At 43.3% G+C, this 72,089-nt stretch overlaps 2 protein-coding genes across 3 annotated transcripts; one reads left to right on the forward strand and one right to left on the reverse strand.

The window, feature by feature from the left end:
* Positions 1-7,861: 7,861 nt before the first annotated feature.
* cfap91 (cilia and flagella associated protein 91) lies at positions 7,862-16,886 on the reverse strand. The gene is made up of 17 exons (XM_041883215.2): positions 16,571-16,886; positions 16,394-16,470; positions 15,864-16,021; positions 14,599-14,682; positions 14,142-14,198; positions 13,853-14,037; positions 13,508-13,685; positions 13,202-13,359; positions 11,426-11,608; positions 11,066-11,199; positions 10,868-10,981; positions 10,674-10,745; positions 10,379-10,525; positions 10,077-10,298; positions 9,816-9,964; positions 8,394-8,485; positions 7,862-8,206 (listed from the first exon to the last, which is right to left on the reverse strand). The coding sequence occupies exons 1-17, from the start codon at positions 16,656-16,658 to the stop codon at positions 8,004-8,006; spliced, it is 2,301 nt and encodes a 766-aa protein (XP_041739149.2). The 5' UTR covers positions 16,659-16,886; the 3' UTR covers positions 7,862-8,003.
* A 9,908-nt stretch (positions 16,887-26,794) lies between these two features.
* LOC121571635 (cell surface glycoprotein CD200 receptor 1-A) lies at positions 26,795-35,510 on the forward strand. 2 transcript variants are annotated; one of them, XM_041883213.2, is made up of 7 exons: positions 26,795-27,246; positions 29,378-29,464; positions 29,858-30,163; positions 30,294-30,548; positions 34,446-34,554; positions 34,659-34,692; positions 34,808-35,510. In XM_041883213.2, exons 1-7 carry the CDS (start codon positions 27,177-27,179, stop codon positions 34,898-34,900), a joined length of 954 nt encoding a protein of 317 aa, XP_041739147.1. In that variant the 5' UTR covers positions 26,795-27,176; the 3' UTR covers positions 34,901-35,510. The 2 variants fall into 2 exon arrangements, with proteins under 2 accessions (XP_041739147.1, XP_041739148.1); XM_041883214.2 differs by lacking the exon at positions 29,378-29,464.
* The last annotated feature ends 36,579 nt before the right edge of the window (positions 35,511-72,089 follow it).

Raw genomic sequence — 72,089 nt, forward strand, 5'->3', positions numbered from 1 at the left:
TGTGTGTAATTGACAAGACAAGACAAATGGAATGATGATATATGGAGCAGCAGTGGCTAGTAGGCCAGTGATGACGAACGCCGAAACCTGCCTGAACAAGGAGGGGAGGCAGACTCGGCGGATGTCGTGACAAATACTAATTCTAATAAAAATGAAAAACAATGCTATATTATGCAAATTATTAAATTAGACAAAATGAGAAAAAAAATCCAGAAAATCACATTGTAGGATTTTTTATGAATTTATTTGCAAATTATGGTGGAAAATAAGTATTTGGTCACCTACAAACAAGCAAGATTTCTGGCTCTCACAGACCTGTAACTTCTTCTTTAAGAGGCTCCTCTGTCCTACCATCGTTACCTGTATTAATGTCACCTGTTTGAACTTGTTATCGGTATAAAAGACACCTGTCCACAACCTCAAACAGTCACACTCCAAACTCCACTATGGCCAAGACCAAAGAGCTGTCAAAGGACACCAGAAACAAAATTGTAGACCTGCACCAGGCTGGGAAGACTGAATCTGCAATAGGTAAGCAGCTTGGTTTGAAGAAATCAACTGTGGGAGCAATTATTAGGAAATGGAAGACATACAAGACCACTGATAATCTCCCTCGATCTGGGGCTCCACGCAAGATCTCACCCCGTGGTGTCAAAATGATCACAAGAACGGTGAGCAAAAATCCCAGAACCACACGGGGGGGGGACCTAGTGAATGACCTGCAGAGAGCTGGGACCAAAGTAACAAAGCCTACCATCAGTAACACACTACGCCGCCAGGGACTCAAATCCTGCAGTGCGAGACGTGTCCCCCTGCTTAAGCCAGTACATATCCAGGCCCGTCTGAAGTTTGCTAGAGTGCATTTGGATGATCCAGAAGAGGATTGGGAGAATGTCATATGGTCAGATGAAACCAAAATAGAACTTTTTGGTAAAAACTCAACTCGTCGTGTTTGGAGGACAAAGAATGCTGAGTTGCATCCAAAGAACACTATACCTACTGTGAAGCATGGGGTGGAAACATCATGCTTTGGGGCTGTTTTTCTGCAAAGGGACCAGGACGACTGATCCGTGTAAAGGAAAGAATGAATGGGACCATGTATCGTGAGATTTTGAGTGAAAACCTCCTTCCATCAGCAAGGGCATTGAAGATGAAACGTGGCTGGGTCTTTCAGCATGACAATGATCCCAAACACACCGCCCGGGCAACGAAGGAGTGGCTTCGTAAGAAGCATTTCAAGGTCCTGGAGGGGCCTAGCTAGTCTCCAGATCTCAACCCCATAGAAAATCTTTGGAGGGAGTTGAAAGTCCGTGCGACAGCCACAAAACATCACTGCTCTAGAGGAGATCTGCATGGAGGAATGGGCCAAAATACCAGCAACAGTGTGTGAAAACCTTGTGAAGACTTACAGAAAACGTTTGACCTGTGTCATTGCCAACAAATGGTATATAACAAAGTATTGAGAAACTTTTGTTATTGACCAAATACTTATTTTCCACCATAATTTGCAAATAAATTCATTAAAAATCCTACAATGTGATTTTCTGGATTTTTTTTCTCATTTTGTCTGTCATAGTTGACGTGTCCCTATGATGAAAATTACAGGCCTCTCTCATCTTTTTAAGTGGGAGAACTTCTCAATTGGTGGCTGACTAAATACTTTTTTCCCCCACTGTATACCTGAGTTGGATTACATTGGAATGTTATTTTTGGTGTTGATCAATTACTCTGGTGATGGGAGGATAAACTGCAGCAAATAATTAGCCTAGGGACAGAAGAGACAGAGTGAGCTGCCTGCTAGCAAGCTGCACAGAAAGATTGATGGGACACATTTTAATTTCACTGGTATTTAGCTATGTTTTTATCGATCGTAGGGCTGTAGCCACTGAATTCTGCTCATTTTTATTTGAAAGAATAAAACCATAAATCACAAATTACATTTGCCACTGGTACAATACAGCTAATGCTGTGCAGCGCTGCTTCACGCCCGGCTCGTTGCCTCAACGAACTTGCGTCAGGCACCGCCACACAGATAGCACTCATCATGGAAATGGGGGTGGCGAAACGTGAATTTGGACCAGTCCTTGACAACCCATACATCAAAACGTAGCATAGAGTACCACAGTATGAGTCATAATACCCATAAAACCTAGCAGTCAAATAAGGAAATGGTTCCAATCGTTTTTCCACCATTCATTTTTCCCATAGGGGATTTTAGAAACACTTAAAATAAGGGCTGTGTTTCGTGTAGGCTTACCCTGGCTTGACGTTTTGATAACCGTGTAAAACTCTCTTGGACAAGGTGACTTTTATCAATATATTCGCCTGTATTTACATAAAGAATTACAAATACCATGGTGATCTGGACGAGCCTGCCGAATCAAGGCAAAGGTAAGAATCTCTGGACTGTTAGCTAAATGTAGTAATGAATAAATTGGCTAAATTTCTTTAAATTGACAATTCTATGAACTGTCTTGTGCAAGTTTTAAATTGACACAATACCTGTTTAGCAAAGGTTTTAGCTAGAGATGACGTGCAGGAGCTTGCAGGGATTTGTAGTCTTGCATGATGTCTACTTTGATGCTAATTAGCATTTTCGAATATGAGAGTAAATAGAGTCGAATATATTGATAAAAGTCACCTTGTCCAAGAGAGATTTACATGGTTATCAAAACGTCATGCTAGAGTAAGCCTACACGAAACACAGCCCTTATTTTAAGTTTTTCTAAAATCCCCTATGGGAAAAATGAATGGTGGAAAAACAATTGGAACCATTTCCCTGCCGGCAGCAACACAAATGAGGAAAAAGTCATTGGTTGTATTCTGTAATTTTTTTTATTAAAAGTATGAATTTCAGCACCCTGCGGAAGGACCGCAGTTGTACAGGACAAACATAGGTAGGCCTACAGGTAAGCGTTTTCAGAATTGAAATTTTTACAAGTAGGCTATGGACTAATATCATTGCCACGTGTAATGGAAATGACAGATATACAGTGGCTTGCGAAAGTATTCACACCCCTTGGCATTTTTCCTATTTTGTTGCCTTACAACCTGGAATTAAAATTGATTTTTCTGGGGTTTGTATCATTTGATTTACACAACATGCCTACCACTTTGAAGATGAAAAATATTTTTTCTTGTGAAACAAACAAGAAATAAGACAAAGAAACAGAAAACTTGAGCGTGCATAACTATTCACCCCCCCCCAAAGTCAATACTTTGTAGAGCCACCTTTTGCATCAATTACAGCTGCAAGTCTCTTGGGGTATGTCTCTATAAGCTTGGCACATCTAGCCACTGGGATTATTGCCCATTCTTCAAGGCAAAACTGCTCCAGCTCCTTCAAGTTGGATGGGTTCTGCTGGTGTACAGCAATCTTTAAGTCATACCACAGATTCTCAATTGGATTGAGGTCTGGGCTTTGACTAGGCCATTCCAAGACATTTAAATGTTTCCCCTTAAACCCTCGAGTGTTGCTTTAGCAGTATGCTTAGGGTCATTGTCCTGCTGGAAGGTGAACCTCCGTCCCAGTCTCAAATCTCTGGAAGTCTGAAACAGGTTTCCCTCAAGAATTTCCCTGTATTTAGCCCCATCCATCATTCCTTCAATTCTGACCAGTTTCCTAGCCCCTGCCGATGAAAAACATCCCCACAGGATGATGCTGCCACCACCATGCTTCACTGTGTGTGGTGTTCTCAGGGTGTTGAGAGGTGTTGGGTTTGCGCCAGACATAGCGTTTTCCTTGATGGCCAAAAAGCTCAATTTTTGTCTCATCTGACCAGAGTACCTTCTTCCATATGTTTGGGGAGTCTCCCACATGCCTTTTGGCGAACACCAAACGTGTTTGCTTATTTTTCTTCTTCAAGCAATGGCTTTTTTTCTGGCCACTCTTCCGTAAAGCCCAGCTCTGTGGATTGTACGGCTTAAAGTGGTCCTATGGACAGATACTCCAATCTCCGCTGTGGAGTTTTGCAGCTCCTTCAGGTTATCTTTGGTCTCTTTGTTGCCTCTCTGATTAATGCCCTCCTTGCCTGTTCCGTGAGTTTTGGTGGGCGGCCCTCTCTTGGCAGGTTTGTTGTGGTGCCATATTCTTTCCATTTTTTAATAATGGATTTAATGGTGCTCCGTGGGATGTTCAAAGTTTCTGATATCTTTTTATAACCCAACCCTGATCTGTACTTCTCCACACACAACTCTGTCCCTGACCTGTTTGGAGAGCTCCTTGGTCTTCATGGTGCCGCTTGCTTGGTGGTGCCGCTTGCTAAGTGGTGTTGCAGACTCTGGGACCTTTCAGAACAGGTGTATATATACTGAGATCATGTGACAGATCATGTGACACTTAGACTGCACACAGGTGGACTTTATTTAACTAATTATGTGACTTCTGAAGGTAATTGGTTGCACCAGATCTTATTTAGGGTCTTCATAGCAAAGGGGGTGAATACATATGCATGCACCACTTTTCCGTTATTTATTGTTTAGAATTTTTTGAAACAAGTTATTTTTTTCATTTCACTTCACCAATTTGGACTATTTTGTGTATGTCCATTACATGAAATCCAAATCCATATCCATTTAAATTACAGGTTCTAATGAAATAGGAAAAACGCCAAGGGGGATGAATACTTTTGCAAGGCACTGTAGGAGTAACTTTCTAAAGATTATTATTGCAAATAAAAAAGGTGTTGGAAAAGGTGTTTTTCGAATAAATGATGATTGCCGAATCATTTTGAAGGTACGCGGGGCACGTGATTTTTGTGTGACGTCATTATGTCCAGCCGTTTTTATCGACACAAGATAGTTAAATGTGACTCATTTCAGGAAACTAGACGTATGTCGCACGTCACTACTTCACAGAAGAGGCATTTGAGTGTAAACATTTTTTATTTTTATCAAAATGAGTTTTTTGGCAGAAATGCCTTCTGGAACATGTAAACTTTAATGTGCCTTAATAACAAACGTGTATTCCATCTGTAAATATGAATACAATTGTTAAATTAAGAGTCTAGTTGGTTTATCCACGGAAAAAAAGACAGGAACCTTCCCACTAGCCATGATTGGCTAAGATAATGGATGAGCTGGACATTCTGTGAGACTTTGTATTGGTCTGCCATGTAGTATGCTTCTGTCTATAACGTGAGCTGCTCAGTATGTGTTGATAGTCCTTTCTACCGTGCTGTTTTTGAAAGATATAGCTAACGTTAGCCATCGAGAACTACAAAAGTTGTGCTACTTTTCTCAACAATATTGACGCCCTGAATTTTGCAGGCGCTATCGACAGATCAGTTGGAAAAAGTGATGGACACGCCACGGTCAGTGTGAACCGGAGTGACTTGATACAACGCTGGCCAAACAAGATGGGGCTACAAACAAAACTGAGTTAAATGGTTCCAGTCTGCCGTGAAGCATTCATCCAACATACGGGTAAGAGTTTAGCTACATTTTCAGATATTATACATTTATAATTTTGTTAGAAAGTCGTTTTCATTGCAATTAAAGCGTACTGTTAGCTAGCTAGCCAACGTCAGCTTGCTGGCTCACTAGCTAACATTTTCATTTACGTCATTTAGCAGACGCTCTTATCCAGAGCAACTTACAGGAGCAATTAGGGTTAAGTGCCTTGCTCAAGGGCACATCGACAGATTTTTCACCTAGTCGGCTCGGGGATTAGAACCAGCGACCTTTCGGTTACTGGCACAACGCTCTTAACCACTAAGCTACCTAACGTTACGTGTATGATCTGTGTAGTAATATTATTCTAATCAGAAATCCATTTGCACTGCTAGTTATAGCCTAATGTTAGATAGCTAACATTGAACCTAGTTGTTAGCTTTAGCTACCTGCAGATTCATACTACAGCTATGACAATGTTTGTATTGGTAGTAGTATGAGTTGGGATTATGCCGGTTCATTGTTTAGCTAGCTAGCTACATGTCTAAACAAAAGATGATTACATGACCCATCAAGTTAGCCAGGTGTGTCTGGGGGTGATTATTGCCATCTATTGTATTTCATGGACATGTGTACATGTCTAGACAATATGGATATAGCATTTCCTTCACATGACCCATCAATTTAGACAAGTGTGTCGGGTAAGCGTCATCTAATAATTATAAAATATGTATAAAATATTTTAATCTGGAAACGTTCTGTTTTTGATATTGCTAGTATGCAAGTAACCATTTCACTGTAACATTTACACCTTCTGTATCCTGTGCATGTGACAAATAAACTTAGATTGTATTTGATATAGTGTGTGCTTACCAGAGACTAATGTGAACAACAACATGACCTACACCAAAGTCAGATTAGGATATAGGCCAAAGACTAGATAAAGTGTATTTTTATCAGGAGTTTTTCCTTATTGTGGCTATAACTTCTATCACTTTTAGTATTGAAACCTTTGATTGTTTACTAAACTACTCACTCTGTTTAGCACATGGCCTCATGTGAATCCTTAAAGAGATCTGTTGGAGCTAAGGCTTAAGAGGGTGTGAATGATGCTTAATGGGTGTAGACAAAGAAGAGCTCTCCAGTAGGTGTACCAAAACATTCAACAGCCATTTTCTCAAAAGTGGGGTACCAAGTTTATCAACTTTCAAAGCAGAATTACTTTCCCATTGTTCCTCAACTGCAGTGTATGATATACCATTTTATAGTTGTATGATATACCATTTTATAGTTCTGAGTTTGTACTTTTATCCAATGTACTTTTTTTTTTTAATAAATCAAATTTTGCTACATAAGATCGAATCGAGGTGGTCGGTCACAATTGGAAACGCACCCTAGCAGGCAATTGTCCCATCTACTTTCTATTCGAACTTTCTAAATGTCGACAACAACAACAAAAATCACTGGACAAGTTAATGGAATCATTGGAATCATAGCTAATGTTGTTGCTAGCAAATGGCGCGACCAGTTAGTTATCAATATTCGACATAAGAGAACGGAGTTGAGCGTTCTTCTTCAGCTATTCCTGCACATTTTGTGGAATCAGTTTCTCCGTTTAGCAGCAAAAATACAGAATGAAAGACTGACCTACATAGACACGACAGCATGAAAAACAGGTCCCCATGTCTTGGACGGCGACTTTCCGTGGCCAATGACTATTTGAAGAAAGCACTTCTGTATCTACGGTTTGCAAGTGAAAGTGTATCCAGACCACTCATTGAGAACTTAAGCTCTCCTCACCGAGCCGCTTCCTTCTTCTCCAGAGCGCCCTCAGTTCCCGGTTATGGTCAAGGATTGTAAAGTGACATTAACGCCTCATTAGAAGTTGAATACAACAAAATCACTGCAGTAGTAATTTAAGTTTACTAGTTGTGCTGTCTACAGTAACAAGGCTAAATGCACACTCTCAACTGACTGGAGACAGACTATTTTAACTGATTTGATTTCTCAGCCAATGGTCCCCTATCCACATGCAGCCTCCGGTTTCCACTAGATAACACAGCCACAAAGTCAAAATGGGCTATGTCATAAAAAATAATGAAAACAAAAATTCGCTTTTTGGTCTTCATTCAAGGTTAAGGTTAGGGTTAGGCATAAGCTTATGGCTAAGGTTATGGTTAGGTTTCAAATAACATTTGAAGAAGATAAATTGTAGAAATAGGCGGGGTTTATGACTTTGTGGCTGTGGTAACTAGTGACGACCGCAGCCTCCCCCACACGGTATACTCATGATAGGACAACATGTTTTGCAGACAGTGGCCTGTTGTAGTAGCCTGTTGTAACATGACCCATACAACACATATATCTGACCTAGTCAACTTCTGACCCAATGACCATGAAAAAATTGAATTCTTATCAACTCACTTGAATATCAAGCACAGCACGAGAAACAACCCAAACACACTGATAATGAAATACAATCTCAGTTTTATTTAAGCAAAAGCACAACACTGCATATTGCTTGAAGAAAAACTAAGTGTTTTCTCCACTGTTGCGAAATTAATCTATTCTCAGCTGGTTCTTTTCTGCTGTGCCTCTCCCGCCTCCCTGCGCTACTCCTCTCCCCTGCCTGTTCCCTCCAGCTCCTGTTCCACATGGGTTAGCATCTCCTCCAGCAGCTGGCTGGAGGCCCTGTCCGAGGGCGAGGGGGGGCGCTGGGCTCCAGAGGGGCCGGGAGGAGGGGCCACGGAGCTCTCTTCACCCCCGTGGATGATCTGGTGAGCCGCCTGGAGGTGCCTGCGCTGGCTCTGACGCACTGGAGGAAGGCAGGGATGAAGGGAGGGAGAGAGAGAAGAAAGGGGGAGGGGAGAGAGAGCAAGAGAGAGAGAGGGAAGGAGAGACAGAGAGAAAGGTAGATGAAGAGACTAAAGTATTGTTATGTTATTATTACTGTGCTACTATGCTATCATGTATTATCAGTGCTTTGGGAATAAACGTCCCACCTCTGTCTCTGACGTTGATCTTCTGCACCTCAGGGATCAGGAAGCTGTACACCAGCTCTGCTACGATCTCCTCTGACTGCAGGCTGCTCCGACTACACACACACACACACAGAAAGACACAGAGAAGGGGACAGCTTTTACAATTTGCAATACAAAGATACAGAGATACAGTGTGTATGGGTGGTATGTTAGATGGCGTGTGTGTCAGGGTTTCAGTTAGGAAAATGTGGTGCCGGACAGTTGACCGGCAACATTTAAATTTACCGGACATTTGAGAAATCTGCCGGACCCATATGCATTGGGTGCATCACCCGATTAGGGCATCCACCCATGGTGCTCGGAGTGACAGAAATCACATTTAGAATATGGTCATTCATATTAATAGAACATGCAGGTCGAGGATGCAACGATGTGCGGTCCTTCTTACCGAATTCTGATGTGCACTTTGAAGATGTTAGAATAACTGTCCATGTTTACTTTTCCTCAGCCAACAAGACCAGTAACGAACAGCAAAATCACTAGCCTGTTAATATACTATCCCCCATAGTAGAAACCTATACCTATTCTATAGGTCAGCTTGTCGAGAAAGAAATAGCCTATTCCAAACAGCCTCTGGGACAGTTGTGTAGGCCAGTAGGCCTAGGTTACATAAAAAATAAACATTAAAAAGCAATGAGCCTGTGCAACAGATAAGAACGTTTAGCTTAAAATGTTAATAAACTATTATTTCTTCACATTATAAGCACAGCAATGCGCACACAGGGCAGTAGGCTATGCACATATGTTTGTTCCATATCTAAAGGGCACCGCACATGCTAGTTGTTTCATGCGACAGAGATGAAAATATCTGTTTGAAATTTAGAAAGAGAGGAGATCTAATAGGCTACTTTAAAGCAAGTTAAGACATGCCTCATAATATGTATTAAAACGTTCAGGTTTCAAACAATTAAGTATATGTTTTCAAAATGCATAGCCTACCGCCCCCAGCTCACTGCAACATGGTGTGTGACGCGCTGATGAAGCCTGCCTTCCGTTGTCATTTGAGATGCTGTAGCAGCAGCTCTCGCGCTGTCTGACAGATTTTCAGCTCAAAGGCTCTGTATCTGTATGTTGTATGCGTGTGATAAATAAGATACATAACAAATATACTGTAGCCTACATGCGCCAATTTAATTCCACTAAATTATGCAAATTAACCTATAGACGGATAAGCATGACCAGTCAAATGTATTTACATCGACTGGTATTTCCATGAATGAATAGGCTAAAAAGCATTATTTCGCAATGGAATTTTTCTTCTTCTCCCGGACAATTGGCCAGCGGCAATTTTAATTTTTCAAAAAGTATTATAGGCCAAAAGCCAGCTATTACCGGCTAACGGAAACCCTGGTGTGTGTGTGTGTGTGTGTGTGTGTGTCTTACGTGTCCTCCATGGCGTAGGCGATGTTGTTGACCTCCTCTGCCACCCTGCGTATCTCCTGTCTGGCCTGTTGGTCTGCTGTCCGGTCTAGAGTCCCCAGGATGATGTCCTCCAGGTACAGATCTACTGTCTCCTGATGCACCCTCATCACCTACAGGACAGTACAGGCATTACACACACACACACACGACACACACACACGGGCGTGCGCATGCAGGCAGACACACGCACACATACACGCACGCACACACACACTCAGACACCTGTTTGAAAATCTCATCCTCCTCTCTACGTCTCCTCTCCTCCATCTGTCTCCGCCCACTCTCCTCGGCCTCTCGGAGGCGCCTGTCTCTCTCGGCCAATAGGGTGAAGGCATGGATCCTGCGTTCCTCCTGTATGCGAATCAGCTCCTTCGATAGGAAGTCCAGCATGTCCACAAGCTCCGCCCCTGCCACACCGGCCTGGTACCCCTCCACCAAGGATGCCTGGGACAGGAAGATGGGAGAGTGAGGGATGGAGGAGGAAAGAGGTGTCTGTACCTGTGTGTGTGTGTTTCCTCTCTTACCTTGTGTGTGTGTTGGTCTCTCTGTCTCTGCAGAGCCAGTGTGCGCTGTGTGTCTGCTCTCTGGAGCTCCTGCTCCTCTCTCTGCAGGGCGTGAGTGGTTCTCAGCTCCTGGATCAGCTCCAGACGCTTCTCCTTCCCCTCAAACATCTGACACACACACATACAGATAGACAGCGGCGCACAGAGATGACATCACACAACATCAGACACACACAGAGAAAGGTTGGTTTGTCATAGAGGTTGGTCTTCAGTGCAGATCTATGATCAGCTTATCATTCTCTTCATAAAAACACACCTGGTTCTGAATGCTTCTTCCTCTCAGCAGCTTTTGCAAGTAGATGACAGCCAGCTCTCTCTCCTCGTCCCCCTGGAGACACACAGGAATGACAGGGTGAAGAGAAATTAAAGAGATGTGCTACAAACCACATAGTGAGAGAGGGGGGATAGTGTACATCTCCAGACGGTGTGTTGAGACAGACTGTACTGTACCTCAGGGGGCTCGTCCACCATGGGGGTCTGTGGTCGAGGAACAGGTTTCTCTGTCTTAAAGAGGAAGCGCAGGGTCTTCTTCTCCTCCACACGAGTCTTCTCCTCCTTCAGAGCCTGCAGATGGAGGGACAAAAAGAGTGTTATACATCTTTTGAGTGTGTGTGTGTGTGTGTGTGTGTGTGTGTTTGTGTGTGTGACCTGGTGTGTCTTCATGAGCTCCATCTCTCTGCGTGCAGAGCGTTTGACGAAGCCCTTGCTGACTTTGGGTACGGGGGCTTTGATACATGGCTCTGTCACTGAGACCGGAAGTCCCGCCTCCAGCTCTAGCAGACCTGTGATTGACAGATAGGAAGACAAGTGGGAGCTCACTACCTTCTACTGTACCTTAGCAATTTTGATGATCTGGCACTATTAAAACACCATCACTTTGAGATTCAAGGTCTGTACTCATTTTTCTCAGAGTAGGACCTGATCTAAGATCAGGTCCCCCATGTCCATGTAATCTTATTCATAATGATCTTAAAATATCAAACTGATCCTAGATCAGCACACCCAAACCTTCGTAGGTATCAAGGTAGCGGCTCTTGACCACGTTGCGTTGGGAGTGGCGGTCGGGGAACAGGCCGATGCGGGACAGAGGGGCGTACGTCTGAGATGAGTAGTTGGAGTAGTCCTTGATGATGTCACGGCGCTCCAACTTTCTCTCCACATTCTTTCTTTTCGCCGTCAGCTTCCTCATCGCTGAGAGAGAGGAGAGAGAGGGAGGGAAAAGAGAGAGAGAAAGGGGGAAGGAGAGAGGGAGAAAGAGTGGAATAGAAGGAGAACGATAAAGAGACAGTTAATCCTTAAACCCCACTGTTCTCATCATATTAAATCAAAGGTAAAGGGAAGGTTAGAGTTGTTTAAACAGTTATCAGAGCATATCACAGTGATTTATGACATGCAAAATGTAAATAGGCAGAACTTCTATGCATCATTGCCCTGGACAGAAGTCAGACATTAGGTGTTTCTCTAAATGCATTCTACCGTGCTCCGGGCACGCAAGTTGGAGCAAGGGAGGGTTGGAGTATGAGTCCAAATCAAAGTATGCTAAATGGAGCAGGGAGCACTTGTCAAATGCGTACTCCGTTTGTACATATTTTTAAGCATGCATCGATGCAAGCTTCAATGGTAAGTATGCAAAGAAATATGACACAACCACATAAAAAATTACGCAAAAGTTCTTTAAATCAATGGCAGCCAATATTTGAGCTGAAGCAAGAGAAAATACACTCCGACTTCGGAATGAAATGTTGCCTATTCACATCTCATATGTTGCCTGACTACAACATTTGATCTTGATATGTTAATAAATACATGCTGTGTTAATTTTGGCATGTTTACCTGCCTACGTACCGTAGATCGCAAGCCCATAATAAGTCAATAGGGCTAACTGGCTAGCTACTACTGTTAGCTAGCCAGATAGCCACAAATCATTGTTAGCTAGCTACCCACAAAGAATTGATATATATCTTACATAATATTAGTTTTAGGTCCATTTTGCCTGCTAAACTATCTGGTTAGCTACATTATTACGATTCACATATAGCTAGCTGATAGTTATGAAGTAAAACGGTTGCTTTGTGTATATCTTGTTTCATCTCCATTGCCATTGTCCTGGCTGGAAGACGGCTCAGTGAATGGGTAAGACCCAAGTCCATAGTAAGTCAATAGTGCTAACTGGATACCTAGCTAGCCACAAAGAATTGGTAGCTACCCACCAAAAATGTACATCTACCTTGCATAACATTAGTTTTAGGTCATTTTTGCCTGTTTAACTAGCTGGCTAACCAGATTATTACAATTTACATATCTAGCTGATAATTATGAAGTAAAACGTTTGCCATGTGTATATCTTGTTTCGTCTATTGTTGCCATTGTCCTGGCTGGAAGAAGGTTTTTAAATGTTTAAATGTTACCTTTATTTAACTAGGCAAGTCAGTTAAGAACAAATTCTTATTTACTATGACGGCCTACACCGGCCAAACCCGGACGACGCTGGGCCAATTGTGCGCCGCCCTATGGGACTCCCAATCACGGCCGGTTGTGATACAGCCTGGAATCGAACCAGGGGCTCCCGAGTGGCGCAGTGAATGGGGAGGGGAATGGGGAGGTGAAGCGTGAGGTAATAAAGTAGGGGGAGTACGAGTGCTTCTCAAATGAAATGTTTTATTCATTCTCCACACTCTCGTCCTCACAAGAACGTACTCAAGAGAACGTTGTCGGAGAATGCACTCGGAGCATCAGAGTGTGGAGCACGGTAGAACGCATATTGAGAAACACCCATTGTCTTACAGATGATGTAGTCATTGCGTATCTTGCTGAGCTTGCTCTCCTTGTCTCTCTGGTGCTGGGAGTACTTGAGGTCCAGCCTGTCCACCGTGGCCTCTTGTTGAACCTCCTCCCTCTGCCTCAGTAGACCCATCAGTAGGGCCAGGCGAGCCTCCTGCAGCCTGGGGTAGAAGGGGGAGAATGACAGTGGGGCAAGGGGAGGGAGAGCAGGAATGGGTGGACAAGGGTGGGAAGAATAAACAGAAGATGGTAGAGTAGTTGAAGCTGCTCATGTGGTGCATTCCTTCCTTTATTCCCTCGTTCACTCACTTCTGGATCTCGTCCTCCCTGAAGGCCCACTCCTTCCTCTCCATCTCGTCCATCATCCTCTTCCTCTTGTCCAGTTGACTCAGGTCGTCCATGGGGGGCAGGGTGGCCTCCCACGCCCGCTTCACCCTGGCTCGCTCAATCATCTCCACCTCCGCCAGCCCCGCCGGAAGACCACGACCTGTGGGGGTAGAGGGAGAGAGGTTAGGGTCAGAGGAGTCAAGGTGGAGGGAGTTGTGTAGTGTTGGAACATGTTTGAGGATGGGTCAGAATGGCCTGTCCTGCCGTAGAAGTATTGTAGAGGTGCAACAGGAGGTGAAGCGGTAGGGTCTCTGAGCTCGTATGTACCCCATGTCAGTGTGGCCAGTGTCAGCAGCTCTGGGGGGGTCGTCCCGGGCCGTACCACGTATTCAGGGGTGTAGGGGTCCGTCTGGGCCTCACTGTCCCTATAGTCAGTCTGTACTCCCATGGTGCGCTGGAATGGAGTGGGCAGCTGCTCATTACCCCCCTCCACTGTAGAGTAGGGGTTAGCTCTGAGAGGAGGGAGGAAGGGAAAGAGAGAGATAGAGAAGAGAGGGGTTCCTAATATGTTTACAGCATTTTTCAGGGGACTTTGGCGGTATCCAGCATGACTTACTTGGGCAATGCAAAGACCACATTGGGGGGAACCTGCTGTGCAAAGGGGATCAGGGGGCTAAGCGAGGGAAAGGAATAGAAGAATGAGTGAAAACATAATCAGAAACATTTCACAAGACGTTTGCATCCATCATTTGCTCAAAAATCACTGTTTTACTTCAACACTACACACTCAAACAGAGTCAAATCCATCTGAACTGACACAAAAATCATAATTACTGGTTTTAACTGGTTCTATTTTGTACATTCAATCCAGTGACCATGCCGCTGGTGCTACAGTGAGGATAATGACGGTTGTGTAATTTGACTCTCATGACACAAATGACCTCTGATGCTGTCATGATTTGATGCCTGAGTCTTCCTTCAGGCCCTGGTGTCCTCTCTGACACCATTCATTCTTTAACCATGTGATCCCACTCTGTCCTGCTGCTGCATTACGGGAACGTGCTCTCTCTCACCACTTGAAAAACTTCCAACGATCAATGCCTGACACGCTGCTGTATTCGCTCCCTGTGACCTGAAACTGAGCACCAGGAATGACCCTAACAAAAACAAAAAGACAAACATGTGCCTTAATAATCAAGTAAATCAAGAATATGAAATACACTACATTACCAAAAGTATGTGGACACCTGCTCGTCGAACATCTCATTCCAAAATCATGGGAATTAATATGGAGCTGATCCCTTCTTTGCTGCTATAACAGCCTCCACTCTTCTGGAAAGGCTTTCCACTAGATGTTGGAACATTGCTGCGGTGACTTGCTTCCATTCAGCCACAAGAGCATTAGTGAGGTCGGGCACTAATGTGGGGTCGATTAGGCCTGGCTCACAGTCGGCATTCCAATTAATCCCAAAGGTGTTCGATGGGGTTAAGGTCAGAGCTCTGTGCAGGCCAATCAAGTTCTTCCACACCGATCTCAACAAACCATTTCTGTATGGACCTCGCTTTGTGTACAGGGGCATTGTCATGCTGAAACAGGAAAGGGCCTTCCCAAACTGTTGCCACCAAGTTGGAAGCACAGAATCATCTAGAATGTCATTGTATGCTGTAGCATTAAGATGTCCCTTAACTGGAACTAAGGGGCCTAGCATGAACCATAAAAAACAGCCCGCGACCATTATTAGTCCTCCACCAAACTTTACTTGTGTGTGGCTGCTCGGCCATGGAAACCTATTCATGAAGCTCCCGATGAACAGTTATTGTGCTGACATTGCTTCCAGAGGCAGTTTGGAACTCGGTAGTGAGTGTTGCAACCGAGGACGATCTTTACGCACAATGCGCTTCAGCATTCGGTGGTCCCGTTCTGTGAGTTTGTGTGGCCTACCACTTCGCGGCTGAGCCGTTGTTGCTCCTAGACGTTTCCACTTCACAGTAACAGCACTTACAGTTGACTGGGGCAGCCCTAGCAGGGCAGAAATCTTACGAACTGACTTTTTGGAAAGGTGGCATCCTATGACGGTGCCACGTTGAAAGTCACTGAGCTCTTCAGTAAGGCCATTCTGCTGCCAATGTTTGTCTATGGAGATTGCATGGCTGTGTGGTCAATTTTATACACCTGTCAGCAACGGGTGTGGCTGAAATTGCCGAATCCACTACTATGAAGGGGTGTCCACATACTTTTGTATATATAGTGTATGAATTTAACTTCAATCTATCTAATATAGTATCCAAAGATTTATCCTCTGTAGGGATAGCATGTGTGTGTATGTATGTTTGTTACCCTGCCAGCTGCTGAACTGCCTCTCTGTGCTGCTCTGTGTGCCCTCGCCAGCGGCGGTCAATAAAAGTGGGTACAGGGTCAGTGGTGTCCAGACGCAGGGCGTAACGAGGGTGGTGAGGTAGGTGACTGAACATGGACCCATACTCTGGAACCTTCCTCTGAGCAGGGGGACATGGAGAGAGATCTCTGACAGGGTTAGGGCTGTTACGGTGACCGGGTCACGGGGTTACAGGGTTACTGTCAGATTATTGGGTTAATAATATTACCCATTATTTCACCAGGTGTGAATTGAATTTATTCTCAAAATAAATCCTTGCAGTTATGCATGATAAGAAAAACTGTCATGGGAACCGGAGGTCAGGAAAAGTCCTATTAGCTAGGGCATTAGAGTCATGGAAACATGTGACATTACTGACATATGAAGAGAGAGATGAGCATTGATTGTGAATCTGTAATCACATGAAAGTTCATTTGAAAGTAAGGGTTAGGTCCAGGTTGCTATGCTAGCTAGCTAACGTTAATTAACTTACCACCCGGTCCACGGATGCATGTGCCTTGAAGCTGGCCCTTGCATGGTCCATTTCCCCGGATACAGTATATATGGGGTCTGTAATGCAACATCCACAACAAAAACAGTTCATGTTCGGTTGCAAACTGTCTAGCTAATTATTGCAAACAAGCTACCTAGCTAACGTTAGCTAACTCACCATACAGATAGTCGTGTACCCGCTGCTGCCTAAAACCTTTGTTGGTTTCATTTTGCTTATTAAATGATCGAGTTACGGATATACTCATTTTTGCACCGGTTTAAAACCACTTAATCTAAAAAAGAAATAGCAAGAGGATGGAGAGAAAGCTAGAAAGCTAGCAAGCAAGGTAGCTAGCTAGCTAGCTACTGTAGCCAGCTGTCAAACTTCAGGAGCTTGTCCACATCGTAACCATGGAGATTGTAAACTGCCCTTCCTCGACACACTAATAATTTTTCGCCAGCTGGGGGGCAGTATTTCACATCATTGCAGCCTTGTGTTTTGGCCACGATTTCATCACTCTTGATTAATCATCTTAATTTCAAATCAGATGCGGGGGAATCGTATAATTTGTTCTATTATATTATATTATTGAATAGGCTTCTCTTCAAACTTTCATTCCTTTACATCTGATGTCAGAAGAAGCCTACATGATAGAATAATTCCATACTTGAAGACTTTTATATAATTACAAAAAGAAACAAATGAAAACAACCTATCTTAATATTTTCCTTTCCATAGAGCAACAGTTCTGCACTGTTGTATTTGGGTCAGGGATGCCTTTCCCACAGTTTGGCTAAAGTAATCAGGAAAGGAAAGCTGTCAGTACCAAGAAAAAGGAGGCGGAGTGGCAACCAAATGGAAAACATGACTAATTAGGGTTTACACATCTCTGCAACACCACATAGGGCCTTTGTGGATCATGTGTTTGAAAAGAACAACACACACAACCAACCACCCACCCACACAAAGACACAGCCACACACACACACGCACACGCACACAAGGCACTGTGTCAGTTCTGGGAATGGACTGTGACTCTGCCTAACTGACAGGAAACTGCCAAGCTCTATCAGCGAAGAGCAGAGAGCATCCACACACACACACACACACACACACACACACACACACACACACACACACACACTTGCACACATGTACCCAAATGAATGCGAGCAGTCGTCATTGTGAATGAGAACGTGTTTACAGCGCTGTTAGATCCAGGCTGATCTATACAGGACCAGTCTCAACAGGACCAGTCTCAACACAGACTTTAAACCCTAAAAGAGAACTGAGTGTCAATAGACGAAATATGATGTTTGAAACCTACTGATTCTAAGACATTGGTTTGAAAAGTGGTCAGCAAGCGCGAAAATGAAAGCCAAGTTTACTCTAATGAAATTATTATCTTCATCTGATTCTGTTGGTCATTGCCTGTATGCATAGAGGATCAAACGACACCAAAAGTACAGCCAAGGAAAGGGCTTAGGACTATATAGTAATGGTCTGACGTGTTGGTGGGCATGTGTGCGGTCTACAACAGAAACATTTCCACAGGCTAAATTAAATTGAACAGTTCAGCCACAACAACAATAACACCACAAAATCAAACCACAACAAGGTCAGGAGAGTCATCTATGTAATCACATGGACACACACCAACCAGACAAACAGTTCATGTGAGTGAATGACATGTGTGTATGTGTATGCCATGAGTCAATCAGAGGAAGCTGGTGGGTGAAGCTATAGGAGAACGGGCACATTGTAATGTCTGGAATGGAATTTTTGGAACGGAGTCAAACGTGGTTTCCATGAGTTTAATACCATTCCATTAATTCCATTCCAGCCATTACAATGAGCCCGTCCTCCTATAGCTCTTCCCACCAGTCTCCTCTGGAGTCAATATACCATATAACACAATACATTACATGGAATTGAAGTGATATCAGTGTGAGGGTAATGCCCATATTGTTTTGATTGTATATGCCTATCTAATTTATTTTCAAGCTACTGTACTGCAGATATTAGCTTTCAACATCACTCAGACTAGTCCACAAGTGTGTTAGACCGAGTGTTAAATCAACACTGAAAGTGTTGAGTCTGTGGACCCATATACACACCAGAACAGTGTTAAATTAACACACTGCTTAGTGCAGAGCTCTCCAACCCTGTTCCTGGAGAGCTACCATCCTGTAAGTTTTCACTCCAACCCTAATCTAGCGCACCTGATTCTAATAATTAGCTGGTTTATCAGCTGCATCAGGTTAGTTGCAACTGGGGTTGAAGCGAAAACCTACAGGAGGGTAGCTCTCAAGAAACAGGGTTGGAGAACCCTGGCTTAGTGTAAAGCCTTATTCAAATATTTCCCAGAGTGCCTTGCCTTTTGAGTAAATAGTACAGTTACCACCCATGACTGTATTTGTTAGTGACAGAGACATGGTTGTTGCGTTCCTCCATTTTTGGTTCTAATGACTTCACCAAGTGAGATCCTAAGTGAATATGTTATCAATAATAATAAAACAATATTTCACACAATACCATATCTATTTCATAAGGCCTTATTTTAAGGGCCTAGTTTTACCCTAATAAAGGGGCCTGAAACTGATACACATCACTTTGAACCAAAACCATGCCCATCATGATCATATTTTCCAGCATGCACCCCTTACTGAAATGTTTGTTCCAGTTTAAATGACTTAGGTAGTCTAAGTCTTCTCACAATGTTCCTAACCCTGTCACGCATTCTGAATGCAGGTTGCAGGTGAACTGTTGGATAGCCTAATTTTGGCTGGATTCTAATAGGAATTACACATCACCAGAGAGGAAGAGGCTAGGGATGGGAAGTTCGGCTCCTTTTACTGACTCTGATCTTTTCGACTCGTTCAGTCAAAATAATGAATCTTTAGACTCATTTTGTTCATTTGAGTCAGTAATGCCCAGAGCCGCAGGACCCCCTACCGGTGAACGATAAACTGAAAACTCAAAAGATGTACGATTCTACAAGCCTCTCGTTCACATGTCATTCACCATATGAGGCTTATTGGAGCTGTCATTTGTGACCGAGACTTGTAAATGTGTGCTTTAAATAACGTAAGCCTATATTATATAGGCATACAAATATGATTATTTCTTGATACATTTGAAACGAGGTCTAGTTGTGGCCGCAACCTGACTAGATTGTGAACGACTTTTGGCAGAATGCATTGCTTGACTGCGGTGAGGGTGATAAACACAATGTTGTTAGTGAACTGCAGCCACCCAAACGCTTCATTTTCGAGTTCGAGTTTGTTGAGAAGAAGCTGTGTATGTTTTGGTTCTACCAAGCTGTGTCCATCATAACATTCAAAAATCAATTAATTGCATTCATTCTTGCACCATGCAATCAATTATCAGTTCTAAACATGTATTGTTCTTCTCTATGCTCATGATCTATTTCCCTGCCCGCATATGACAGACGGTGGTCGGAGGCTGGGAGCATGTCTCTGGAGTCGCTGAGCCGGCAGTGGCGTGTATTCGCGGATGCCAAGGGAAGCCAGACTTCCCCCAAAAAAGGACCAAGAAAAAAACATACAAAATAATGTATATTTTGTCTCTCTGTGTTTCATACATTTCCATAAATTCACAAGAGGCTGAATGTATCTCACCGGAGCAAGCATCCAAGTGAACGAAACAGCGCCCCTCTGTCTCTGTATGTGTAACCCATCTATGCCATCTGGTCTAAAAGAGTATGACATTGTTGCCGCCCTTAGCGTTGAATGCAAGGGAAGCCAGCAAGCATTTGGCCTCCCTTGATAATAATAAAAAAAAAATATGTAGCCAATCAGAGTTAAGCTAAACTGAGTGAGCTCAGCTGTGAATGGTCCTGGCGCACCAAAAAAAGGGTCAAGGGAAGCCAGTTTGGATTTGGCTTCACACCAATCACATCACATTAGAAACCAAACGTCACTGACAGAAAACTTTAATTGTTACATCTCGTTGTGTGTCCTCTGGTGGCTAGCTAGCTAAAAGCGTCCCTTTCCTACATAAGCCATGGATGGAGATAGGGATTTGGACTTGGATTATATGATGATTATAATAGCGATTCTGATCCAACCATAAATTCATACATTTTGCCCCTGGCCTGAGAGGATGGAAGTTCAACATGTAGCTACAGTAGATGTAGTTAGCTGGCTAATGTTAACTAGCTGACCTGGCACATCGTTGACCATGAAAGGAAGTTAGGCTAGCGAGCAAGCATTTTAGCCAGGTAGCCTAGGACAACAAACATTAAAAGCCTGTACTGTATGACAGAGTCCATAATTAAGCTAGCAATTCCTATTGAAATCGTGCCAGTGTGGGGATATCCAACTTTTGGAATTTGAATCACCTGCAACCTGTATTCAGAATGACTGCCAGGGTTGGGAAGACTATAGCTGCGTTTACACAGGCAGCCCAATTCTGATATTTTTTGACTAATCACTTCAGATCGTTTCACATCAGATCTTTTTCAGAGGTGATCTGAATTGGGCTGCCTGTGTAAATGCAGCCTAAGCTATGTGACTACCTAAAGCATCTAAACTGGAAAAAACATTTCAGTAACCGGTGAAATAAGTCCAAGTAACATATTGGATCAGTTTAGAAAATGTTTGTAATTTATATTTGAGTAGCATAACATTAATTAATTAATCAATCAATGTACATGCACAAACATATGTAGATATCAAACAAACAATTCAAAAAATCAACCTGCAATAGAGCATGCTGGAAATATGATAATGATGGGCATGGTTTTGGTTCATAGTAATGTGTATGAGTTTCAGGCCTCTGTATTACGGAAAAACTAGGCCCTAAAATATATATATTTTTTATGATAACATGTTCGCTTATGATCTCACTTGGTGAAGTCCATAGGACAGAAAATTGATAAATGCAACAACCATGTCTCTGTCACTAACAATTACAGTCTTAGGTGGTAACTCTACAATTTACTCGAAAGGCACTCTGGGAAATATTTAAATAAGGCTTTACACTAAGCAGAGTGTTAAATTAACACTGTTCCTGTGTCTATATGGGTCCACAGACTGAACACTTTCAGTGTTCTTTTTATTTTTAAAACTGGAGAATTTGCTGTGTGGGGAAAAAAAAGACTTCCTCTAGGTTGCCAACTCACCCTCATCTGATCTACAGCTATGACCAAATATTTTCATAGCAAGACTAATTTTAATCTACTGAAACAAATCAGGAAGATAAAAACAGACAATAGTTGGATTATTAGTTGCAGTAGCTCTTCACAATGTGGCTGTTTACTGACGTTGCAAACGCCATGCTCTACCAACTAAGCTACATCCCTGCCGGCCATTCCCTCCCCTACCCTGGACGACGCTGGGCCAATTGTGCGCCGCCCCTTGGGTCTCCCGGTCGAGGCCGGCTACAACAGAGCCTGGATTCGAACCAGGATCTCTAGTGGCACAGCTAGCACTGCGATGCAGTGCCTTAGACCACTGCCCCACTCGGGAGTCCTTACCATCAACTTACTCTACATAGAAAAAATAGGATACATCTATGGGATGTGATTCCCCTTAACATCTCTGCCTAGCATGTGCACAATACTAAAATGTCAAAACTTATATTTGAGGACTGGAGCATTTAATATCCAATGCATATGTCACGATCGTTAGACGGAGTAGACCAATGCGCAGCGTTAGTTGCAAACATACTTAAACTTTATTATCTTCAGTGATAATATGAACAACAAAACGAAACGTGCAGTTCTACGGTTTAACACAACCAACAAGGAACAAACCAAACGGAAACAAGATCCCACAAACACTAAGGGAAACAGACTGTTTAAATATGGCTCCCAATCAGAGACAACCAGCAACAGCTGACACTCGTTGCCTCTGATTGGGAGCCACTCTGGCCAACATAGAAATACAACAACTAGAACTCCCGACATAGAAACACAACACATAGAATATACACACCCTGGCTCAACATATAGAGTCCCAGAGCCAGGGTGTGACAGTACCCCCCCCCTAAAGGCGCGGACTGCGACCACGCCTCAACATAGACCAAACAGGGGAGGGCTGGGTGGGCATTCCTCCTCGGAGGCGGTTCCGGCTCCGGGCTCGCCCACCACCCTCCAAAAATCCCCCCGTAGCGCCCCTGGTCCGGTCTGGCCCCGTTGGCTGGAGCTGGACTGGACATCGTCGGAGCGGATTGCTTAAGCTCCGGTGTGGAGCAGCTGACCGGTACCTGACCAGGCACCGGTGACCCAGGCACGGGTTGTGCCGGACTGACGACGCGCACCCCTGGCTTGGTGCGTGGAGCAGGAACGGGCCGGACCGGGCTGACAATGCGCACCCCTGGCTTGGTGCGTGGAGCAGCAACGGGCCGGACCGGGCTGACGATGCGCACTCCCTGGCTGGTGCGTGGAGCAGGAACGGGCCGGACCGGGCTGACGATGCGCACCCTCGGCTTGGTGCGTGGAGCAGGAACGGGCCGGACCGGGCTGACGATGCGCACCTCGGCTTGGTGCGTGGAGCAGGAACGGGCGGACCGGGCTGACGATGCGCACCCCTGGCTTGGTGCGTGGAGCAGGAACGGGCCGGACCGGGCTGACGATGTGCACCCCTGGCGGGGTGCGTGGAGCAGGAACGGGCGGACCGGGCTGACGCACTCGCACCCTGGCTTGGTGCGTGGAGCAGGAACGGGCCGGGACCGGGCTGACGCACTCGCACCCCTGGCTTGGTGCGAGTGGCAGGAACAGGCCGGGCCGGGCTGGCGACGCGCACCGTAGCTTTGGTGCGAGTGGCAGGAACAGGCCGGGCCGGGCTGGCGACGCGCACCGTAGGCTTGGTGCGAGTGGCAGGAACAGGCCGGGCCGGGCTGGCGACGCGCACCGTAGACTTGGTGCGAGGGGCAGGAACAGGCCGGGCCGGGCTGGCGATGCACACCTTAGGCTTGGTGCGAGGAGCAGGAACAGGCCGGGCCGGGCTGGCGACGCGCACCGTAGGCTTGATGCGAGGGGCAGGAACAGGCCGGGCCGGAATGGCGACGCGCACCGTAGGCTTGATGCGAGGGGCAGGAACAGGCCGGGCCGGGCTTGCGACGCGCACCGTAGACTTGGTGCGAGGGGCAGGAACAGGCCGGGCCGGGCTGGCGACGCACACCTTAGGCTTGGTGCGAGGAGCAGGAATAGGCCGGGCCGGGCTGGCGACGCACACCGTAGTCTTGGTGCGAGGAGCAGGAACAGGCCGGGCCGGGCTGGCGACGCGCACCATCCACTTAGTGCGGGGAGCAGGAACGGGCTGGACCGGACTGGTGACGCACACCACTTGCTTGGTGTGAGGAGCGGGACTGGGTTTCGTCATAACCCTCCGCTCCCTCAGCTGCCTACCGAGTTCCTCTCGCCGTGCCTCAATTCTCACCTTCTCCCTTATCGCCTCCAATAGCTCCACCCTCTGCACCACTAACTCCTGCTCCCTCTGCGCCAATAGCCCCCTTAACCTGGTGGCCTCCTCACCTAACCTCCTACTACGCCCTGTAGCTGTCTCCTGCTGCCCCTTCGCCCATGCCGTATGCCCCCCCCTAAAACATTTTTGGGGTTGCCTCTCGTCCGTCCGACGACGACACTGTTGACGCCGTTGCTCCTCTCTCCGTCGCGCCTCTACCGTCTCACTCCATGGACGGCGATCCATCCCGGCCTGGATTTCCTCCCAGGTCCAGGACCCCTGCCCGTCCAATATTTGCTCCCACGTCCAGGCTGCCTGCTCCTGGACACGCTGCTTGGTCCTGGTATGGTGGGATCTTCTGTCACGATCGTTAGACGGAGTAGACCAATGCGCAGCGTTAGTTGCAAACATACTTAAACTTTATTATCTTCAGTGATAATATGAACAACAAAACGAAACGTGCAGTCCTACGGTTTAACACAACCAACAAGGAACAAACCAAACGGAAACAAGATCCCACAAACACTAAGGGAAACAGACTGTTTAAATATGGCTCCCAATCAGAGACAACCAGCAACAGCTGACACTCGTTGCCTCTGATTGGGAGCCACTCTGGCTAACATAGAAATACAACAACTAGAACTCCCGACATAGAAACACAACACATAGAATATACACACCCTGGCTCAACATATAGAGTCCCAGAGCCAGGTTGTGACAGCATAACTGTCAATGAATGGCTGCAAAAATACATAGCCTCATATAATTCATTTTCAAAGACCCAAGTAGGCATATCAGATTTCAAATATGTGATTACACTGGAAAAATTGGGAAGAAGTGGAATAATAAAATAAGTGTGGGGAATAACAGTAGTGTTCTTGCTAACAAGCACACTAATTACCTTATATTTTAACACCCATTGTTAATAATGATTTTTTCCACTGATCAGACTAATTAAAGTAAATAGATAATAAAATCTCCTGAAGACAAGATGACATAAATCTGCCCCTACACCCTAACCAAATTATTTTTCGATTTATTGTCCCCCCTCTAGAATCAAGCCTACACTTTTGGATTTACAATTCATTGTTAAAAATCAGGTCACCCGACCAAACAAATGCATGTGTGGATTAAATCGAACTTTATGCTGTCAAAGGCTGCATTCTGCAATACGGACGGGAGTTACAGCAATCTACTTTTGTTGACAACATTGTACATAAAACAACGCTACAGTGCTGCTCTTTTTACAGCTTAATAAACTCAGCAGAGCATGTTCTCTCTCCATTCAGCTCCACTCTTCTTGAGGTGCGTTTCTTTAAAATGCGCATTAAATCCTCTTGATCTCTTACATAACTACCCCAATCATATGCTTCAGTGTGCCGCGGTTCACAGTGCTGTGTCAGGACAGGACAATGATAGTGGTTCCGCTCGTGATGTTAAATTGCAGGCGCAGATGCTCCGATTTCAAAACGATTTGGAGTACAGTTGAAAAGTTAACGCACTGACTATACAATGGACTAATTAGACAAATAAAATCAGTACTTTTCAATGCTTGAGATATAACAGGTGTGGTGTGTGAGCGTGAGCGTGAGCGTGAGAAGAGGGTCAAATGCGTGTCTCACGGCCAATGGGTGAGAGTTGGCAGCTCTGCTGCTTTGACATCTGTGACATCTGATCGATATGCACTATATTACTGCAATGTCCTCAATCTTAATCATGTACGTGTTTATTTATTTATAAAACAGTTATACATGAAGTATCCTTTTTTAACACAGTACCACAAGGCATATTATTGATATCCATCTTTAATCCTACCTATACCCATCCTTAGTTAGAACACAAGGCCTTGTTGAACATTAGTTCACATACAACACATTATTCGGATTGTGTGGCCATAGCAGCTGTTGATCAGCTTTAGATTCATTCATTATCATCAGCTCTTTTTTATTGTCCTTTTTTGCCAGCTTGCACATAATTAAGTTTCCAAAGAACGTACAGAGAAGTGGCACAGACAAAACCAAGGCCCTGTCCTCCCCACATCCTCCTCCTCTCTCCCCTCAGTGGTTCAAAAATATATAGCTGATGTCAACAGGATTGCAAGGGGTAAAAGGTAATGGGTTGTTGTTCTGCTAGACTATATAATATCTGTTGATGGTGTTAATAACTGTTGACAGTTGTTTGGGGGTATTTGTTCGACCACATCCTGAATGTGCTAAATGTTTGTTCATGTCAGTTAATCTCCCATTTGAAAAGCTCAATGTGATGAAGGATTCATCAAAATCTTCCCTCTTATGTTAAGTGTGATAGCATCTCTGCAGAGCGAGATCATTACATTCATATGGAGAGTGTTTGTTCAACACAAACACATAAAGCACATATAGGCCATCTAAACATCTATTAGCTAGTAATGACAGTGTTCACTCTGAGCCGATTGGTAATTATAAAGCCATACCACTAATTATGTATCAACATGAAATTAGGAACATTTAGACTTTAAGTAATGTAAGGACCTCAATGACCTGTTGTTAATTTAACACTTACAGAGTTAATTTAACACCTGAATCAACACTAGAAATGTTACATTAAAAAATCCACACTAGGTAACACTGGACAATTTGCTGTGTGTGGTTTTTGAGTTTCCAATCAGATATTTTCTATTACATGAATAATAGTATTTAATTACGAAGATAATTATTGTGTGGGCGATAGCAATTTTGTAAAATAATAACTTAAAAAAGAGGAACTACATGTTAGGGTCCATTGGACAAATTAAAATCAGTGATTTGGAACAGAATGACAGTAAGAAATATGATAACCAGTGTTTTTAAGAGTTTTGGCAGGGCACCTGCAGTTATTGCTGTTTCAGAGAGTTTAGAGGCTGTGTGGTCATGTGACAGGCGGGAGAGGAAAGAGGCGTCAGAGTCAACAACCGTCACCATCTGTTGGGGAATGAGAGCGAGAGCACTGTACAGAGGAAATAGGGGAAGCGAGAGGGAGGGATTATTTAGTTTTTTTAGGGGCTTGTTACAGTAACGTCAGTAAAGGGGTCAAAGGTGTGGATCAGGACAGAGACAGCAAGGCTTTAGGAGAGAGGAGATATCAACTCAGATTTAGAGTTTGGAGGACAGAGAGGAGGGCATTGAGACAGTTTAAACAGTACAGTTATAACACATTGAGACAAGAGGAGACAGAATGGAACAATAATACAGTCAGTTTTAGGGTTCAGGGATAAGGGTATAGGGTCCAGGGGGAAAGTTGAGGATTTTGTTTTTTGGGGGTGACAGGTGGAACGAACAGCAGTGTCTTGAGGAGTACAGGAGTATTGTCAGGAGCCATATAGAACAACCAGAGAGATGGGGAACACATGTATTATAGGAGTCATCTCTCTCCTGGCTGTTTCTGCAACCTGGAGCTTGGAAACAGGTTTGAGCATCTCATCACTTCATTTGGTTTATTTTGAGTACTGTGTAAAGCAGTGGTCACCAACCTTTTCTAAGTCAAGATCACTTTCTGAATCAAAATGCAAGCCGCTCTGTTTAAAAAAAAACATGACTTAAAAAACGTAAGCCTATTCAACACTAACCAAATAAATACAGTTCTGTAGCAATGAGGTTTGTGCAGTAGGCTTTAGGCCGAATATATTATCACTGCATATTTGCTATGCTTTGATTGCCCTGCCAATGTTGTTCTTCTCAGACCATTTTGAAATTATATTTAAACCAATGTTAGGTATATGATCACACTAATATGTAATTTGTTGTATTATGTGTGAGGCACAGCTGAGTGAGCATAATAATACTTTTTTTTACTGAACTAATGGCCTGCATCTGATGGTCAGTCTGATCTCCCTCAGCTGAGAAAAGGGGACACAGTCTTCCAGCTGATGGCAAAACTCAAGGCACACTGCATTATTTCTGCCTCATGCACCAATTCATGTTGTTACTCCTATGACCAGAGAAAGTGAAATATTCCTCGATATTAAACAGACACAAGCCGCTAAATAATAACAACGCAAGCTTATTAGAACACTTTGTTATACACCTTCATTGCAGCTGCAGTGCTGGTTGTAGCGTGAGTGGAAGTAGGGAGAACATGCATTTTATGGCTTAAAGTGTTGACAGTGCTGAATAATAACTTAAACGTGAACTTACTCATAAAAACAGTAGTCTCTCTCTAGTCATGGTTTTAAACGTTTTCAAATCTCACAGTATGAACTTTGCTGTGCATTCGATGCTTCCTTTTACAGTTTATGGCTCAAGGAAACTGTACAGACATGGTGATCTGAGCTATCTGATTGGCCAGTGGTAGGCCTGTAGGTGCACTTGATTTAATCTCTGGGCGTGCCGGGTAGGCAGAATTTTACCTTCAGACACATGAAACGGTTAAAAATGGGAATGCCTTCCCGGCGCTAGGGCTGCTGAATCAAGTCCACCTACCGCCAACAGCGCAAAAAAAATACAAATAAATTGGAAGTCAAGGCTTTATCATTCAGTTTTTTACAGAAATGTTTGGTGATCGACTAGGAATGCTTTGGAGATCAGTTAGTGACCATTGGTGTAAAAGGTTAAATTATTCATAAAACATTCAAAGCATTTATCTAAGCCATCTATAGCTACCCTAAAATATATATTATTATATCATACAGTCAAAATATTTATTTTATGACCGAAAAATACTGATCAAAAATAGATATTTTATATTTTCCTACTGCTCTGACAAAGGAGTCCCACGGTCTAAATTGTATTCTCTGTCGGCTGCTGGTAGAATCCCCAAGGGTTCTAGATTTCTATGACATGTGTATCGAGAATTCTGTTCTGACTATTCCATTGTGGTCAAACTGAAGACAAAGATGTTTAAAACAAAAGGTTCCATTCTCTTCTACCACGGGAAGGAAAATGCAGCGTAGAGACTAGTGTGTGTTGGGGGTGGCATGGTTTACAGATGAACTAACATGTTTTCCCCTGTATTTGAGAGGAGATTGATTTGAGGCATATTAGTGATGATGATACAGCTTTTTTTCCATGATAGGGGGAAGGTGACATTACTAATCAGACACTGTATGGGGGTCCTGTGGGTTTCTGTAACCACCACAGAGGTTATACACCTGTCGAAAGTAAACATCAACAAGAATGAAAGAGCAGTGTGTGACCCAGAAAACATCCCACTTCAGAAACTTCAGTAACCTAACAGTCAACCTCCCATGATATCACATCTTATGTATAACATTGGGAGCTGTTTTAAGAGTGGAAAGTTGTATGTGCTGCAATTTAAAAAAACTAAAACACAACTAACAAACCAAACTTTATAATAATGACTATAAACCTCCAACTGTTCAACTGTCACTTTTATGTAAGACACATTTTGTAAGACATTGGCTTTCAGATTACTGACAACCCACTTTTCTTCCTTAAGACTGTTTTGCTCATCAACTAAGACATGCTTTTCTATTGACTGAACTTACACTTGATGAAATCATGTTTAACTGATGATGTTGAATGCTTAACATTTTGCTAACATGCTCTGCCACTAACATGCACTTTGATCATTCTCTCAGGATATAACCACAACATTTCTGTGAGCTCTCACGCGTCTCCTTTCCTCACCTCCATTGTGCCTCTAGACCTACAACATGGAGTCATTGGTATTATTTTTTTTTTTACCAAACCTGCTTAATCGCCACTATGAGCCTGCATTAGCATGTTGCCACATTATTGGTCAGAGAGAGAGATAGGTCTTTATGTTTTAGGAGAGGAGAGAGAGGAAATTATGCTTAAAAGTTTCCTATTCCTTGGAATGAGGCCTGATAGTCTGCATGACTCTGAGAGATAGGTCTGAATATCCGACATAGCCAAATCAAGCTCCTCTATATATTGTATGTATTGTAAAAAGATAAGGATACATATACGTAGGCCTATAATAATACTCATACAACTGAATCACACATTTATTCATTTACCCGCCATTTATGCAAAAGTCATTTGTATTTAAATATGTACAGTTCTTTGAAGTTGTTATTTTAATAGTATTTCTTTAGTTGCCAAGAGTGAACATTTCCACCTGGGGAATGATGCCATCTTAAAGTGCAGCAATAAGACTTGGAGTGAGATGATCTACACCATCTGGAAAATAAACCTGGATGGAATAGAGTGTCAAATATCATCTAGTAATGATAACCAAAATCTGAACACATGCAATGATGGAAAAGCCATGCTCAACACATCCAGGGGTGAATCCTACCTGCGGATTCCTGATTTCTCAAACAGAGATGAGGGAATCTACCACTGTGAGTCAGTGTACAAAGCAGGGAGCTACGCCGCAAACATTGATGTATCACTAATAGGTAAGAAACCTTCATAGATCTGTACAGTTTAGCATGACTTCTGTGTGCTTTCATTTCTCTATATTCCAAAATATTTTAGCCTGTGTTGTTCTCAATATGCCTATTTCCCCTCTCTTCCCCCTGTGTGCAGCCCCTCCCAGTGTGTCTGCCTGGCTAGAGTGGGAGGGCAGTAGGCGGGTGGCTGTGTGTTTGGCTGAAGGAGGGAAACCAGCTGCCTCCATCTCCTGGAGTGACAAATGGAACTCTACTTCAACCACCACATTGAACCAAGATGGCGTCAACAAAGTAGAGTCTCGATTGGTCCTGCCTGAGGGGATCGCTACGGGCAACCTGACTTGTTCTGTCATACATCCTTCCTGGGAAGAGGTGCATATGGTGACACCAGGTACAGACTGACTATTTAGAATTTAGAAGGACACTGTATTTAGAAGGACACTGTATGACTAATATCTCACTCTTTTAGAATAGGAGTGAACATCGTCGCTTTTTTGGTCATTAAAATCCTTCAGAGCACCCGTGCGTCAATCTAAGTAACATAATAAAAAAATCCCCATAAAATTTGTCAGTTTAAGCTAGAGATAGATGTAATCACAAATCTTGTCTAGTACAGGAGCTGACTGCATGAGAAGTTCCAAATTAATTCATTGTGGATTTCATTGTGAATATGAAACAGAAATGAAAGCCAGATGTTTACTAGATTGAATGTAATTGAAATATGATGGTATGATGGTAACCCACTGGACACAAACTGGTTGAATCAACGTTGTTTCAGAGTAATTTGTCGACATATTGTGACGTGGAATCTACATGGAAAATACATTGGATTTGAAAAAAGTAATCAACTGTTGTTTTGAGGGTGAAATTTAAACCACAGGATTATGTCATCATTGTAACCAATTTTCAACATAGACAAACCTTGTATAAAATATGTTGAATTTGTACCTTTGAAACAACGTCAGATCTTCAACGTTATATCCATTATCAGAAAAAACCTGAAAGGTTGGGCAACACCTCCTACTGCAGAGTTGATCTATCTACAGCTATTAATTTGGTCTCCCATCCAGGGTTTTAACCAAACAAACCCAGCCCTGCTTAGTTTTGATATTTGCTACTGACTACTACCAATGTGCTATCGTGAGAATGATTATTAGGAGATCTCTTAATAACTAAATATTTTCACTGTTGATATCAAAGTCATTCCAAAGGGTAGGTTTAACAGAGCAAATAAAATGTAACCATACTTTATAAGTCATATATTGTTTCATAAAAAATTATATTTAGGCCTATATAGCATTTGCAAAGTCATCAACAGCTATTGTTTCAAAGCAACCCAGTGTTCAACTAAAAATAGAGAATACATATAGGGCTAGGGTTTCAATATTTGGTTGATTTCAAATGTAATCATTAATGTGTTGGATTCACGTCTCCATCTCAATCAAAAATGTAAGTTAAAGAATATGACTAAATAAAATTAAACTTCAAATGCACTTTAAATAAAGTTTGATTTGATTTAGTCCTATTCTTTAACTTTGATTCTTGTTTGAGATGGAGACGTGAATCCAACATATAAATTATACATTTGTAGACAAACTGGAATTAAAGCCAGACTAAGGGCTCTATTCAATTTGTAAAGCTGAAGCGTTAGAGATTCTGTGCTACAATTTTAAATGTCATTTCCGATTGAGCCAACATATCAAATCAAATCAAATGTTATTTGTCACATACACGTGTTTAGCAGATGTTATTGCAGGTGTAGCGAAATGCTTGTGCTTCTAGCTCCGACAGTGCAGTAATATCTAACAAGTAATATCTAACAATTTCACAACATATACCCAATACACACAAATCTAAGTAAGGAATGGAATTAAGAATATATACATATATTGACGAGCAATGACAGAGCGGCATGGACTAAGATGCAGTAGAATATTATAGAATAGAGTATATACATATGAGATGAGTGATGCAAGATATGTAAACATTATTAAAGTGACTAGGGTTCCATTTCTTAAAGTGGCCAGTGATTTCAATAGGCCTCTAATGTGCTAGTGATGGCTATTTAACAGTCTGATAGACTTGAGATATAAGCTGTTTTCAGTCTCTCGGTCCCAGCCTTGATGCACCTGTACTGAGCTCGCCTTCTGGATGATAGCGGGGTGAACAGGCAGTAGCTCGGGTGGTTGATGTCCTTGATGATCTTTTTGGTCTTCCTGTGACATCGGGTGCAGTGTTTACCGTGAATGCAATCTCAGCTAAAGTGGGAACATTGCCTCTAAATTTCAATCACGCTGTAAAGCTGAACTTCCGCGATGCGGATTGAATAGAGCCCTAAATCAGTGGCACAAAAAACACACTACTGGTCATAAGTTTTAGAACACATTTTACATTTTAGTCATTTAGCAGACACTCTTATCCAGAGCGACTTACAGTTTTAGTGAGTGCATATATTTTTCATACTTATTCAAGGGTTTTTCTTTATTTTTGCTATTTTCTACATTGTAGAATAAACATCGAAACTATGAAATAACACATATGGAATCATGTAGTAACCAAAAAAGTGTTAAACAAATAAAAATATATTTGAGATTTGAGATTCTTCAAATAGCCACCCTTTGCCTTGATGACAGCTTTGCACACTCTTGGCATTCTCTCAACCAGCTTCACCTGGAATGGTTTTCTAACAGTCTTGAAGGAGTTCCCACATATGCTGAGCACTTGTTGGCTACTTTTCATTCACTCTGCGGTCTGACTCATCCCAAACCCTCTCAATTTGGTTGAGGTCGGATGATTGTGGAGGCCAGGTCATCTGATGCAGCACTCCATCACTCTCCTTCTTGGTAAAATAGCTGTTACACAGCCTGGAGGTGTGTTGGGTGATTGTCCTGTTGAAAAACAAATGATAGTCCCACTAAGCCCAAACCAGATGGGATGCTGTGGTAGCCATACTGGTTAAGTGTGCCTTGAATTTTAAATAAATCACAGACAGTGTCACCAGCAAAGCACCCCCACACCATAACACCTCCTCCTCCATGCTTTACGGTGGGAAATACACATGCGGAGATCATCCATTCACCCACACCGCATCTCACAAAGACACGGTGGTTGGAACCAAAAATCTCCAATTTGGACTCCAGACCAACGGACAAATCTCCACCGGACTAATGTCCATTGCTCATGTTTCTTGGCCCAAGCAAGTCTCTTCTTCTTATTGGTGTCCTTTAGTAGTGGTTTCTTTGCAGCAATTCGACCACAAAGGCCTGATTCACACAGTCTCCTCTGAACAGTTGATGTTGAGATGTGTCTGTTACTTGAACTCTGTGAAGCATTTATTTGGGATGCAATTTCTGAGGCTGGTAACTCTAATGAACTTATCCTCTGCTGCAGAGGTAACTCTGGGTCTTCCATTCCTGTGGCGGTCCTCATGAGAGCCAGTTTCATCGTAGCGCTTGATGGTTTTTGCTACTGCACTTGAAGAAACTTTCAAAGTTCTTGGCAATTTCTGTATTGACTGACCATCATGTCTTAAAGTAAGAAACTGTTGTTTCTCTAAATGTTGATATTTGGTTGCGTTGTCAATCAAACACTATTCAATATAACTATACAGTAAATACGTAGCATACAGTTAAGGCTGTCTTACAATCTAATGTAGGCCTAACAGTATTTTTTCAACCTTAAAATGAGTAATACATCAATTGCCTACTGTAGCCTAACTATAAATGTCTTCTTATGTAATCATAGAAAGCGTGCATGTTCAAGATAGCATGCAAATGTTACAGGTCTTTGGAGATCTTCACAATTGCTATAATAATCTGGGCAGAATCTCAAACAGCATTAATCACTTGCACTATGTACTTTTAATGTAGCCTAATCTCAACTGCAATCCAGGTCATTTGGTTGTGCTATTAGATGAAGAACAGTGATAACACATTCAGTTGTATATATACAAAATATCTGACATTGTATTCCTATTTAAACTTTGGTGTGCTTTTAAATGGTTGAAAGCGCAGTGATAACACATTTAGATGACAACTAAACCAAAATTCAGACATTGTTTTTCTATTGGAATTTGGTTGTGCTTTTAGATGGTTAAAAGCATAGTGATAACACATTGGGAATTCAACAAACTTCTGGCTGTCTTTTTGAGTAGGTGAATAATTATTGAAATCTCATTGATCAACGTCTCAACCAAATATTAACCACATTTCCATGTTGAAATTACGTGGTGTGCCCAGTACGAAGTTTATTCTGATTCTGATTATTTATCATTTTATCTCCCTGTCAGGAACCTTATTTCCCTGGCGATTAGTCATCATCTCTGTGGGAACTATCAGTATCATCATGGCTATTCTGGGGGGTTTATACTTCACACGAAAACACCCCTGCAAAATTGGGTATGAATACTAATTATTCTAATGATTTTGATCTTTTATGATAAAAATGATTTGGTTCAATGTAATTGCTTGTATAATAAAGAGCTTTATCTGTGTATTCACAGCCCCAAAACAACATCTGAGTCCAAGGCTCCTCAGGTATATATGCACCATATCCTACGTTGTATTACATGTCATATTACCGTAAGTCCTGCACGTTTTGCATAGATAGCAGTTTACTGTAAATAGTGATGAGTCTTTGTTTCTCTCTCAGCCACAGGACTATGTGGAGGAAGTAGAACCCTACGCCAGCTATGTACAGCGTGTCAATTCCATCTACAACTCCTCTGCAGACCTGTTCACATAACACACGCACACACACACCTCTCTGCACGCCACTCTGAGAACTTTGAGGTTGATGAAACTGAGCCAGTAAACAGGGAAATTATGGCGGACATGATGCAGGGCTTCTGGTTCGAGAGGAAAACCTCACAGATCTGATCACTCCTGACTGTGGAGGTTGAAAAGGTATTACACTCAGCACAGACTTGTTGCAGCACTCAGTCCCCATTATCCTCTGCCTGTCTGCCTAACCACAGGCCTCTGTCTCAATGATGACTTGGACAACTCACTACAACAGATATCTATCTATACAATAACGACACACTAAAGTTGAGACGTGAGAAAATGGCCAAAAACACAGACATTTCTACAACCAAAGAGATGTGGGCAGATGAGAGATGATCTTTCCAGTTTACCATTTTCATAATTTGCACACTGAGAACTATGACTTGCTGTGTAGTCAGCACAACTGTATACCACTGCTCTCATAACACACGTTTGACTGTTCCCACACTCCTGTTATCTGCAAATCATGGGGAAGAGTGCAATTTTGAGATGTTTCATCAAAATCTCAATTTATATAATACTGATGTGTAATTACAATGTTTTTGTTGAGTTAATATTTATGATTTAATTTAAATATCAAGTTTATTATACAATAAAAACAGACTATTTACATTTGAAACCTACATCCTGAGTTGATGGGGAAAGGATTTGAATCACACACTACATTCTCTGTGGTTACATTCATGAGACAAGAGTTTGACTCTGAGAACTAAGATAACAACTCAACTTTTGAATTTAATCAATTGCCTTCGAGTTGGAAAACGTGTGTTTGCAGTGGTGGAAAAAGTACTCAAATGTCATACTTGGGTAAAACTAAAGATACCTTAATAGAAAATTACTCAAGTAATAGTCTAAAGGTATTTTGTTTTAAATATATTTAATTATCAAAAGTAAAAGTGAAAGTATTAATAGTTTCAAAATACTTATATTATGCAAACCAGGGGCACACTCCAACAATCAGACATTAATTTACAAACAAAGCATTTGTGTTTAGTGAGTCCGCCAGATCAGAGGCAGTAGGGTGTCAGGGAAAATGTATGGAGTAAAAAGTACATTATTTTCTTTAGGAATGTAGTGAAGTAAAAGTTGTCAAAAATAGAAATAGTAAAGTTTATTTTTTTAAATTTTTTTATTTAACCTTTATTTAACCAGGTAAGCCAGTTGAGAACAAGTTCTCATTTACAACTGCGACCTGGCCAAGAGAAAGCAAAGCAGTGCGATAAAAACAACAACACATTACATATGGGGTAAGCAAAACATAAAGTCAAAAATACAAACAGAAAATATATATACAGTTTGTGCGAATTTAGTAAGTTATGGAGGTAAGGCAATAAATAGGCCATAGTGCAAAATAGTTACAATTTCGTATTAACACTGGAATGATAGATGTGCAAAAGATGATGTGCAAATAGAGATACTGGGGTGCAAATTAGCAAAATAAATAACAATATGGGGATGAGGTAGTTGGGTGGGCTAATTTCAGAATGGCTGTGTACAGGTGCAGTGATTGGTAAGCTGCTCTGACAACTGACGCTTAAAGTTAGTGAGGGAGATAAGAGTCTCCAGCTTCAGAGATTTTTGCAGTTCGTTCCAGTCATTGGCAGCAGAGAACTGGAAGGAATGGCGGCCAAAGGAGGTGTTGGCTTTGGGGATGACCAGTGAGATATACCTGCTGGAGCGCAGACTACGGGTGGGTGTTGCTATGGTGACCAGTGAGCTAAGGTAAGACGGGGATTTGCCTAGCAGTGATTTATAGATGACCTGGAGCCAGTGGGTTTGGCGACGAATATGTAGTGAGGGCCAGCCAACAAGAGCGTACAGGTCACAATGGTGGGTAGTATATGGGGCTTTGGTGACAAAACGGATGGCACTGTGATAGACTACATCCAATTTGCTGAGTAGAGTGTTGGAGGCTATTTTTGCATGGGCAAGTTGCAGCGGAGGGTGCAGAGCTGTTGGCCGGGGTAGTGGTAGCCAGGTGGAAAGCATGGCCAGCCGTAGCGAAATGCTTGTTGAAATTTTCGATTATTGTAGATTTATCGGTGGTGACAGTGTTTCCTAGCCTCAGTGCAGTGGGCAGTTGGGAGGAGGTGCTCTTATTTTCCATGGACTTTACAGTGTCCCAAAACTTTTTGGAGTTAGTGCTACAGGATGCAAATTTCTGTTTGAAAAAGCTAGCCTTTGCTTTCCTAACTGATTGTGTATATTGGTTCCTGACTTCCCTGAAAAGTTGCATATCGCGGGGGCTGTTCGATGCTAATGCAGTACGCCACAGGATGTTTTTGTGCTGGTCAAGGGCAGTCAAGTCTGAGGAGAACCAGGGGCTATATCTGTTCTTAGTTCTGAATTTTTTGAATGGGGCATGCTTATTTAAGATTGAGGAAATTACTTTTAAAGAACAACCAGGCATCCTCTACTGACGGAATGAGGTCAATATCCATCCAGGATACGGGGGCCAGGTAAATTAGAAAGGCCTGCTCGCTAAAGTGTTTTAGGGAGCGTTTGACAGTGATGAGGGGTGGTCGTTTGACCGCGGACCCATTACGGACGCAGGCAAAAAGGCAGTAATCGCTGAGATCCTGGTTGAAGACAGCGGAGGTGTATTTAGAGGGTAAATTTGTCAGGATGATATCTATGAGGGTGCCCATGTTTACAGATGTAGGGTTGTACCTGGTAGGTTCGTTGATAATTTGTGTGAGATTGAGGGCATCTAGTTTAGATTGTAGGTTGGCCGAGGTGTTAAGCATATCCCAGTTTAGGTCACCAAGCAGTACGAACTCTGAGGATAGATGGGGGGCAATCAGTTCACATATGGTGTCCAGGGCACAGCTCGGGGCTGAGGGGGGTCTGTAGCAAGCAGCAACAGTGAGAGACTTATTTCTGGAAAGGTGGATTTTTAGAAGTAGAAGCTCAAACTGTTTGGGCACAGACTTGGATAGTACGATAGAGCTCTGCAGGCTATCTCTACAGTAGATTGCAACCCCACCCCCTTTGGCAGTTCTATCGAGACGGAAAATGTTGTAGTTGGGGATGGACATTTCTGAATTTTTGGTGGCCTTCCTAAGCCAGGATTCAGACACTGCTAGGACATCAGGTTTGGCGGAGTGTGCTAACGCAGTGAATAACTCAAACTTAGGGAGGAGGCTTCGGATGTTAACGTGCAAGAAACCAATGCTTTTACGGTTACAGATGTCAACAAATGATAACGCCTGGGGAGTAGGAGTGATACTGGGGGCTACAGGGCCTGGGTTAACCTCTACATCACCAGAGGAACAGAGGAGGAGTAGAATAAGGATACGGCTAAAGGCTTTAAGTACTGGTCTTCTAGTGCGTTGGGTACAGAGAAAAAAAGGGGCAGGTTTCCGGGCGTTGTAGAATAGATTCAGGGCATTATGTACAGAAAAGGATATGGAAGGATATGAGTACAGTGGAGGTAAACCTAAGCGTTGGCTAACGATGAAAGTGATAGCATCACTGGAGGCACCGATTGAGTCAGTCTCTGCGTGTATGGGGGGTGGCACAAAGGAGCTATCTATGGCAGGTTGAGCTGGGCTGGTGGATCTACATTGAAATAGTACAATAAGAAATAACCGAACCAGCAATAAGCAAGGCATATTGACATGGGAGAGAGGCATAAAGCAATCACAGGTGTTATTCGAGAGAGCTAAGACAACAGCTGGTAATGGCGACAAAGTTTGGGCTGAGGCTAAACATAAACAGGATGCGGTACCGTATAAAGGAACAGTCCAGCAGGCATCAGCTGTATAGCTGAGTTATCATAAGGTCCGGTGAACAGCAATAGGAGAGTTCGGAGGTAGTTCGGGGGCTGCTATAGCACTGGCGAGCAAGAGGCCACGGCTAGCGTGTGCTAGCGTGCCGGGGCTAGCAGATGGATCTTCGTGGTCGACGTCGTAACGGGAAACCTGTTGTAATCACATCAGACGATTTCGTCTGCAGACCAGTCGTGTTGGATCGGCAGGGCTCCGTGTCAACCCTAGGAGGTCCCGTCCGGTTGACAGAGAGGTAGACAGCCGGGAGAAGGGCCTGGCTCGCGGCTAGCTCGAGGCTGAATAGCCAACTACAACGTCCATTTGATTGCAGCTATCTAGCTACGATGATCCGGTGTTAAAGGTCCAGTGAATCAGTGATTCCGGCAGAAAAAACGATATGTTCTGGGTCGAAAACGCGCTGTGCAGACAGTGCAGACTTTCCGACAATAGTCCAGGCTAGAGCTGGCTGGTAGGTAGTGCAGGCCACGGACAATGGTGAGAAACCGCTAGCGGTGGCTAATGGCAAGTAGCTAGTTAGCTGGCTGCTCCCGTCGGTAGACAGAGAGGTAGATAGCCGGGATATGGGCCTGGCTCAAGGATAGCTCAAGGCTAACTGGTGCTTGCTTCAGGGGCAGTGGTGATTAGCCAAACAGCAACATCCAATTCGGTTGCGGCTAGCTAGTTGCGATACGGTGTTAATGTCCAGTGATTCAGTTATTCCGGCAGAAAATCTGATGTTCTGGGTGAAAACCGCTAACGGTAGCTAATAGCAAGTAGCTAGTTAGCTGGCTAGCTGGTATCAACTGGAGATTCTAGATAAAAGGTAAGTCAATAATAGAATCCATTCCACATTGAGTGAGGCTGGTTGCAGGAAAGTATATTTTGTAGAAGGATGAAAAGTGTGATAGGGAAATATGTACGAAAAATACAAAAAATACAAAAAACTGGCTGTTTACACAGACACACAACAAAGAACACGGCCTGCCATTTTGGATTTAGGTAAAGTACAGATACCCCCAAAAACTACTTAAGTAGTATTTTAAAGTATGTTTCCTTAAGTACTTTTTCACCACTGTATGTTTGTTTGTATTGGTCAATTTCATAGCATGTGACATGATGATACAGTATACTCACAGACAGAAGGGGTAACCTAGACACGACACAGGGGCTATAAAACTGAAACATCTGTTTAGAATGTTTTCTCACAATGAAATATGGCAGTGAGAGGAAATCCAGTCACAGATAGTGGGAGAGGCTGGAACTAGTTGACATTTTCTCATCGATGAAACATTTTTCTGTTCCCAAAACTAGAATATGTTACGAACACAGTGCACTAAGTTTTATAGACTTGACGATATAATAAAGTTTGTAAAAATTGCGTTGTTTTGAAGGAGTGCATGGTCGAATTGGGTTTGTGCACATGCACACTTCACAGATGAGGCGTTCCCTAATGGAAATATGCAAATGTTGCTACAATGCGCCAGTAGGATCTCGCTAGCTCGTGCATGACTTTGCCCACCTCCTTGCTAGTTCTGCCCACTATGCTTCATTTGCTCACTCTGTAAACAACACAGATGAACTATCTTGGGGTAAATATCGTTGGCATACTGTTGAGTGCTTTCCATGAAGCAGGGGATGTGCACCCTCTGCTGGAGAATATTGGTAAACTCATTTTATGAGAACGAGGGTATGTTTAGGGTTGCATTCCAAATTCAAAGTAGACAGCCCTCGGCCCTAAACCCTCCTCCCTTGAATGACGTTATACATCGTCACATCCGATTGTACCTTAAATGTCCCTTGCCCATGTAAAGGGCGAGTGATGATCGAAGAAGCAACGTCCTTGGAGGAAATCTTGAAAATGAGCATAAAAACAACCAACCTAAAGCTATTAATGTACCTAGCAAGCTAACTTAGCGAGCTAGCTAGTACACCTGCCAGGTAGCTAGCTACAGTTACCCATAGCTGGCTAGCTAGATTTATAGTTTGGTCATTTATTCCAATACATTTCAGAATTCCCAAAACTATGTTTATGAAGCTAGCTACGGGTCCTCACTAGGAGACTAAACCAATTTGCCAATATTAAAATCAATGTAATCTACACTACCGGTCAAAAGTTTTAGAAAACCTATCTACATTGTAGAATAATAGTGAAGACATCAAAACTATGAAATAACACATATGGAATCATATAAAAAAGTGATAAACAAATCAAAATATATTTTAAATTTGAGATTCTTCAAATAGCCACCCTTTGCCTTGATGACAACTTTGCACACTCTTGGCATTCTCACAACCAGCTTCACCTGGAATGCTTTTCCAACAGTCTTGAAGGAGTTCCCACATATGCTGAGCACTTGTTGGCTGCCTTTCCTTTACTCTGCGGTGCGACTCATCCCAAACAATCTCAATATGGTTGAAGTCGGGGGATTGTAGAGGCCAGGTCATCTGATGCAGCACTCCATCACTCTCCTTCTTGGTAATATAGCCATTACACAGCCTGGAGGAGTGTTGGGTCATTATCCTGTTGAAAAACAAATGATAGTCCCACTAAGCCCAAACCAGATGGGATGCTGTGGTAGCCATACTGGTTAAGTGTGCCTTGAATTTTAAATAAATCACAGACAGTGTCACCAGCAAAGCACCCCCACACCATAACACCTCCTCCTCCATGCTTTACAGTGGGAAATACACATGCAGAGATCATCCATTCACCCACACCGCATCTCACAAAGACACGGTGGTTGGAACCAAAAATCTCCAATTTGGACTCCAGACCAACGGACAAATCTCCACCGAACTAATGTCCATTGCTCATGTTTCCTCTGAACAGTTGATGTTGAGATGTGTCTGTTACTTGAACTCTGTGAAGCATTTATTTGGGCTGCAATTTCTGAGACTGGTAACGCTAATGAACTTATCCTCTGTAGCAGAGGTAACTCTGGGTCTTCCGGGGTCTTCCATTCCTGTGGCGGTCCTCAACTGGCAGCTTCATTAAATAGTACCTGCAAAATGCCATTTCTCAGACTGCCCTTCTTAATCTTTTATTTTTATTGGCCAGTCTGAGATATGTATTTTTCTTTGCAACTCTGCCTAGAAGGTCAGCATCCTGGAGTCGCCTCTACACTGTTGAAGTTGAGACTGGTGTTTTGCAGGTAATATTTAAGAAGCTGCCAGTTGAGGACCTGTGAGGCGTCTGTTTCTCAAACTAGACACTCTAATGTATTTGTCCTCTTGCTCAGTTGTTCACCGGGGCCCTCCCACTCCTCTTTCTATTCTGGTTAGAGCCAGTTTGCGCTGTTCTGTGAAGGGAGTAGTACACAGTGTTGTACAAGATCTTCAGTTTCTTGGCAATTTTTCACATGGAATAGCCTTCATTTCTCAGAACACGAATAGACTGACGCGTTTCAGAAGAAAGTTATTTGTTTCTGGCCATTTTGAGCCTGTAATTGAACCCACAATTGCTGATGCTCCAGATACTCAACTAGTCTCAAGAAGGCCAGTTTTATTGCTTATTTAATCAGCAAAACAGTTTTCAGCTGTGCTAACATAATTGCGAAAGGGTTTTCTAATGATCAATTAGCCTTTTAAAAATGATAAACTTGGATTAGCAAACACAACGTGCCATTGGAACACAGGACTGATGGTTGCTGATAATGGGCCTCTGTACGCCTACAGTTGAAGTCGGAAGTTTACATACACTTAGGTTGGAGTCATTAAAACTTGTTTTTCAACCACTCAACACATTTTTTGTTAACAAACTATAGTTTTGGCAAGTCGGTTAGGACATCTACTTTGTGCATGACACAAGTAATTTTTCCAACAATTGTTTACAGACAGATTATTTCACTTATAATTCACTGTATCACATTTCCAGTGGGTCAGAAGTTTACAAACACTAAGTTGACTGTGCCTTTAAACAGCTTGGAAAATTCCAGAAAATGATGTTATGGCTTTAGAAGGTTCTGATAGGCTAATTGACATAATTTGAGTCAATTGGAGGTGTACCTGTGGATGTATTACAAGGCCTACCTTCAAACTCAGTGCCTCTTTGCTTGACATCATGGGAAAATCAAAAGAAATCAGCCAAGACCTCAGAAAAAGATCTGTAGACCTCCACAAGTCTGGTTCATCTTTGGGAGCAATTTCCAAACGCCTGAAGGTACCACGTTCATCTGTACAAACAATAGTACGCAAGTATAAACACCATGGGACCACACAGTTGTCATACCGCTCAGGAAGGAGACGCGTTCTGTCTCCTAGAGATGAATGTACTTTGGTGCGAAAAGTACAAATCAATCCAAGAACAACAGCAAAGGACCTTGTGAAGATGCTGGAGGAAACAGGTACAAAAGTATCTATATCCACAGTAAAACAAGTTCTATATCGACATAACCTGAAAGGTCGCTCAGCATGGAAGAAGCCACTGCTCCAAAACCGCCATAAAAAAGCCAGACTACGGTTTGCAACTGCACATGGGGACAAAGATCATACTTTTTGGTGAGTTGTCCTCTGGTCTGATGAAAGAAAAATAGAACTGTTTGGCCTTAATGACCATCGTTATGTTTGGAGGAAAAAGGGGGTCCTTGCAAGCCTAAGAACACGATCCCAACCGTGAAGCACGGGGGTGGCAGCATCATGCTGTGGGGGTGCTTTGCTGCAGGAGGGACTGGTGCACTTCACAAAATAGATGGCATCATGAGGAAGGAAAATTATGTGGATATATTGAAGCAACATCTCAAGACATCAGTCAGGAAGTTAAAGCTTGGTCGCAAATGGGTCTTCCAAATGGACAATGACCCCAAGCATACTTCCAAAGTTGTGGCAAAATGGCTTAAGGACAACAAAGTCAAGGTATTGGAGTGGCCATCACAAAGCCCTGACCTCAATCCTATAGAAAATGTGTGGGCAGAACTGAAAAAGCGTGTGCGAGCAAGGAGGCCTACAAACCTGACTCAGTTACACCAGCTCTGTAAGGAGGAATGGGCCAAAATTCACCCAACTTATTGTGGGAAGCTTGTGGAAGGCTTGCTGAAACATTTGACCCAAGTTAAACAATTTAAAGGCAATGCTACCAAATACTAATTGAGTGTATGTAAACTTCTGACCCACTGGGAATGTGATGAAAGAAATAAAAGCTGAAATAGATCATTCTCTCTACTATTATTCTGACATTTCACATTCTTAAAATAAAGTGGTGATCCTAACTGACTTACGACAGGGAATTTTTACTAGGATTAAATGTCAGGAATTGTGAAAAACTGAGTTCAAATGTATTTGGCTAAGGTGTATGTAAACCTCCGACTTCAACTGTAGGTAGATATTCCATTAAAAAATCAGCCATTTCCAGCTACAATAGCCATTTACAACATTAACAATGTCTACACTGTATTTCTGATCAATTTGATGTTATTTTAATGGACAAAAAAATTGCTTTTCTTTCGAAAACAATGACATTTCTAAGTGACCCCTAACTTTTGAACGGGAGTGTATATTTATTTTGCAAGCTAGCTTCATAATTCTGTCTGACATGCCGGAAATACAGCCGTGTTTATTAAATTTGAACTTCGCGGCCACAGCAGTATGACACGTGACTACAGTTTGCATTGAATTGTGGGTCATATCAACCCCACAAGTGATCAAAGTTCCTCACTCGCTACCTCGAGCTAAATCGAGGGCAGAGGGGGCAACGTTAGTGAATTGGACCTCCACTTAAGATGGCAATCAAACTGCATCCGGTTTCAATAAGGATTCCCCCAAGGGAAAGTGGCTAGCGCGAAGGCTGAGGGGTTAAAAATAAAGTGTTTGGACTGCAGCTTAGATCTCCTTTCCCTGAAGATGTTTTCTATGATTTCACCTCTTTCCTAACCACAAATCTCAAAGAAGAAGGACAGGGGAATAAAAACTCATAGTAGACTTTCCTCCAGTTTGCTTTCACTAATGTTGTGATGTTAGAAACCCAGTTATGGTAGATCAAGGAAGTAGTGTAGGAAACTAGTAAAGGAAGTCCAGTATAAGTAGGCCTAATGATACAGAGTGACACAGCAACATACAGGTTGAATCTACAGTGTGGCTCACCTGGGATTTGAAACAATCACCTGCATCATCAGTCCATATGATCCATTTTGGACCTTTACTTGAAACATGTTTTGGTTAGCATGCTTCAGCTGTAGGCTATTATGTGATTTGTGTATAATGCTGACTAAAGAGGAAGCTAAATGGATATATTTTGATCTCAGAGGTTCTATTGTTTATATCAGAACGTGATACTTCCGTACCTCCTAAAGAATCAACATTATTGGCTATTTTAGTCTTTCACAGTTACTCTTTGTCTTCTGCTTTTTAACCATAACCCAGACTTCCCCTTTTATAAAACGTTTTAAAGAAGCCCCCCAAAATTAATTGATTCAATCTTGAAGTTGCAGAGAATTATCTGCAGTTGATTGTTGCCATTGATGTTATAAACGTCAGGATACAAAAGTGGCGTTTTCTAACAATGTTGATATTTAATCCATCTTTGCATCTGTCATTGATAGGATACGATTTACGATAGGACAGTTGCTGGTGATTTTGAGAAACAACTAAAACCGGTTCTGTCACGACTTCCGGCGAGTCTGCCTCCCCTCCTTGTTCGGGCAGGCTTCGGCGTTCGTCGTCACCGGCTTACTAGCCACAGCCGCTCCATATATCATCATTCCATTTGTCTTGTCTTGTCAATTACACACACCTGGTTCATATCCCCTCATTTGCCGGGATAGATTATTCCCCTGTGCCTGTATTTTGTTGGAGCTACCCGTACCTTGTATTGCCGGGGTAGATTGTTCCCCTGTGCCTGTATTTTGTTGGAGCTACCCGTACCTTGTATTGCCGGGGTAGATTGTTCCCCTGTGCCTGTATTTTGTTGTCGCTAGCCAGCGCAACTGTGTACGACAGAATAAACTCTGTATTCTGTGATTTACCCTCCTGCACCTGACTCCTTCTAATCACACTCATCACAGGTTCACAAAACAACAATATCTCCAATCCCGCTATCACCTTACTGTATCTCATTAAAATAGATTTGTGCAGAGAAAATATTCAAACACGTAATTCTATCACAAAGCATAAACATCTCATCTCTCTCTTTTGCGGTACTAAACATTATCTTAGGCATGAGCCCAGGGTGTGCGTGGTGTGGTTGGTAGCTGTATCTCAAGGGTCTATGTCAGTATGATAGCTATAGCAGTTGATTCTCTGGCCTATATGTTTCCTCTGTCAAGAGGCCAGATAAACCACATAGAAAGTCTGAACTAAAGCCTCTGTTTCTCTCAGGAGAAAAAAAAAACAAAAAACATTAACATAAGCATAATGTGACTGTAAAACATAATTAAACATAACTATAGAAGCACATAATTCCTGCACCCACACTGCATCAAGAAAAGTTCAATTTGTGGGCTCTATCATAGTCATATCTAGGGTCCTTTGGTTCAGAAAGGTGCTGTTCAGCTTGCCCCAGGCCTGTGTCCACCTTGCATCTCCATTGTCCCCCGACAAAGTGTCCCATGTCTCCCCCCACTCACATCCCTCCTCCCATCTTACCCACACACACACATTGTACATGGGGTCAGCCCATGAGGACATAGTCATCTGCACAGTCTTCTTTGATTAACGACTGGTGGGCGGGGCAAGATGATAGTTTAACGAGGGTGTAGTCACAATCGTTATTGCCGTAGTCTATGATGACTCCTGTTGTCTTGGTGTTGCTATGGTCAATGGTGGCATATGTCACATCCTCTTCCTGTCACAAAATGGAAACAATGGGGTGAAACAAAAGTAATGTTGTAAGTGTCTTAAATAAGCTTCCTTTCCTTGTATCTTTTCCTTTATGATAAGGGACAAGAATTATCCCTGACCATGTGACCTGATCAGGAAAAATGTATTGGCTAAAATATAATATAATTTTTAAAATAACTCCTCTCCCCCATGACCACTGATCTAGTGAGAATGTATCACTGGTGAATTGGAGAATTTTAGACTGACAAGGAAGCTTCTGTACTTGTTGAACACAACACACACATTATCTGTGTATATCAGATAGCGGTTTTGATTTGACAATGATCTACTTCTGTGCACACTTTTTGAGCCATATGAATACAGCCTTTTATACCACAGAATCCACCACTCACCAGACATGCAAAACGAATATGCTGTGAAACGCTGTGAACTTGATCTAATATAGCTTATCATAGATCATCCATATCCATGACAACTTTTGCTACTTCTTTGAAGAGCCCAAAAAAGTTATTTTCTAACGAGAGATCCAGCGAGAGACAGAATTATACACATGCACACATGCATGTACAAACACATACACGCACACATGCCTGCACGCACACACAGCTTGAATGCAATTGGCCTGCATTTACTCAACCAGGGTTGGGGTCAATTCCTTTTCAATTCAGAAAGTAAACTAAATTCCAATTCCAATTCCAAATTTGTAATATTGAAAAGCATTGAAGAGAATTGTAAGTTCAGTGTACTTTGTGAATTTACTTGAATTGAAATGGAATTGACCCTAACCCTGTACTCAACTCAGTGTCATATCATCCATGTTTTGGGAAAAGCCAAATATTGTTTGTACTTCATACCTTATTTTCTGTGTCTGGGCTGCTATGATCGTCACTGTCATCTCCTGAAGAGAAGCATACATGTAGCCATGTTTTTATTTAATTTTAACAAATACTTTAAAGGATAACAAGAAAATGTGACATGCTTTTACAAAAGAAATAGAAGTATTACCATCTTCATTTTTCTTCTTCCTGAAAAAAGAAAGCAGAGGACAAACTTTAGAAATGTAATTCACTACTCACTCTAACAACAGAGAAAAGTTGGTCACCCAACAGAAATGGGAGAGAGCGCTGTTACAATATGTGCACTTCAAATGAAAACATATTGCTATTAAAGAGTTTTAATTAGTATTCACTTCAAAGTAAATGTTAAAAATAACTTCCTGGAAGATGCTGCCAGACAGGCCCTACTCAACACTATTGCTGCAACAGGAAGCTCTGTGCACATGCTTGTATATGTACACAGACAGAAGCCATATGCCTTGTCAGCTACAGGCCATCGTCTCTCTGAGACCAACAAGAAAGTTGTGCACACTTACAGCCACTTTTGCAAAATAGATAAACTACTGCAAGACAGTTTTGAAAGAAGCAGAACACACTAACAAGAACAAACCAAATGTGTGTGTGTGTGTGTGTGTGTGTGTGTGTGTGTGTGTATGTTCCTCAGGGAGCGCTCACCTCAGTGTACCACACATATAGTTTCCCATGGTGGGTCAGCTGATCCGGGGTGCCTGGGTTGGAGGGTGCTCAGAAGGTGTCAGGTGGCGCCGTTTGGGACGACAACTCTGCTCTGTCGCCGTTAACTATCAACTGACACAAGATAGAGTGTTGAAGAACACACATGAGTCAGAGAGAGAGAGAAGGAGAGAGACAACGGTATGTTTGTGTGATATACTGATTTCCTGTGCTCTGTGGTTTACAGCAGCACTCCTAACACCTAATATACACACACACACACACACACACACACACACACACACACACACACACACACACACACACACACACACACACACACACACACACACTACACACACACACACACACACACACACAGTTGTGGTTACTAGAAGGAAAGGCAAGATAGCATGTACAGATAGCATATCTGTCCAGCATGCAAATAAAATGATCCTTGATGATATTTGATGGTAGCTCAACTCAACAAATATCCAGTCATTCGAATAAGTGGGAAAACCCCCAATTACAGATGTAGGATCTTAATTTGAGCCAGTTTGCTGCACCAGGAAAATAATCCTGCAGCAACAAGAAATGTGAATTATTATGTGGATTATAAATAATGGAATTTTTTGTAGGGGTTGATGCGTTTTTCGTAAAATAAAATCAAGTCTGAAATTTCAAAGTGGAAATTACAAACTTGAGAAGCCTTTTAAAACCTCAAATACACTACACGTTTTGCAGGAAAGTTATCCTGCAACAGGCGGATCAAAATAAGATCCTACATCTGTGAGTAGAGACCATGACTTACCTGCAAATGGAGGTCAATTAGAAATAATAGGTAGAATATTATCATAGTCCTTTGGTATCACTAACAGCATGTATACAGTGAGGGAAAAAAGCATTTGATCCCCTGCTGATTTTGTAAGTTTGCCCACTGACAAAGAAATGATCAGTCTATAATTTTAATGGTAGGTTTATTTGAACAGTGAGAGACAGAATATCAACAAAAAAATCCAGAAAAACGCATGTCAAAAATGTTATAAATTGATTTGCATTTTAATGAGGGAAATAAGTATTTGAACCCCCTGCAAAACATGACTTAGTACCTTGTTGGCAATCACAGAGGTCAGACATTTCTTGTAGTTGGCCACCAGGTTTGCACACATCTCAGGAGGGATTTTGTACCACTCCTCTTTGCAGATCTTCTCCAAGTCATTAAGGTTTCGAGGCTGACGTTTGGCAACTCGAACCTTCAGCTCCCTCCACATATTTTCGATGGGATTAAGGTCTGGAGACTGGCTAGGCCACTCCAGGACCTTAATATGCTTCTTCTTGAGCCACTCCTTTGTTGCCTTGGCCGTGTGTTTTGGGTCATTGTCATGCTGGAATACCCATCCACGACCCATTTTCAATGCCCTGGCTGAGGGAAGGAGGTTCTCACCCAAGATTTGACGGTACATGGCCCCGTCCATCGTCCCTTTGATGCGGTGAAGTTGTCCTGTCCCCTTAGCAGAAAAACACCCCCAAAGCATAATGTTTCCACCTCCGTGTTTGACGGTGGGGATGGTGTTCTTGGGGTCATAGGCAGCATTCCTCTTCCTCCAAACACGGTGAGTAGAGTTGATGCCAAAGAGCTCAATTTTGGTCTCATCTGACCACAATACTTTCACCCAGTTTTCCTCTGAATCATTCAGATATTCATTGGCAAACTTCAGACGGGCCTGTATATGTGCTTTCTTGAGCAGGGGGACCTTGCGGGCACTGCAGGATTTCAGTCCTTCACGGCGTAGTGTGTTACCAATTGTTTTCTTGGTGACTATGGTCCCAGCTGCCTTGAGATCATTGACAAGATCCTCCCGTGTAGTTCTGAGCTGATTCCTCACCGTTCTCATGATCATTGCAACTCCACGAGGTGAGATCTTGCATGGAGCCCCAGGCCGAGGGAGATTGACAGTTATTTTGTGTTTCTTCCATTTGCGAATAATCGCACCAACTGTTGTCACATTCTCACCAAGCTGCTTGGTGATGGTCTTGTAGCCCATTCCAGCCTTGTGTAGGTCTACAATCTTGTCCCTGACATCCTTGGAGAGCTCTTTGGTCTTGGCCATGGTGGAGAGTTTGGAATATGATTGATTGATTGCTTCTGTGGACAGGTGTCTTTTATACAGGTAACAAGCTGAGATTAGGAGCACTCCCTTTAAGAGTGTGCTTCTAATCACAGATCGTTACCTGTATAAAAGACACCTGGGAGCCAGAAATCTTTCTGATTGAGAGGGGGTCAAATACTTATTTCCCTCATTAAAATGCAAATCAATTCATTACATTTTTGACATGCGTTTTTCTGGATTTTTTTGTTGTTATTCTGTCTCTCACTGTTCAAATAACCCTACCATTAAAATTATAGACTGATCATTTCTTTGTCAGTGGGCAAACGTACAAAATCAGCAGGGGATCAAATACTTTTTTCCCTCACTGTAGCTATTATACAGTAGGCGTCATATATTCACATTTTACTGTATGTGTAGTGACATGAAAAAACCTCACCATGAGTGTTACTGTAGTGTCAAAATAAGGGTTTGAACCATGTGGTTCACAGGGTATCGCATGGTCATACACATATACATATATACATATATACATATATACATATATACATATATACATACATACATACATACATACATACATACATACATACATACATACATACATACATACATACATACAGTGGGGAAAAAAAGTATTTAGTCAGCCACCAATTGTGCAAGTTCTCCCACTTAAAAAGATGAGAGAGGCCTGTAATTTTCATCATAAATACACGTCAACTATGACAGACAAAATTAGATTTTTTTCTCTCCAGAAAATCACATTGTAGGATTTTTAATGAATTTATTTGCAAATTATGGTGGAAAATAAGTATTTGGTCACCTACAAACGAGCAAGATTTCTGGCTCTCACAGACCTGTAACTTCTTCTTTAAGAGGCTCCTCTGTCCTCCACTCATTACCTGTATTAATGGCACCTGTTTGAACTTGTTATCAGTATAAAAGACACCTGTCCACAACCTCAAACAGTCACACTCCAAACTCCACTATGGCCAAGACCAAAGAGCTGTCAAAGGACACCAGAAACAAAATTGTAGACCTGCACCAGGCTGGGAAGACTGAATCTGCAATAGGTAAGCAGCTTGGTTTGAAGAAATCAACTGTGGGAGCAATTATTAGGAAATGGAAGACATACAAGACCACTGATAATCTCCCTCGATCTGGGGCTCCACGCAAGATCTCACCCCGTGGGGTCAAAATTATCACAAGAACGGTGAGCAAAAATCCCAGAACCACACGGTTCCTGCAGAGACCTGCAGAGAGCTGGGACCAAAGTAACAAAGCCTACCATCAGTAACACACTATGCCGCCAGGGACTCAAATCCTGCAGTGCCAGACGTGTCCCCCTGCTTAAGCCAGTACATGTCCAGGCCCGTCTGAAGTTTGCTAGAGTGCATTTGGATGATCCAGAAGAGGATTGGGAGAATGTCATATGGTCAGATGAAACCAAAATATAACTTTTTGGCAAAAACTCAACTCGTCGTGTTTGGAGGACAAAGAATGCTGAGTTGCATCCAAAGAACACCATACCTACTGTGAAGCATGGGGGTGGAAACATCATGCTTTGGGGCTGTTTTTCTGCAAAGGGACCAGGACGACTGATCTGTGTAAAGGAAAGAATGAATGGGGCCATGTATCGTGAGATTTTGAGTGAAAACCTCTTTCCATCAGCAAGGGCATTGAAGATGAAACGTGGCTGGGTCTTTCAGCATGACAATGATCCCAAACACACCGCCCGGGCAACGAAGGAGTGGCTTCGTAAGAAGCATTTCAAGGTCCTGGAGTGGCCTAGCCAGTCTCCAGATCTCAACCCCATAGAAAATCTTTGGAGGGAGTTGAAAGTCTGTGTTGCCCAGCGACAGCCCCAAAACATCACTGCTCTAGAGGAGATCTGCATGGAGGAATGGGCCAAAATACCAGCAACAGTGTGTGAAAACCTTGTGAAGACTTACAGAAAAACGTTTGACCTGTGTCATTGCCAACAAAGGGTATATAACAAAGTATTGAGAAACTTTTGTTATTGACCAAATACTTATTTTCCACCATAATTTGCAAATAAATTCATTAAGAATCCTACAATGTGATTTTCTGGAAAAACTTTTCTCATTTTGTCTGTCATAGTTGACGTGTACCTATGATGGAAATTACAGGCCTCTCTCATCTTTTTAAGTGGGAGAACTTGCACAATTGGTGGCTGACTAAATACTTTTTTTCCCCACTGTACATACATACACGCACACACAAACTTAACCACTTCTGACTAAGGCAAAACAGTAAATTATAATTCATATCACAGTAAGACACTGTATACTAGCTATACAATGCAATCTTTGAATAGTAAATAGTCACTTTGCAGAAATGTATTTCACTCAGTTGCCAGTCCAATACTAACATGCAAACATTAACTGAACCAACAATGTCGTAGTTTGAGATGGTGTCATCATGCATATTACAAAAAGTCTGTGCAAACTGCAAACCGTAACTGTCACAGTTATAAATCAAATCAAAATATATTGGTCGCGTACACAGTTTAACAGATGTTATAGCGGGTGCAGCGAAATGCTTGTGTTACTAGCTGTCACGGATCTCCCCGGTACTGCTGCTCATTCCGTTCACTAGATCGGAGGTCTACGTCACCGGCCTTCTAGGCGTCATTGACCTGGATCATTACCACCAACCCCTGACTGTCTTGTCTCATTACGCACACCTGGTTCCCATTCCCCCTGATTAGTATGTGTATATATGTGCCCTCTGTTCCCCATTGTCCTTGTCGATTATTGTCCCATGTCCGTTGGTCTCGTGAGTACCGTGTATTGTGCTCTTGTTATTACGGGTCTCGTCCTGTGTATGTATTTAGAGGTTTACACCTTGCTCTTTTGTTTGGGTTACAGCCCTGTGTTATATATACAGTTGAAGTCGGAAGTTTACATACACTTAGGTTGGAGTCATTAAAACTCGTTTTTCAACCACTCCACACATTTCTTGTTAACAAACTATAGTTTTGGCAAGTCGGTTACGACATCTATTTTGTGCATGACGCAAGTAATTTTTCCAACAATTGTTTACAGACAGATTATTTCACTTATAATTCACTGTATCACAATTCCAGTGGGTCAGAAGTTTACAAACACAAAGTTGACTGTGCCTTTAAACAGCTTGGAAAATTCCAGAAAATGATGTCATGGCTTTAGAAGGTTCTGATAGGCTAATTGACATCATTTGAGTCAATTGGAGGTTTACCTGTGGATGTATTTCAAGGACTACCTTCAAACTCAGTGCCTCTTTGCTTGACATCATGGGAAAATCTAAAGAAATCAGCCAAGACCTCAGAAAAAAATGTGTAGACCACAAGTCTGGTTCATCCTTGGGAGCAATTTCCAAACGCCTGAAGGTACCACGTTCATCTGTACAAACAATAGTACGCAAGTATAAACACCATGGGACCACGCAGCCGTCATACCGCTCAGGAAGGAGACACGTTCTGTCTCCTAGAGATTAACGTACTTTGGTGCAAAAAGTGCAAATCAATCCCAGAACAACAGCAAAGGACCTTGTGAAGATGCTGGAGGAAACAGGTACAAAAGTATCTATATCCACAGTAAAACGAGTCCTATATCGACATAACCTGAAAGGCCGCTCAGCAAGGAAGAAGCCACTGCTCCAAAACCGCTACTCCAAAACCGCCATAAAAAAGCCAGACTACAGTTTGCAACTGCACATGGGGACAAAGATCATACTTTTTGGAGAAATGTCCTCTGGTCTGATGAAACACGAAAATAACTGTTCGGCCATAATGACCATCGTATTGTTTGGAGGACAAAGGGGGTATCTTGCAAGCTGAAGAACACCATCCCAAACGTGAAGCACGTGGGTTGACAGCATCATGCTGTGGGGGTGCTTTGCTGCAGGAGGGACTGGTGCACTTCACAAAATAGATGGCATCATGAGGAAGGAAAATTATGTGGATATATTGAAGCAACATCTCAAGACATCAGTCAGGAAGTTAAAGCTTGGTCGCAAATGGGTCTTCCAAATGGACAATGACCCCAAGCATACTTCCAAAGTTGTGGCAAAATGGCTTAAGGACAACAAAGTCAAGGTATTGGAGTGGCCATCACAAAGCCCTGACCTCAATCCTATAGAAAATGTGTGGGCAGAACTGAAAAAGCATGTGCGAGCAAGGAGACCTACAAACCTGACTCAGTTACACCAGCTCTGTCAGGAGGAATGGGCCAAAATTCACCCAACTTTATTGTGGGAAGCTTGTGGAAGGCTACCCGAAACGTTTGACCCAAGTTAAACAATTTAAAGGCAATGCTACCAAATACTAATTGAGTGTATGTAAACTTCTGACCCACTGGGAATGGGATGAAAGAAATAAAAGCTGAAATAGATCATTCTCTCTACTATTATTCTGACATTTCACATTCTTAAAATGAAGTGGTGATCCTAACTGACCTAAGACAGGGAATGTTTACTAGGATTAAATGTAGGAATTGTGAAAAACTGAGTTGAAATGTATTTGGCTATGGCGTATGTAAACTTCCGACTTCAACTGTATAAACTCAGCAAAAAAAGAAACGTCCTCTCACTGGCAGCTGCGTTTATTTTCAGCAAACTTAACATGAGTAAATATTTGTATGAACATAACAAGATTCAACGACTGAGACATAAACTGAACAAGTTCCACAGACATGTGACTAACAGAAATAGAATAATGTGTCCCTGAACAAAGGGGGGGTCAAAATCTAAATTAACAGTCAGTATCTGGTGTGGCCATCAGCTGCATTAAGTACTGCAGTGTATCTCCTCCTCATGGACTGCACCAGATTTGCCAGTTCTTGCTGTGAGATGTTACCCCACTCTTCCACCAAGGCACCTGCAAGTTCCCTGACATTTCTGGGGGGAATGGCCCTAGCCCTCACCCTCCGATCCAACAGGTCTCAGACGTGCTCAATGGGATTGAGATCCGGGCTCTTCGCTGGTCATGGCAGAACACTGACATTCCTGTCTTGCAGGAAATCATGCACAGAATGAGCAGTATGGCTGGTGGCATTGTCATGCTGGAGGTCATGTCAGGATGAGCCTGCAGGAAGGGTACTACATGAGGGAGGAGGATGTCTTCCCAGTAACGCACAGCGTTGAGATTGCCTGCAATGACAACAAGCTCAGTTCGATGATGCTGTGACACACCGCCCCAGACCATGATGGACCCTCCACCTCCAAATCGATCCCCCTCCAGAGTACAGGCCTCGGTGTAATGCTCATTCCTTCGACGATAAATGCGAATCCGACCATCACCCCTGGTGAGACAAAACTGCGACTCGTCAGTGAAGAGCACTTTTTGCCAGTCCTGTCTGGTCCAGCGACGGTGGGTTTGTGCCCATAGGCGACGTTGTTGCCGGTGATGTCTGGTGAGGACCTGCCTTACAACAGGCCTACAAGCCCTCAGGCCATCCTCTCTCAGCCTGTTGTGGACAGACTGAGCACTGATGGAGGGATTGTGCATTCCTGGTGTAACTCGGGCAGTTGTTGTTGCCATCCTGTACCTGTCCCGCAGGTGTGATGTTTGGATGTACTGATCCTGTGCAAGTGTTGTTACACGTGGTCTGCCACTGAGAGGATGGTCAGCTGTCTGTCCTGTCTCCCTGTAGGCTGTCTTAGGCGTCTCACAGTACGGTCATTGCAATTTATTGCCCTGGCCACATCTGCAGTCCTCATGCCTCCTTGCAGCATGCCCAAGGCACATTCACGCAGATGAGCTGGGACCCTGGGCATCTTTCTTTTGCCGTTTTTCAGTCAGTAGAAAGGCCTCTTTAGTGTCCTAAGTTTTCATAACTGTGACCTTAATTGCCTACCGTCTGTAAGCTGTTAGTGTCTTAACAACCGTTCCACAGGTGCATGTTAATTAATTGTTTATGGTTCATTGAACAAGCATGGGAAACAGTGTTTAAACCCTTTACAATGAAGATCTGTTATTTTGATTTTTACGAATTATCTTTCAAAGACTGGGTCCTGAAAAAGGGACATTTCTTTTTTTGCTGAGTTTATGTGTTTGTTTTGGGCTTCGTCCCCATCGTTTTCTAAGACGTACCTTGTGTTGGGTGGAGAAATAAAATCCTTAATACGTATTCCTGCGCCTGTCTTCCTATCATTATACAACGTGCCACTAGCTCCTAAAATATCAAACAAGTACACAAATAATAATCACATTGTAGGATTTTTTATGAATTTATTTGCAAATTATGGTGGAAAATAAGTATTTGGTCACCTACAAACAAGCAAGATTTCTGGCTCTCACAGACCTGTAACTTCTTCTTTAAGAGGCTCCTCTGTCCTCCACTCGTTACCTGTATTAATGGCACCTGTTTGAACTTGTTATCAGTATAAAATACACCTGTCCACAACCTCAAACAGTCACACTCCAAACTCCACTATAGCCAAGACCAAAGAGCTGTCAAAGGACACCAGAAACAAAATTGTAGACCTGCACCAGGCTGGGAAGACTGAATCTGCAATAGGTAAGCAGCTTGGTTTGAAGAAATCAACTGTGGGAGCAATTATTAGGAAATGGAAGACATACAAGACCACTGATATTCTCCCTCGATCTGGGGCTCCACGCAAGATCTCATCCCGTGGGGTCAAAATGATCACAAGAACGGTGAGCAAAAATCCCAGAACCACACGGAGGGACCTAGTGAATGACCTGCAGAGAGCTGGGACCAAAGTAACAAAGCCTACCATCAGTAACACACTACGCCGCCAGGGACTCAAATCCTGCAGTGCCAGACGTGTCCCCCTGCTTAAGCCAGTACATATCCAGGCCCGTCTGAAGTTTGCTAGAGTGCATTTGGATGATCCAGAAGAGGATTGGGAGAATGTCATATGGTCAGATGAAACCAAAATATAACTTTTTGGTAAAAACTCAACTCGTCGTGTTTGGAGGACAAAGAATGCTGAGTTGCATCCAAAGAACACTATACCTACTGTGAAGCATGGGGGTGTAAACATCATGCTTTGGGGCTGATTTTCTGCAAAGGGACCAGGACGACTGATCCGTGTAAAGGAAAGAATGAATGGGGCCATGTATCGTGAGATTTTGAGTGAAAACCTCCTTCCATCAGCAAGGGCATTGAAGATGAAACGTGGCTGGGTCTTTCAGCATGACAATGATCCCAAACACACCGCCCGGGCAATGAAGGAGTGGCTTCGTAAGAAGCATTTCAAGGTCCTGGAGGGGCCTAGCTAGTCTCCAGATCTCAACCCCATAGAAAATCTTTGGAGGGAGTTGAAAGTCCGTGCAACAGCCCCAAAACATCACTGCTCTAGAGGAGATCTGCATGGAGGAATCGGCCAAAATACCAGCAACAGTGTTTGAAAACCTTGTGAAGACTTACAGAAAACGTTTGACCTGTGTCATTGCCAACAAAGGGTATATAACAAAGTATTGAGAAACTTTTGTTATTGACCAAATACTTATTTTCCACCATAATTTGCAAATAAATTCATTAAAAATCCTACAATGTGATTTTCTGGATTTTTTTTTCTCATTTTGTCTGTCATAGTTGACGTGTACCTATGATGAAAATTACAGGCCTCTCTCATCTTTTTAAGTGGGAGAACTTGCACAATTGGTGGCTGACTAAATACTTTTTTCCCCCTCTGTATTTAGAGTCCCCTCTCCTGGCAATTCAAGTAATTATGTAATAATCACACTACAAATTTGTGTGTGCGTGTGTGTAGCTGTCAGTCTTATAGGAGGGGTTACAGTTATGGCAAATATCACTGGATTTCATGAAGTCAAAGAGGAAACAAAGGAAAACCACAACTTTCCTTTCTGTCTCTGTCTCAGCCTGGTTCAGTTTCAGGTGAATAGACAGCAGAGAGGTCAGACAATGAACAATGAACATCGTCAAAGCTTTGTTTGCAGTAAGTATTCCACTAATTTTGGTCTCATGTTCAGTTGTGAGACTATAAGACATTCAAATGAAAGAAGGAGACATGTACAGTGCCTCCAGAAATTATTCATACATATTCATTCATACCTTGACTTATTCTACATTTTGTTGTGTTACAACCTGAATTCAAAGTGGATTATATATATATTTATCACACATCTACACACAATACCCCATAATGACAAAGTGAAAACATGTTTTACATTTTTTTTGCAAATGCATTGAAAATGAAATACAGAAATATCTCATTTACAAAAGTATTCGCACCCCTGAGTCAATGCATGTTAGAATCACCTTTGGCAGTGATTACAGCTGTGAATCTTTCTGGGTAAGTCTCTAAGAGCTTTGCACACCTGGATTGTACACCATTTGCACATGATTATTAAACAACATTTTCAAGCTCTATCAAGTTGGTTGTTGATCGTGGCTAGATAGCCATTTTTAAGTCTTGCCATAGATTTTCAAGCCGATTGAAGTCAAAACTGTAACTAGGCCATTCAATGTCGTCTTGGTAAGCAACTCCAGTGTATATTTGGCCTTGTTTTTTGGTTATTGTCCTGCTGAAAGGTACATTTGTCTCCCAGTGTCTGTTGGAAAGCAGACTAAACCAGGATTTCCTGGGGATTATGCCTGTGCTTAGGTCTATTCCATTTATTTGTATCCTAAAAAAGTCCCTAGACCTTTGCTAATGACAAGCATACCCATAACATGATACAGCCACCACCATGTTTGAAAATATGAATAGTGGTACTCAGTGATGTGTTGTGTAGGATTTGCCCCAAATCTAACTCTTTGTATTATGGACATAAAGGTGACCCATTTCAAGAAGCTAGGCGTATGTCACACGTCACTACTTCACAGGAAAGGCATTTTAAAGTATTTTAATCTTTTTTAATCCGAATGCGTTTTTTGGCAGAAATGCCTTCTGGAACATGTGAACTTTCATGTGCCTTAACCCTCCCGTTGTCCTAGGGTCAAAATGACCCGCCACTGTGTTGAACCAACTTTATTTAATTTTTATATTTTTTGGATCATTTGTGAGAAGGAGGCAGTGATACTTTCTTTAAAGTCTTCTGTCTATAACATGAATTGTCTATAACATGAATTGCTCAGTATGTGCAGATAATCCTTGTTACCACAGCTTTTATGAAAGATATAACGTTAGCCATGGAGATATGTAAAAGTGTTGCTACTGCTCTCAACAACATTGCTGCACAGAATTTAGCAGGTGCTAAGATCAGTGGAAAATGTTGTGGTGATCTGCTTTTCTGCACAAGGTCAGTGTGAACCGGAGTGACTTCACACAACAACGGGACTATAGAATAACTATCTTCAAATTGTAATGACCCGGGACATCGGTTGTAAGATAAAAGCTTATTTTTTGTAATAATACTTGTTCGCTTTACATTTTACCACTTTAGATTCTACAAAACAATAAAATAAAGCTGCTAGCAAAAGCCAGGATAATCACTTGTCACTTGTACATAACTGGTGTGTTCTGGTACTTGCAGTTAATAGTGTAATCCAATACTAACCAATACAACAGAAATATGTACATAGTTCTCTCAATCTCCATCACATGAATTCTAATACAATTACTCTTACATATGTAACTGTAAAATAAAATATATTTAGATACAGCTCAATGAATTAACTGTAAACATTAACTCTGTAACCCATTAAAGTTACAATAGGGACAAACAAGCTGTAGCTAGCTGCAAACCAAACGTAAAGACACGCTGCCGTGAAACGTTCATCCATGTATACAGGTAAGAGTCTAGCTACATTTTCTGATATAATAACTTTATAATTTTGGCAGAAAATAGTTTTCATTGCAAGTTAAAGCATACTGTTAGCTCGCTAGTGAAAGGTAGCTTGCTGGCTTGCTAGCTAACGTTACGTGTATGATCTGTGTAGTAATATTAGTATCTCAGTAAGCCATTTCCATTGCTAGTTATAGCCTAATGTTAGCTAGCTAGCTAACATTGAACCTAGTATGTTAGCTTTAGCTACCTGAAGATTCATACTCTCGCATTTCATGCATAGTGGCTAGCTATGACAATCAGTTTGTACTGTAGATATGGGTTGGGATTACGGTTAATTGTTTAGCTAACTAGCTACATGTCTAAACAAAAGATTCCACTTCGCAAGATAATGATTACATGACCCATCAAGTAAGCCAGGTGTGTCTGGGGGTGATTACGGCCATCTATTGTATTTCATGAACATGTGCACATATCTAGACAATAGTGACCCATCCACTTGGCTAGATGTGGCTGGGGGCTGGTTATAGCATTTCTTTCACATGTCCCATCAATTTAGACAAGTGTCTGGGTAAGCATTATCTAATAATTATAAAATATGTATACAATATTTTTTATCTGGACACTTTCAAAGTCAGATTAGGACATAGGCCAAGGACTAAATAAAGTGTATTTTTACGTGGAGTTTTTCCTTATTGTAGGCTACTACTTTCACCACTTTTAGTCTTGAAATCTTTGGTTGTTTACTAAACTACCTTACTCACTCTGTTTAGCACATGGCCTCACATGTGAATCCTTAAAGAGATGGATGGGGCTAAGGCTTAGAGGGTGTGAATGATTCTGAATAGGTGTAGACAAAGAAGAGCTCTCCAGTAGGTGTACCAAAACATTCAAGTGCCATAAAAAAAAAAATGGTTGATCAACTTTCAAAGCAGAATTACTTTCCCATTGTTCCTCAACTGCAGTGTATGATACACCATTTTGTAGCTGAGTCTCTACTTTTATCCAATGTAAAAAACAAAAATTCAAATGTTGCTACTTAAGACCGAATCGAGGCGGTGGGTCACAAAGTTAATTTATTTGTTATTTGTCACAGCATTATTGCAAACAGGATGCATGTTTTGGAATATGTTTATGTACAGACTTCCTTCTTTTCACTCTGTCATTTAGGTTATGTTGTGAAGTAACTACAATGTTGTTGATCCATCCTCAGTTTTCTCCTATCACAGCCATGACCCTCTGGGTCCCGCTTTAAATGACGTTCAGCTTATAAAGGCCTCAAAAAGCCTTCATAATGCCTTCATAAGCACTACAGAAATGTGTTACAAAGCATCTATAACCGTATGTCATGCTTTATAAAGGGTTCATAAATGTGGCATAACTGTGTGACATAATCACCAATGTCAAAAGTGACATAACCCACTATGTCGAATATGATATAAACATGTGCTTTATAAAGGGTGACATGCTGAAGGATGGCATACTCTCTAAAGTGATGTCATATTAGTCACATTACACCTAATCTCGTTCCCAGACAGTTCCGCCCAACTGTGCGGAAGGTCTGGTGGACCAACACATCAAACTTAGCCTTCATTAGTTAGGGTTAGGTTTAAAATCAAATTTTAAGAAGATACATTGTGGAAATGGGCAGGGTGTAGCAATAATTATGACTTTTTGACTGTGCTAAGTAGTGAAGATGACAAATACTTTACTCAATGAGGTCACTCCTATAGAATTCTATGGTCACTCCCACTAAGGCCAACTTTGAATGGTTGATATCCCAGGCTTATATGTGCTGTGTGTGCAATGGCCTGGGGACGACGATACACCAAGAAACACTTACCTTGATAAAAGCCCCCAACCTAAAAACATTGAAAGTGTCTTTCATCTGGAACCAAGTTACATGTTCCTCAGTACACAAATACGCACACAAAAAAATGAGCCATACCTTGCGGTGCTGTGCCCAGTCAGGTCTTTGACACATTCACCCACTCACCCACTGAAAGATCAGCCACAAAATGTTGCCACCATTGTAACAGGCTGTAATCAAGCCCTGGTCTCCAGCTTGGGAACAGAAGAGGAATACCTGGTGCAGTAGTCTCAGGTTGGACTACTCCAAATCATCTTGGTTCTGACACACACACACACACACACACACACACACACACACACACACACACACACACACACACACACACACACTCACAAATGCAAGCTTTGCAGGACCATCAAGCCATTTAAATTCCTCTCTCACCCTATAGTAACCTGTGGATCATGAGACAAACGTCATAAATAAGCAGAACGTTAATAACCTATTTATTGACACTTTATGTCATTTCCTGTAATACTTAGTTTGAAGTGAGACACCTTCGGTCATTCATAAGTCATCCATAAAGACTCTATATCGCATGACGCTGTACTTAATTTAAAGTCAGACCCCTTTGGTCATTCATAACACATACATAAAGGCTTAATGATGTAAACACAAATGTATTAACACTTAGGGATACATCACTAACAGCTAAAACAAATAAACATTAAAGACATGTTTAAACCATACATTTCCTTTTATTTGTACATTTCTAAAACAATACAAATACATGAAGTTTCAAAGAGTCCAGTAATGCAATTATATTGAACATTACACAGGGCTGTGAATAGTGTAGCTTGACCCTGAAATGGCGGACGAATGGTTCTTGCCTCTCTGCCTGCTGGAGGTACTGCATGTTTGTTCCAACCTTAAAAGTAACAACAAAGAAAGTTAGCAGGTCTGTTAGGAAATGCCTTTGTCTGGATAAGGGCATTTCTGTACTGCGCCAGAAACTCTGAATGGGAAGATGGGAAACTTCATTAAATGTATATTATTATATTCCTCTTTCATTTACAAATCTCATGACATGACTATGAGACATGGCTGTTTCTAGTTGGATTTGTATTTAGCTGAGCCTGCAAGCTAGCCACATTTCGGCTAGATAGCGATTGCTGTGAAGTCACTGAAATAATTTGAAATAACGATTGCGGTAGCTACAGTATGTAATCTAACGCAATATTTAACTACTACAAACTAATTTAAATTGCAATAAAAATAAAGGTTGACTTACTTGTTTTTTGCTGTCCAGAGGCAGCACAAGTGGGGTATTTGATTTGCGAACTCACCACAGGATCAGCGTCTAGTCAGCAACACTAAAAATGTACTTCCAGGTCACAGAATTTTGGACATTTTCAAAATAAAAGTCCCACATGTAACAGTAGAAAAGTGTCAATAACCATTCATAATACACTATATGTACAAAAGTATGAGGACACCCCTTCAAATGAGTGGATTCGGCTATTTCAGCCACACCTGTTGCTGACAGGTGTATAAAATCGAGCACACAGCCATGCAATCTCCATCGACAAACATTGGCAGTAGAATGGCCTTACTGAAGAGCTCAGTGACTTTCAACGTGGCACCGTCATAGAATGCCACCTTTCCAACAAGTCAGTTTGTCAAAGTTCTGCCCTTTTAGAGCTGCCCCGGTCAACTGTGAGTGCTGTTATTGTGAAGTGGAAACGTCTAGGAGCAACAAGGGGTCAGCTGAAGTGATAGGCCACACAAGCTCACAAAACGGGACTGCTGAGTGCTGAAGCGCGTAGCGCGTAAAAATCGTCTGTCCTCGGTTGCAACACTCACTACTGAGTTCCAAACTGCCTCTTCGTGAAATGGGTTTCCATGGCCGAGCAGCCGCACACAAGCCTAAGATCCCCATGCGCAATGCCAAGCGTCGTCTTGAGTTGTGTAAAGCTTGCCGCCATTGGACTCTCGAGCAATGGAAACGCGTTCTCTGGAGCGATGAATCATGCTTCACCATCTGGCAGTCCGACGGACAAATCTGGGTTTGCCGGATGCCAGGAGAGCACCGCCTGCCCAATGCATAGTGCCAACTGTAAAGTTTGGTGGAGGAGGAATAGTGGTCTGGGGCTGTTTTTCATGGTTCGGGCTAGGACCCTTAGTTCCAGTGAAGGGAAATCTTAACTCTACAGCATACAATGACATTCTAGACGATTATGTGCTTCCAACTTTGTGGCAACAGTTTGGGGAAGGCCCTTTCATGTTTCAGGATGACAATGCTCCCGTGCACAAAGCGAGGTCCATACAGAAATGGTTTGTCGAGATTAGTGTGGAAGAACTTGACTGGCCTGCAGAGCCCTGACCTCAACCCCATCAAACACCTTTGGGATGAAGTGGAACGCCGACTCCGAGCCAGACCGAATCGTCAAACATCAGTGCCCGACCTCACTAATGCTCTAGTCCCCGCAGCAATGTTCCAACATCTAATGGAAAGCCTTCCCAGAAGAGTGGAGGCTGTTATAGAAGCAAATGGGGGACCAACTCCATATTAATGCCCATGATTTTGGAATGAGATGTTTGACGAGCAGGTGTCCACATACTTTAAAAAATATTTTTAATAAATCATGTATACGGTAGAAAGAGTATGTGGCCTTTTCTGTAGCCTGCAGGCTGGAGATAAAATGTATGACAACGTAATGAGACAGACACTTTTTACATCATGCAGGTCTCTCTGATCAAATAGCCTAACCTAAATGGTGCTCAATCAAACAGAAAATGAGCTTTCATGTTAACAAACAACATATCCTAAAAACAGGACAGGTCAAAGTAAAATGGACAATATGGAATGGACAATCACAACTTGTCCAGGAGTTTCACCCCATTGTCATGATCAGTGGTTTAAAGTTTATATCTATACATTTTTGACTAGCTGATCATATCGAAAAAATAAAATACTTCTGCATTTCCGGCTGTGTAAACACATTGCAAATAGGCTCAGGATAACTGATAAAGTTCGGTAGCTGATATTCAGAGCTTAAATAGCTGTAATTGATTACTCACAGGAATCAGGACTAATACACATAATGCAATGGCCTGTTTTACAAACGGTGGGCCTACCACATGGATGGGCATTCATAAAATTCAATTGCAGGCTGAGATGGTAGGCTACACCCCAGTAAGCAGATCCAACGTTTTTTGGATATATTTTTTTGGTCCTGTCCGGATGTCGTTCTTTGGTGTTTTACAAATTGTAGGCTTACCACATAGATGGGCATTCATAAAATTCAATTTCAGACAACTGTCACGCCCTGACTCAGGGGACTCTTATATGTTGAGTCAGGGTGTGAATATTCTATGTTGTGTATATCTATGTGTATGATCTAGTATGTGTAGATCTATGTTGTCGTGTGTTTATCAGTTAAATAAACATGTGCACATTTCACGCTGCGCCTTGGTCTGACCCGTCCTTAAACGAACGTGACAGAAGATCCCACCAAACACGGACCAAGCAGCATGCCCAGGAGGACCGAACACCCTGGACACAGGTGGGGAAGATGTGGTCGTGGGAGGAGATATTTGCGGGAAAAGGACCCTGGGCGAAGAAGGAAGCCCAGGCAGGAGAGGAGCAACGGCAACACAGAAGCCGGCCGAGGAGGAAGCCCGAGAAGCAGCCCCAAGAACATTTTGGGGGGGGCTAAAGGAGTGGTCGGGGAGCGAGAGAGAAGAGCCCCGACCACTGCACCCGGTGGGTTTCCAGATTGAGTCCCTACGTCCAGGAGGAAGTGTGGGAACAGTTCTATATTGAGGAGTCGGAGGATGACGACGACGATGAGTGTCTGTTAACTCGTGGGGCCTCCCGGAGCAGTCCTCACTGGAGGAGGAGTGCCGAGAGAGAGAGAAGGATCAGATCTGCAGGGTAAGAGAGGAGGCCACCACATTACGGGGGCTGATAGCTAGAATAGAGCGGGAGAGATCCATTCAAGAGGAGGCACTGCAGGAGGCTCGTAGGGAGAAGGAGGAAGTAGAGGCACGGAGAGAGGAGCAGGTTAGGCAATATAAGGAGCAGGGGTTAATAGAGGAACCCAGGTATGCAGAGAAACGCACTGTATCGCCAGTGCGCATGCACAGCCCAGTGCTTTCTGTGCCAGCGCCCCGCACGTGTCGTGCGAAAGTGGGCAGCCAGCCAGGACGGGTTTGCCAGCTCTCCGCTCCAGTCCTCCAGTCCGCCTCCACAGTCCGGTCCGGTCTGTTCCGGTTCCTCGCACCAAGCCAGTGGTGCGTGTCGCCAGTCCGGCCTGGCCTGTTCCTGCTCCTCGCACCAAACCAGTGGTGCGTGTCGCGAGTCCGGCCCGGCCCGTTCCTGCTCCTCGCACCAGGCCAGTGGTGTGTGTTCCCAGTCCGGCCCGTTCCTGCTCCTCGCACCAAGCCAGTGGTGCGTGTTCCCAGTCCGGCCCGGCCTGTTCCTGCTCCGGCCTGTTCCAGTGGTGCGTGTTCCCAGTCCGGCCCGGCCCGTTCCTGCTCCTCGCACCAAGCCAGTGGTGCGTGTCGCCAGTCCGGCCCGGCCCGTTCCTGCTCCTCGCACCAAGCCAGTGGTGCGTGTTCCCAGTCTGGTCCGGCCTGTTCCTGCTCCTCGCACCAAGCCAGTAGTGCGTGTCGCCAGTCCGGCCCGGCCCGTTCCTGCTCCTCGCACCAGACCTGTGGTGCGTGTGTCCAGTCCAGCTCCGGTCAGTGGCTCCACTCCGGAGCCAGAGCAGTCCGCTCCACCGGGGTGTAGTCCAGTTCCGGTCAGCTGCTCCACTCCGGAGCCAGAGCAGTCCGCTCCACCGGTGCCCGGTCCAGCACCGGTCAGCGGCTCCAGTCCTGACCCAGACGTCAGCCCCTCTCCAGGTTCGGGGTCTCCCACGCCAGGGTCCAGACAGGAGGAAGGAGAGGGGAAGCAGCGCGCTGAGGTCCAGACCAGACCAGGGGCGCAACAGGGAGGCGGAGAGTATGTGGTCGTCACGCCCAGAGCCAGATCCGCCTCCGATGCGTAATGCCCACCCGGCCCCTACCCTGTTATGTAAAGGTTGTGCGGTCGGAAAACAATTGAATCAATTTTAGAATAAGGCTGTAACCTAACAACATTTGGAAAACTTTCCGAAGGCACTGTATATTATCACATGTAGCCTAAGAAACAAGATTCATGAAATTAATAACTTGCTAGTAACAGATGACATTCATATTTTGACTTTCTCTGAAACTCACTTAAATAATACCTGTAAAATGACTGAGGATAATAGCGGACGATATTGACACTCCTATTTGACATATCTTCAATCTAAGCCTACAAGAAAGTTCTGCCATGGCCATATCAGTCGACGGACCTCAATCCAATAAAAAATCTCTGGGCTGAGTTGAAGAGGGCAGTTGATAAGCGCAAACCCAAGAATGTGAAGGATCTTGAAAGGATCTGCATAGAGGAATGGTCAAAAATCCCTCCAAATGTGTTCCTTAACCTTGTCAAACATTACAGGAAAAGACTCCATGCTGTTATCCTTGCCAGAGGTGGTTGCACTAAGTACTAAATGAGGAGTGCCAATAATTATGAAACCTTGATTTTGATGACATTTATTTTGTATTCAATAATTGTATGATTTTGGTTGGTTCCATTGAAACATTAATAAAGTACAGTATTTCTCACATGTTGGTATTTTGAGTTTATCTCTATAATTATATTGTTTCTATTTTTTAAAGTATTGTTTGTGCATTGCCAGTCAGGGGTGCCAGTAATTTTGTAGCCCACTGTATGTCAGCTACTACAGAGAGTGACATTTCTGTAACACTTAACAAAGAGCTGCAGTCAGAATGAGTGGCAAGAAATAAGTTAGTCCTAAATATTTCAAAAACTAAAAGCATTGTATTTGGGACAAATCATTCACTAAAACCTAAACCTCAACTAAATCTTGTGATGAATAATGTAGAAATTGAGCAAGTTGAGGTGACTAAACTGCTTGGAGTAACCCTTGATTGTAAACTATCATGGTCAAAACATATTGATTCAACAGTAACTAAGATTGGGAGAAGTCTGTCCATACTAAAGTGCTGCTATGCCTTCTTAACATCACTATCAACAAAGCAGGTCCTACAGGCCCTAGTTTTGTCGCACCGGGACTACTGCCAATCGTGTGGTCAGGTGCCACAAAGAGGGACTTAGGAAAATTACAATTGGCTCATAACAGTCAGCACAGCTAGCCCTTAAATGTACACATGTCAATCTCTCATGGATTAAAGTAGAGGAGTGTCACGCCCTGACATAGAGATGGTTTAGTCAGGGTGTGAATATCTATGTGTGGGAATTTCTATGTGGACATTCAATGTCATTGTATTTCTATGTTGGCCGGGTGTGGTTCCCAATCAGAGGCAGCTGTCGATCGTTGTCTCTGATTGGGGATCATACTTAGGCATCCATGATGCCTACCTTAGTTGTGGGATCTTGTTTGTGTTCCTATTAGGCTTGTTGTGTGTGTAGCCCATAGGACTTCACGTTTTCGTTGTTTTGTTATTTTGTCAAGTGTTTATTCATCTTAATAAATATGTACGCATATCACGCTGCACCTTGGTCTGACCCGTCTCTCAACGACCGTGACAGAAGATCCCAACAAACAAGGACCAAGCAGCGTGCCCAGGAGGAGCAGAAATCATGGACTTGGGAGGAGATATTAAATGGTAAGGGATCATGGACATGGGAAGAGATCCAGGCGGGGATGGATCGCCTTCCTTGGGAGCAGACAGAGGCAGCAAGGGAGGAGAAACGGCGACTTAAAAGGACTCGGTCACGAAGAACGCCCGAGAAGCAGCCCCAATACAATTTATTTTTTTGGGGGGTTACACAGGTGGACGACGTGGCAGCAGGAGGCCGTGAAAGGGCTGACTGTAGAGGAGGAGGCCGCTATTTTAGAGGTCCTCCAAGACCTGCAGATCTGCAGTTTAAGAGAGGAGGCCACCACATTACGGGGGCTGATAGCGAGAATAGAGCAGGAGAGCTCCATTCAAGAGGAGGCGCTGCAGGAGGCCCATAGGGAGAAGGAAGTAGTGGATGCACGGAGAGAGGAGCTGGTCAGGCAACAAAAGGAGCGTGTGTTCATTGAGGAACCAAGGTATGCGGAGATACGCACTGTCGCCAGTGCTCATTCACAGCCCAGTGCGTCCTGTGCCAGCGCCCCGCACGTGCCGTGCGAAAGTGGGCATCCAGCCAGGACGGGTTGTGCCAGCTGTACACTCCAGACCTCCAGTACGCTTCCACTGTCCAGTATATCCTGCTCCGGTTCTACGCACTGTGTCACCAGTACGCCTCCCCAGCCTGGTACGCCCCGTGCCTGCTCCTCGCACCAAACCAGTGGTGCCTGTCGCCAGCCCGGTACGCCCCGTACCTGCTCCCTGCACCAAACCAGTGGTGTGTGTATCCAGTCCAGTACGGCCCGTACCTGCTCCCCTTACCAAAACAGTGGTGCGTGTCGCCAGCCCGGTACGCCCCGTACCTGCTCCCCGCACCAAACCAGTGGTGCGCGTATCCAGTACGGTACGGCCCGTACCTGCTCCCCGCACCAAACCAGTGGTGCGTGTCGCCAGCCCGGTACGCCCCGTACCTGCTCCCCGCACCAAACCAGTGGTGCATGTATCCAGTCCAGTACGGCCCGTGCCTGCTCCCTGCACCAAACCAGTGATGCGCGTCGCCAGCCACCGGTACGCCCCGTACCTGCTCCCTGCACCAAACCAGTGTTGCGCGTATCCAGTCCGGTACGGCCCGTACCTGCTCCCCGCACCAAACCAGTGGTGCGTGTCGCCAGCCCGGTACGCCCCGTACCTGCTCCCCGCACCAAACCAGTGGTGCGTGTATCCAGTCTGGCACGACCCGTGCCTGCTCCTCGCACCAGACCAGTGGTGCGTGTTCCCAGTCCAGCTCCGGTCAGCGGCTCCACTCCGGAGCCAGGGTAGTCCGCTCCACCGGTGCCTAGTCCAGCTCCGGTCAGCGGATCCACTCCGGAGCCAGAACAGTCCGCTCCACCGGTGCCCAGTCCAGCTCCGGTCAGCGGCTCCACTCCGGAGCCAGAGCAGTCCGCTCCACCGGGGTCCAGTTCAGCTCCGGTCAGCGGCTCCACTCCAGGCCCAGACGTCAGCCCCTCTACAGGGTCGGGGCCTCCCACACCAGGGTCCAGACAGGGCTTGGTGCATCGCGGGAGGATTGCCGATCCAGGCCTAGACGTCAGCCCCTCTCCAGGTTCGGGGCCTCCCACACCAGGGTCCAGACAGGGCTTGGTGCATCGTGGGAGGAAGGAGAGGGGAAGCATCGCGCCGAGGTCCAGACCAGACCAGGGGTGCAACGGGGAGGCAGAGAGGGAGAGGTCGTCACGCCCAGAGCCGGAGCCGCCTCCGAGGCTGAATGCCCACCCGGACCCTCCCCTAATGTGTCAGGTTGGTGCGGCCAGAGTACGCACCTTTTTTTTGGGGGGGGGGGGTACTGTCACGCCCTGACATAGAGTTGGCTAGTTGGTTTAGTCAGGGTATGAATATCTATGTGTGGGAATTTCTATGTGGACATTCTATGTCATTGTATTTCTATGTTGGCCGGGTGTGGTTCCCAATCAGAGGCAGCTGTCGATCGTTGTCTCTGATTGGGGATCATACTTAGGCAGCCTGGTTGCCTACCTTAGTTGTGGGATCTTGTTTGTGTTCCTGTTTGGCTTGTTGTGTGTATAGCCCATAGGACTTCACATTTTCGTTGTTTTGTTATTTTGTCAAGTGTTTATTCATCTTAATAAATATGTACGCATATCACGCTGCACCTTGGTCTGACCCGTCTCTCAACGACCATGACACGGAGAGATTGACTTCATCACTACTTGTATTGACATGCTGAATGCATCGAGCTGTCTGTTTAAACTACTAGCACACAGCTCAGACAGCCATGCATACCCCATAAGACATGCCACCAGATGTCTCTTCACAATCCCCAAGTCCAGAACAGACAATGGGAGTTGCACAGTACTACATAGAGCCATGGCTACATGGAACTCTATTCAACATCAGGTAACTGACGCAAGCAGTAGAATCAGATTTAAAAACCAGATAAAAATACACTTTATGGAACAGTTGGGACAAGTCTCTTTGGGTATGTCTCTATAAGCTTGGCACATCTAGCCACTGGGATTTTTGCCCATTCTTCAAGGCAAAACTGCACCAGCTCCTTCAAGTTGGATGGGTTCTTTTTATTTTTATTTATTTCACCTTTATTTAACCAGGTAAGCCAGTTGAGAACAGGTTCTCATTTACAACTGCGACCTGGCCAAGATAAAGCATAGTAGTGCAATAAAAAACAACAACACAGAGTTACATATGGGGTAAAAAACATAAAGTCAGAAATACAACAGAAAATATATATACAGTGTGTGCAAATGTAGCAAGTTATGGAGGTAAGGCAGTAAATAGGCTATAGTGCAGAATAATTACAATAGTATTAACACTGGAATGCTAGATGTGCAAGAGATTATGTGCAAATAGAGATACTGGGGTGCAAAAGAGCAAAATAAATAACAATATAGGGATGAGGTAGTTGGGTGGGCTAATTTCAGATGGGCTGTGTACAGGTGCAGTGATCGGTAAGGTGCTCTGACAACTGATGCTTAAAGTTATTGAGGGAGATAAGAGTCTCCAGCTTCAGAGATTTTTGCAATTCGTTCCAGTCATTGGCAGCAGAGAACTGGAAGGAATGGCGGCCAAAGGAGGTGTTGGCTTTGGGAATGACCAGTGAGATATACCTGCTGGAGCGCAGACTACGGGTGGGTGCTGCTATGGTGACCAATGAGCTAAGATAAGGCGGGGATTTGCCTAGCAGTGATTTATAGATGGCCTGGAGCCAGTGGGTTTGACGACGAACATGTAGTGAGGACCAGCCAACAAGAGCGTACAGGTCACAGTGGTGGGTAGTGTATGGGGCTTTGGAGACAAAACGGATGGCACTGTGATAGACTACATCCAATTTGCTGAGTAGTGTGTTGGAGGCTATTTTGTAAATGACATCGCCGAAGTCAAGGATCGGTAGGATAGTCAGTTTTACGAGGGCATGTTTGGCAGCATGAGTGAAGGAGGCTTTGTTGCGAAATAGGAAGCCGATTCTAGATTTAACTTTGGATTGGAGATTCTTTATGTGAGTCTGGAAGTTGAGTTTACAGTCTAACCAGACACCTAGGTATTTGTAGTTGTCCACATACTCTAGGTCAGACCCGTCGAGAGTGGTGATTCTAGTCGGGTGGGCGGGTGCCAGCAGCGTTCGATTGAAAAGCATGCATTTAGTTTTACTAGTGTTTAAGAGCAGTTGGAGGCTACTGAAGGATTGTTGTATGGCATTGAAGCTCGTTTGGAGGTTTGTTAACACAGTGTCCAATGAAGGGCCAGATGTATACA

The sequence above is a fragment of the Coregonus clupeaformis genome, chromosome 40, assembly GCF_020615455.1.
Source record: "Coregonus clupeaformis isolate EN_2021a chromosome 40, ASM2061545v1, whole genome shotgun sequence".
Lineage (NCBI taxonomy): Eukaryota > Metazoa > Chordata > Actinopteri > Salmoniformes > Salmonidae > Coregonus > Coregonus clupeaformis.

Coding starts and splice junctions, on each gene's coding strand:
- cfap91 (XM_041883215.2), bottom strand. CDS start 16,658: ATGAGTATATCCGTAACTCGATCATTTAATAAGCAAAATGAAACCAAC. Junction 16,471..16,570: donor GGTACACGACTATCTGTATG/GTGAGTTAGCTA, acceptor GTTGCATTACAG/ACCCCATATATACTGTATCC. Junction 10,526..10,673: donor GAAGAAGCATTCAGAACCAG/GTGTGTTTTTAT, acceptor TGTGTGTGTCAG/ATGTTTGAGGGGAAGGAGAA.
- LOC121571635 (XM_041883213.2), top strand. CDS start 27,177: ATGGGGAACACATGTATTATAGGAGTCATCTCTCTCCTGGCTGTTTCT. Junction 29,465..29,857: donor CCTACAACATGGAGTCATTG/GTATTATTTTTT, acceptor GTATTTCTTTAG/TTGCCAAGAGTGAACATTTC. Junction 30,164..30,293: donor CATTGATGTATCACTAATAG/GTAAGAAACCTT, acceptor CCCTGTGTGCAG/CCCCTCCCAGTGTGTCTGCC.